Source organism: Petromyzon marinus, assembly GCF_048934315.1.
Source record: "Petromyzon marinus isolate PM22_M1 ecotype Great Lakes invasive population chromosome 73 unlocalized genomic scaffold, UKy_Petmar_22M1.pri1.0 chr73_unloc.4, whole genome shotgun sequence".
In the NCBI taxonomy this organism is placed as follows: Eukaryota; Metazoa; Chordata; class Hyperoartia; order Petromyzontiformes; family Petromyzontidae; genus Petromyzon; species Petromyzon marinus.
Genome location: NW_027422610.1, coordinates 1 through 52500, shown reverse-complemented (window position 1 = coordinate 52500; position 52500 = coordinate 1). Strand labels below are relative to the sequence as shown.

Genomic DNA, 52500 nt, shown 5'->3' with positions numbered 1-52500 from the left:
TTATGCCCCCACCGAAGATGAACATCCGTGGAGGGATGCAGGCAAAGCCGATGAGTCAGATGCCTTCTATGACCTCCTGTCACAGGTGCTGGCTAAAGTGGCCCCTCGGGATAGAGTCATCTTGTTGTTGGGTGACTTCAATGCCCGAGTTGGTCATGATACTGGCACCTGGTCTGGAGTGATTGGAGGGCATGGGCCAGATCAGCTCAATAACAACGGTAGGAGGCTGCTAGATTTTTGTGCAGCCCATGGGCTTGTAATTACCAACACGCTGTTCCGGCATCGGCGCATCCACACAACATCATGGATGCATGCCGGGTCCAAGCAAGAACATCTGCTGGACTACATAGTGACGGACCAGCGGATGCGGGCCCATGTCCTTGACACCAGGACCTACCGTGGAGCTGATCTGCCCTCTGACCATCGACTAGTCATCTGTAAGATGCGCCTGCCATTCTTCCACTCCGGTGGTGGGTGTACACCCAGGACCCCATTCCAACCTAAAGTGGCCTGGTCTCAGTTATCTGATGAAAGTTGCAAGCGAGAATTTCATCATCGCTTGCGGCTGGGGTTGGCATTGTCCCCCACTCCTCCTGATGTCGAGGGTAAATGGGCGAGGTTTAGTGAGTGAATGAGTGAGTAGGTGAGTGTGTGAGTAGGTGAGTGTGGGAGTAGGTGAGTGAGTGAGTAGGTGAGTGTGTGAGTGAGTAGGTGAGTGAGTGGGTGAGTAGGTGAGTGAGTAGGTGATTAGGTGAGTGAGTGAGTAGGTGAGTGAGTGAGTAGGTGAGTGAGTGAGTAGGTGAGTGAGTGAGTGAGTAGGTGTGTGAGTAGGTGAGTGAGTGAGTGGGTGAGTAGGTGAGTGAGTAGGTGAGGTGAGTGGGTGAGTGAGTAGGTGAGTGAGTGAGTTGGTGAGTGAGTGAGTTGGTGAGTGAGTGAGTTGGTGAGTGAGTGAGTAGGTGAGTGTGTGAGTAGGTGGATGAGTGGGTGCGTAGGTGAGTGAGTGAGTAGGTGAGTGAGTGAGTAGGTGAGTGAGTGAGTAGGTGAGTCGGTGTGTGAGTGGGTGAGTGAGTGAGTGAGTAGGTGAGTGAGTGGGTGAGTGAGTGATTGAGCAGGTGAGTGAGTGAGTAGGTGAGGTGAGTGAGTGAGTAGGTGAGTGAATGGGTGAGTAGGTGAGGTGAGTGGGTGGGTGAGTGGGTGAGTGAGTAGGTGAGTGAGTGAGTGAGTTGGTGAGTGAGTGAGTAGGTGAGTGTGTGAGTGAGTAGGTGTGTGAGTAGGTGGATGAGTGGGTGCGTAGGTGAGTGAGTGAGTAGGTGAGTGAGTGGGTGAGTGGGTGAGTGAGTGAGTAGGTGAGTGAGTGAGTAGGTGAGTTAGTAGGTGAGTGAGTAGGTGTGTGTGAGTGGGTGAGTAGGTGAGTGAGTGAGTGGGTGGGTGAGTGAGTAGGTGAGTGAGTGATTGAGCAGGTGAGTGAGTGAGTAGGTGAGTGAGTGAGTAGGTGAGTGAGTAGGTGAGTGAGTAGGTGAGTGAGTAGGTGAGTGAGTGAGTAGGTGAGTGAGTGAGTGGGTGAGTGAGTGAGTGGGTGAGTGAGTGAGTAGGTGAGTTAGTAGGTGAGTGAGTGAGTAGGTGTGTGTGAGTGGGTGAGTAGGTGAGTGAGTGAGTGGGTGGGTGAGTGAGTAGGTGAGTGAGTGATTGAGCAGGTGAGTGAGTGAGTAGGTGAGTGAGTGAGTGAGTAGGTGAGTGAGTAGGTGAGTGAGTGAGTAGGTGAGTGAGTGAGTAGGTGAGTGAGTGAGTAGGTGAGTGAGTGAGTAGGTGAGTGAGTGAGTAGGTGAGTGAGTGAGTAGGTGAGTGAGAAGGCTACCGGCATTGTGGCTACACACACAGAGGAGGTGGGTGGTCAGCAGCATCACGCACGGCCGCCTTTGTCTCTCTCCCAGTGATGGCGACGTTCACTACAAACCACGGATATACCAGGTACTCATTTCAGGCTGAGTCGACCTTAACGGGAAGACCGGAGCCGGTGGTTCAGGTAATCGCTCTGACGTGGTGATGGTCTCCGCTCACCACTACGACACTCACCCCCTCACTCACACTCACTCACCTACTCACCCACTCACTCACACTCACTCACTCACCTACTCACTCACCCACTCACTCACCTACTCACTCACACACACTCACCCACTCACACACTCACCTACACACTCACCCACTCACCCACTCACTCACCCACTCACCTACTCACTCACCTACTCACTCACCTACTTACTCAGTCACTCACCTACTCACTCACTCACCTACTCACTCAACTACTCACCCACTCACCCACCCACTCACTCAATCACTAACTCACCTACTCACTCACCTACTCACTCACACTCACTCACTCACCTACTCACTCACCTACTCACCTACTCACTCACTCACCTATTCACACACTCACCCACTCACTCACCTCCTCACTCACTCACTCACCCACCCACTCACTAACTCACCTACTCACTCACTCACCTACACACTCACCTACTCACTCACTCACCTACTCACTCACTCACCTACTCACTCACTTACTCACTCACCTACTCACACACTCACCCACCCACTCACCCACTCACTCACTCACTGACCCACTCACTCACCCACTCACCCACTCACTCACCCACCCACTCACTCACTCACCCACTCACTCACTCACCCACTCACCCACTCGCTCACACACTCACCCACTCACTCACACTCACTCACTCACCCACTCACTCACTCACCCACTCACCCACTCACTCACCCACTCAATCACCCACTCACTCACCTACTCACTCGCCAACTCACTCACTCACTCACCTACTCACTCACCTACTCACTCACCAACTCACTCACCAACTCACTCATCTACTCACTCACCCACCCACCCACTCACTCACCCACTCACTCACCTACTCACTCACCTACTCACTCACTCACCCACTCACCCACCCACTCACCCACTCACTCACTCACAGGATCTTGGGTGAGTGCAGTAGAACATGATACACGTTACTAAACGCGTGTTAAACATAATAATTATTATTATAGCAGTCAGGATTGTTTTGCTGAATAATCTCTACGTGAAATCGCTGTTCACGTAAGGTATCCTAAGAATTCACCTCGGTTTTTAAAAAAATAACAACTTCAAACTCCTCTGTGCAATACCCTAATGAATGCGTACAGCATATGGTTGTTGTTTTTGGCTCAATTCTCACCGTTCTTTAAGACTCCTGGGCTAGGCTAAGGCCATCTGCGACTCACCATGTGCCCGATTTTACGAATGGCTGGGTCGTTGTAGAATTAATTTAATTTTTGCTTTCACCAATTCTCTAGATTTGTCAGCTCCTTCGGTAAATGTCACACACTAGCGGCCCCTTCGTCAGGTGAAAGGGGGGGCCCGGCCCGGCCCGCCCCCCACAAAAAACGCCCATGGCAATGTTTGGATTGAAAGCAATTCGAGAGCAGGTCGCCACCATCTGAGCTGTGTGGGAGGAAACCCTTTGACTGGGCTCTATTGAACGGACGTCCACCGTGGTGGACAATCCACGCAGCTTGAACTTCCGATGTTGAGATCTTTTCCACCACCACCACCACCCTCCACCTCATCCTCCACCTCCACCACCTCCACCACCTCCTCCACCATCGGATGATTCGGACGTGAGCACCGGGGAAAATGCGTTTTAACGGATGGCGTTCCATTTGTTTTGAGTTCGTAACAAAAGGCAAATTGCTCACGAGACAATAAAGAATGTAAGCCCACACACCCACACACCCACACACCCACACACACACCCACCCACACACCCACACACACACACCCACACACACACCCACCCACACACACACCCACCCACACACACACCAACACACCCACACACACACACACCCACACACCCACCCACACACCCACACACACACCCACCCACACACCCACACACACCCACCCACACACACACCCACACACACACCCACACACCCACACACACACCCACCCACACACCCACACACACCCACCCACACACACACCCACACACACACCCACACACCCACCCACACACCCACACACACACACACCCACACACCCACCCACACACACACACACACACCCACACACACACCCACACACCCACCCACCCACCAACACCCACACACCCACCAACACCCACACACCCACCCACACACCCACACACCCACCCACACACCCACCCACCAAAGCTGCCCTCGCTTTAACTTTGTTGGCGTTCTGACGCTCTATCAGAGTGCAGGGTAATGTGTGGAGGGAAATTGTCAAGTGGACACGTGGTCATTATGAATAGTTGGCCGTAGGCTCCTGAATAGGTAATTGAGTGAACACGTTTATATTATTTGTAACAATGACTGCAGGCTACTGAATAGATAATTGAGTGAACACGTTTATATTATTTGTAACAGTGACTGTAGGCTAATGAATAGATAATTGAGTGAACACGTTTATATTATTTGTAACAGTGTGAATGTAGGCTAATGAATATATGATTGAGTGAACACGTTTATATTATTTGTAACTGGGTGACGGAGCTTACTGATAAGATAATTGAGTGTACACGTTTATATTATTTGTAACAGTGTGACTGAGCCTACTGAATAGGTAATTGAGTGAACACGTTTATATTATTTGGAACAGTGTGACTGACACTACTGAATAGATAATTGAGTGTACACGTTTATATTATTTGGAACAGTGTGACTGTAAGCTACTGAATAGATAATTGAGTGAACACGTTTATATTATTTGTAACAATGACTGTAGGCTACTGAATAGATAATTGAGTGAACACGTTTATATTATTTGGAACAGTGTGAATGTAGGCTACTGAATAGATAATTGAGTGAACACGTTTCTATTATTTGTAACAGTGTGACTGTAGAGCTACTGAATAGGTAATTGAGTGAACACGTTTATATTATTTGGAACAGGGTGACTGAGGCTACTGAATAGATAATTGAGTGTACGCGTTTATATTATTTGGAACAGGGTGAATGTAGGATACTGAATATATAATAAAGTGAACGCGTTTATATTATTTGTAACAGGGTGAATGTAGGCTACTGAATAGGTAATTGAGTGAACACGTTTATATTATTTGTAACAGTGTGACTGTAGGCTAGTGAATAGATAATTGAGTGAACACGTTTATATTATTTGTAACAGGGTGACTGAGCCTAATGAATAGGTAATTGAGTGAACACGTTTATATTATTTGTAACAGTGTGACTATAGACTAATGAATAGGTAATTGAGTGAACACGTTTATATTATTTGTAACAGTATGACTGTAGGCTACTGAATAGATAATTGAGTGAACACGTTTATATTATTTGTAACAGTATGACTGTAGGCTACTGAATAGATAATTGAGTGAACACGTTTATATTATTTGTAACAGTATAACTGTAGGCTACTGAATAGATAATTGAGTGAACACGTTTATATTATTTGGAACAGGTTGACTGAGCCTAATGAATAGATAATTGAGTGAACACGTTTATATTATTTGTAACAGGATGACTGAAGGCTACTGAATAGATGATTGAGTGAACACGTTTATATTATTTGGAACAGGGTGACTATAGACTAATGAATAGATAATTGAGTGAACACGTTTATATTATTTGTAACAGGGTGACTGTAGGCTAATGAATAGATAATTGAGTGAACATGTTTATATTATTTGGAACAGGGTGACTGCAGGCTACTGAATAGATAATTGAGTGAACACGTTTATATTATTTGGAACTGGGTGACTGTAGGCTAATGAATAGATAATTGAGTGAACACGTTTATATTATTGGAACAGGATGACTGTAGGGCTACTGAATAGGTAATTGAGTGAACACGTTTATATTATTTGTAACAATGACTGTAGGCTAATGAATAGGTAATTAAGTGAACACGTTTATATTATTTGGAACTGTGAGACTGCAGGCTACTGAATAGATAATTGAGTGAACGCGTTTATATTATTTGGAACAGGGTGACTGAGCCTAATGAATAGATAATTGAGTGAACACGTTTATATTATTTGTAACAGAGTGACTGTAAGCTACTGAATAGATAATTGAGTGAACACGTTTATATTATTTGGAACAGGGTGACTATAGGCTACTGAATATATAATTGAGTGAACACGTTTATATTATTTGTAACAGGGTGACTGTAGGCTAGTGAATAGATAATTGAGTGTACACGTTTATATTATTTGGAACAGTGTGACTGAGGCTACTGAATAGATAATTGAGTGAACACGTTCATATTATTTGTAACAGGGTGACTGTAGGCTACTGAATAGATAATTGAGTGAACACGTTTATATTATTTGGAACGGGGAGACTGTAGGCTACTGAATAGATAATTGAGTGAACACGTTTATATTATTTGTAACAGTGTGACTGTAGGCTACTAAATAGGTAATTGAGTGAACACGCTTATATTATTTGGAACAGGGTGACTCTAGGCTACTGAATAGATGATTGAGTGAACACGTTTATATTATTTGGAACAGTGTGAATGTAGGCTACTGAATAGATAATTGAGTGAACACGTTTATATTATTTGTAACAGTGTGACTGGAAGCTACTGAATAGATAATTGAGTGAACACGTTTATATTATTTGGAACAGTGTGACTGACACTACTGAATAGATAATTGAGTGAACACGTTTATATTATTTGTAACAGGGTGAATGTAGGCTACTGAATAGATAATTGAGTGAACACGTTTATATTATTTGTAACAGTGTGACTGTAACCTACTGAATAGATAATTGAGTGAAGACGTTTATATTATTTGGAACAGTGTGACTGCAGGCTACTGAATAGATAATTGAGTGAACACGTTTATATTATTTGTAACAGTGTGACTGTAGGCTAATAAATAGATAATTGAGTGAACACGTTTATATTATTTGTAACAGGGTCACTGCAGGCTACTGAATAGGTAATTGAGTGAACACGTTTATATTATTTGTAACAGTGTGACTGTAGACTACTGAATAGATAATTGAGTGAACACGTTTATATTATTTGGAACTGTGAGACTGTAGGCTACTGAATAGATAATTGAGTGAACACATTTAGATTATTTGGAACAGGGTGAGTGTAGACTAATGAATAGATAATTGAGTGAACACGTTTATATTATTTGTAACAGTGTGACTGAGCCTAATGAATAGATAATTGAGTGAACACGTTTATATTATTTGTTAACAGGGTGACTGTAGGCTAATGAATAGGTAATTGAGTGAACACGTTTATATTATTTGTAACAGGGTGAATGTAGGCTACTGAATAGATAATTTAGTGAACACGTTTATATTATTTGTAACAGTGTGACTGTAAGCTACTGAATAGATAATTGAGTGAACACGTTTATATTATTTGGAACAGGATGACTGTAGGGCTACTGAATAGATAATTGAGTGAACACGTTTATATTATTTGTAACAGTGTGACTGAGCCTAACAAATAGATAATTGAGTGAACACGTTTATATTATTTGTTACAGTGTGACTGTAGGCTACTGAATAGATGATTGAGTGAACGCGTTTATATTATTTGGAACTGGGTGAATGTAGGCTAGTGAATAGATAATTGAGTGAACACGTTTATATTATTTGGAACGGGGAGACTGTAGGCTACTGAATAGATAATTGAGTGAACACGTTTATATTATTTGGAACAGTGTGACTGTAGGGCTAGTGAATAGATGATTGAGTGAACACGTTTATATTATTTCTAACAGTGTGACTGTAGGGCTAGTGAATAGATAATTGAGTGTACACGTTTATATTATTTGTAACAGTGTGACTGCAGGCTACTGAATAGATAATTGAGTGAACACGTTTATATTATTTGTAACAGGGTGACTGTAGGCTACTGAATAGATAATTGAGTGAACACGTTTATATTATTTGTAACAGGGTGACTGTAGGCTACTGAATAGATAATTGAGTGAACACGTTTATATTATTTGGAACAGGGAGACTGAAGGCTACTGAATAGATGATTGAGTGAACACGTTTATATTATTTGTAACAGTGTGACTGAGCCTAATGAATATGTAATTGAGTGAACACGTTTATATTATTTGTAACAATGACTGTAGGCTAATGAATAGTAGGCTAATAGTAGGCTAATGAATTTGTAACAGTGTGACTGTAGGCTACTGAATAGATAATTGAGTGAACACGTTTATATTATTTGGAACAGGGTGACTATAGACTAATGAATAGATAATTGAGTGAACACGTTTATATTATTTGTAACAATGACTGTAGTCTAATGAATAGTAGGCTAATAGTAGGCTAATAGTAGGCTAATGAATTTGTAACAGTGTGACTGTAGGCTACTGAATAGATAATTGAGTGAACACGTTTACATTATTTGGAACAGGGTGACTGAGCCTAATGAATAGATAATTGAGTGAACACGTTTATATTATTTGTAACAGAGTGACTGTAAGCTACTGAATAGATAATTGAGTGAACACGTTTATATTATTTGGAACAGGGTGACTATAGGCTACTGAATATATAATTGAGTGAACACGTTTATATTATTTGTAACAGGGTGACTGTAGGCTAGTGAATAGATAATTGAGTGTACACGTTTATATTATTTGGAACAGTGTGACTGAGGCTACTGAATAGATAATTGAGTGAACACGTTCATATTATTTGTAACAGGGTGACTGTAGGCTACTGAATAGATAATTGAGTGAACACGTTTATATTATTTGGAACGGGGAGACTGTAGGCTACTGAATAGATAATTGAGTGAACACGTTTATATTATTTGTAACAGTGTGACTGTAGGCTACTAAATAGGTAATTGAGTGAACACGCTTATATTATTTGGAACAGGGTGACTCTAGGCTACTGAATAGATGATTGAGTGAACACGTTTATATTATTTGGAACAGTGTGAATGTAGGCTACTGAATAGATAATTGAGTGAACACGTTTATATTATTTGTAACAGTGTGACTGGAAGCTACTGAATAGATAATTGAGTGAACACGTTTATATTATTTGGAACAGTGTGACTGACACTACTGAATAGATAATTGAGTGAACACGTTTATATTATTTGTAACAGGGTGAATGTAGGCTACTGAATAGATAATTGAGTGAACACGTTTATATTATTTGTAACAGTGTGACTGTAACCTACTGAATAGATAATTGAGTGAAGACGTTTATATTATTTGGAACAGTGTGACTGCAGGCTACTGAATAGATAATTGAGTGAACACGTTTATATTATTTGTAACAGTGTGACTGTAGGCTAATAAATAGATAATTGAGTGAACACGTTTATATTATTTGTAACAGGGTCACTGCAGGCTACTGAATAGGTAATTGAGTGAACACGTTTATATTATTTGTAACAGTGTGACTGTAGACTACTGAATAGATAATTGAGTGAACACGTTTATATTATTTGGAACTGTGAGACTGTAGGCTACTGAATAGATAATTGAGTGAACACATTTAGATTATTTGGAACAGGGTGAGTGTAGACTAATGAATAGATAATTGAGTGAACACGTTTATATTATTTGTAACAGTGTGACTGAGCCTAATGAATAGATAATTGAGTGAACACGTTTATATTATTTGTTAACAGGGTGACTGTAGGCTAATGAATAGGTAATTGAGTGAACACGTTTATATTATTTGTAACAGGGTGAATGTAGGCTACTGAATAGATAATTTAGTGAACACGTTTATATTATTTGTAACAGTGTGACTGTAAGCTACTGAATAGATAATTGAGTGAACACGTTTATATTATTTGGAACAGGATGACTGTAGGGCTACTGAATAGATAATTGAGTGAACACGTTTATATTATTTGTAACAGTGTGACTGAGCCTAACAAATAGATAATTGAGTGAACACGTTTATATTATTTGTTACAGTGTGACTGTAGGCTACTGAATAGATGATTGAGTGAACGCGTTTATATTATTTGGAACTGGGTGAATGTAGGCTAGTGAATAGATAATTGAGTGAACACGTTTATATTATTTGGAACGGGGAGACTGTAGGCTACTGAATAGATAATTGAGTGAACACGTTTATATTATTTGGAACAGTGTGACTGTAGGGCTAGTGAATAGATGATTGAGTGAACACGTTTATATTATTTCTAACATTGTGACTGTAGGGCTAGTGAATAGATAATTGAGTGTACACGTTTATATTATTTGTAACAGTGTGACTGCAGGCTACTGAATAGATAATTGAGTGAACACGTTTATATTATTTGTAACAGGGTGACTGTAGGCTACTGAATAGATAATTGAGTGAACACGTTTATATTATTTGTAACAGGGTGACTGTAGGCTACTGAATAGATAATTGAGTGAACACGTTTATATTATTTGGAACAGGGAGACTGAAGGCTACTGAATAGATGATTGAGTGAACACGTTTATATTATTTGTAACAGTGTGACTGAGCCTAATGAATATGTAATTGAGTGAACACGTTTATATTATTTGTAACAATGACTGTAGGCTAATGAATAGTAGGCTAATAGTAGGCTAATGAATTTGTAACAGTGTGACTGTAGGCTACTGAATAGATAATTGAGTGAACACGTTTATATTATTTGGAACAGGGTGACTATAGACTAATGAATAGATAATTGAGTGAACACGTTTATATTATTTGTAACAATGACTGTAGTCTAATGAATAGTAGGCTAATAGTAGGCTAATAGTAGGCTAATGAATTTGTAACAGTGTGACTGTAGGCTACTGAATAGATAATTGAGTGAACACGTTTACATTATTTGGGACAGTGTGACTGTAGGGCTACTGAATAGATAATTGACGTCACCTCACTCGTGCCACGTGACGTCACCTCACTCGGGCCACGTGACGTTACCTCACCGCGTGCCACGTGACATCACCTCACTCGGGCCACGTGACGTCACCTCACTCGTGCCACGCGACGTCACGTGACGGTGACGTCACGCCACGTGACCGACGGATTCGCCCTCGGCGCACTGCGCTTTTGGATTCCCGTTTCGCGGTCCCCACCCACGAGGCCCTCGGCTACCACGATTGGCGCCTCGGAACGCCGGGGCGGACCTGCAGGCCCGCGGAGCTATTTCTGTAGCAGTCACAAGCGAATCACTCAGCCATTTCAATGCTAAATTCTATGCTAATTCCATTGTCAAGGGGTGCCTCTGCGGATGTGTATGCCTTAACTTAGCTATTTCAATGCTAAATTCTATGCTAATTCCTTTTAACAATGGGTGCCTCTGTGAATGTGTATACTTTAACTTAGCTATTTCAATGCTAAATTCTATGCTAATTCCATTGTCAAGGGGTGCCTCTGCGGATGTGTATGCCTTAACTTAGCTATTTCAATGCTAAATTCTATGCTAATTCCTTTTAACAATGGGTGCCTCTGTGAATGTGTATACTTTAACTTAGCTATTTCAATGCTAAATTCTATGCTAATTCCATTGTCAAGGGGTGCCTCTGCGGATGTGTATGCCTTAACTTAGCTATTTCAATGCTAAATTCTATGCTAATTCCATTGTCAAGGGGTGCCTCTGCGGATGTGTATGCCTTAACTTAGCTATTTCAATGCCAAATTCTATGCTAATTCCTTTGTCAAGGGGTGCCTCTGCGGATGTGTATGCCTTAACTTAGCTATTTCAATGCTAAATTCTATGCTAATTCCATTGTCAAGGGGTGCCTCTGCGGATGTGTATGCCTTAACTTAGCTATTTCAATGCTAAATTCTATGCTAATTCCTTTTAACAATGGGTGCCTCTGTGAATGTGTATACTTTAACTTAGCTATTTCAATGCTAAATTCTATGCTAATTCCATTGTCAAGGGGTGCCTCTGCGGATGTGTATGCCTTAACTTAGCTATTTCAATGCTAAATTCTATGCTAATTCCTTTTAACAATGGGTGCCTCTGTGAATGTGTATACTTTAACTTAGCTATTTCAATGCTAAATTCTATGCTAATTCCTTTTAACAATGGGTGCCTCTGTGAATGTGTATACTTTAACTTAGCTATTTCAATGCTAAATTCTATGCTAATTCCATTGTCAAGGGGTGCCTCTGCGGATGTGTATGCCTTAACTTAGCTATTTCAATGCTAAATTCTATGCTAATTCCTTTTAACAATGGGTGCCTCTGTGAATGTGTATACTTTAACTTAGCTATTTCAATGCTAAATTCTATGCTAATTCCATTGTCAAGGGGTGCCTCTGCGGATGTGTATGCCTTAACTTAGCTATTTCAATGCTAAATTCTATGCTAATTCCTTTTAACAATGGGTGCCTCTGTGAATGTGTATACTTTAACTTAGCTATTTCAATGCTAAATTCTATGCTAATTCCATTGTCAAGGGGTGCCTCTGCGGATGTGTATGCCTTAACTTAGCTATTTCAATGCTAAATTCTATGCTAATTCCTTTGTCAAGGGGTGCCTCTGCGGATGTGTATGCCTTAACTTAGCTATTTCAATGCTAAATTCTATGCTAATTCCATTGTCAAGGGGTGCCTCTGCGGATGTGTATGCCTTAACTTAGCTATTTCAATGCTAAATTCTATGCTAATTCCTTTTAACAATGGGTGCCTCTGCGGATGTGTATGCTTTAACTTTTAACATAGCTATTTCTGTGACCAGTCACAAGCTAATCATTCAGCCATTTCAATGCTAAATTCTATGCTAATTCCTTTGTCAAGGCGCTTTGTTTCCTCTCACACAGCTTAAAGGCCGTGATCTGAACGTGGCTCTCTCACTCCAGCGCTGTCCTACCAGACAGTCTCGCCCCCTTCACCTGATGAAGGCCGCTTGTGTTGTGGCTGAAACGTCCGTGAGAATATTATTGTCGTGTTATTTTATTTTATCAATTTATTATTTTATTATCATTCTACGTGACTTTACCGAAAGAACCAAAGAAGATATAGTAATAGGTTTTAACCCTTTTAAACCGGCACACAAAAACTGACACCTTTATTCAAGGCATCATTATGAGATCTCCTTTGCCAGTAACAAGATTTAGTAATAGGTTTTTACCCTTTTAAACTGGCACACAAAAACTGACACCTTTATTCAAGGCATCATTATGAGATCTCCTTTGCCAGTAACACGATATATAGTAATAGGTTTTTACCCTTTTAAACTGGCACACAAAAACTGACGCCTTTATTCAAGGAATCATTATGAGACCTTCTTTGCCAGTAACAAGATATAGTAATAGGTTTTAACCCTTTTAAATTGGCACACAAAAACTGACGCCTTTATTTAAGGCGTCGTGTTTGCAATAACCACAACACAAGCAGTCAAAATGCAAACAAAAGAGACAACTCTGATAATGATATTGGCACTGTCCTTGAATTTGATTGGTCCACACCAGAGACGGCTTTTCTTAGAGCCTAGTCTCCACTGGTGTTGGACCAGAAGACGCCAAAAGGCGTACAACTCAAAAACAGCGCACCATCAGAGTATTGAGGGCTCGGGGTGAGCATTTACATTATGAGACCTCCTTTGCCAGTAACAAGATATCGTAATAGGTTTTACCATTTTGACTGGCACAAAAACTGACACCTTTATTCAAGGCATCATGTTTGCAATAACCACAACACAATAAAAGCCGTCTCGGGTGTGGACCAATCAAATTCAAGGACGGTGCCAATATTATTATCAGAGTTGTCACTTTTGTTTGCATTTTGACTGCTTGTGTTGCGGTTATTGCAAACACGATGCCTTGAATAAAGGTGTCAGTTTTTGTGTGCCAGTTTAAAAGGGTAAAACCTATTACTATATCTTGTTACTGGCAAAGGAGATCTCATAATGATGCCTTGAATAAAGGTGTCAGTTTTTGTGTGCCAGTTTAAAAGGGTAAAACCTATTACTATATCTTGTTACTGGCAAAGGAGGTCTCATAATGATGCCTTGAATAAAGGTGTCAGTATTTGTGTGCCAGTTTAAAAGGGTAAAAACCTATTACGATATCTTATTACTGGCAAAGGAGATCTCATAATGATGCCTTGAATAAAGGTGTCAGTTTTTGTGTGCCGGTTTAAAAGGGTTAAAACCTATTACTAAATCTTGTTACTGGCAAAGGAGGTCTCATAATGATGCCTTGAATAAAGGTGTCAGTTTTTGTGTGCCGGTTTAAAAGGGTAAAAACTATTACTATATCAAGGCTTCATGTTTGCAATAACCACAACACAAGCAGTCAAAATGCAAACAAAAGAGACAACTCTGATAATAATATTGGCACCGTCCTTGAATTTGATTGGTCCACACCCGAGACGGCTTTTCTTAGAGCCCTTTAGTCTCCACTGGTGTTGGACCAGAAGACGCCAAAAGGCGTACAACTCAAAAACAGCGCACCATCAGAATATTGAAGGCTCGGGGTGAGCATTTACATTATGAGACCTCCTTTGCCAGTAACAAGATATAGGAATAAGTTTTTACCCTTTTAAACTGGCACACAAAAACTGACACCTTTATTCAAGGCATCATTATGAGACCTCCTTTGCCAGTAACAACATATAGGAAATAGGTTGTATTGTTTTATATATATTTTATTGTTTTATTGTTTCCCTTCTAACGTGGTGGTGACTTTACCGGAAAGAACCAAGAACGTGAATCACTGCAGTCACGAAAGCTTCAGATCAAAATTTATTAACGTGATGAACAAATCTCAGCTGACGTTTCTTAACATTTCTCAACGCGACAAGTCTCACCGCGATAAGCCTCATCGTGTTAAGAAACGTCAGCTGGAAGATGTATTTGCGTGCCGGGTGAGGTCATCAAAAGAGCCACATCTAGCTCGCGAGCCGTCTGTTGCGTGCCTGGGCGGAGGAGAGGCTGCCACTTCCATGTCGGGAGCTGGACCGGTACCGCCTGGATCTCTGCGGCATTCGGGAGGTCCGGTAGACCAGTCACGGTGTGTGTGTGTGTTCAGAGGAGAGGCTGCCACTTCCCCGTCGGGAGCTGGACCGGTACCGCCTGGATCTCTGCGGCATTCAGGAGGTCCGGTGGACCGGTCAGTGTGTGTGTGTGTTCAGAGGAGAGGCTGCCACTCCTCTGTCGGGAGCTGGACCGGTACCGCCTGGATCTCTGCGGCATTCAGGAGGTCCGGTGGACCGGTCACGGTGTGTGTGTGTGTGTGTTCAGAGGAGAGGCTGCCACTTCCCTGTCGGGAGCTGGACCGGTACCGCCTGGATCTCTGCGGCATTCAGGAGGTCCGGTAGACCGGTCACGGTGTGTGTGTGTGTGTGTTCAGAGGAGAGGCTGCCACTTCCCCGTCGGGAGCTGGACCGGTACCGCATGGATCTCTGTGGCATTCAGGAGGTCCGGTGGACCAGTCACGGTGTGTGTGTGTGTTCAGAGGAGAGGCTGCCACTCCCCTGTCGGGAGCTGGACCGGTACCGCCTGGATCTCTGCGGCATTCAGGAGGTCCGGTGGACTGGTCACGGTGTGTGTGTGTGTGTGTTCAGAGGAGAGGCTGCCACTTCCCTGTCGTGAGCCGGACCGGTACCGCCTGGATCTCTGCGGCATTCAGGAGGTCCGGTGGACCGGTCACGGTGTATGTGTGTGTGTGTTCAGAGGAGAGGCTGCCACTCCTCTGTCGGGAGCTGGACCGGTACCGCCTGGATCTCTGCGGCATTCAGGAGGTCCGGTGGACCGGCTCTGGCTCCTGCCACCATGAGGGGTGGACAGTCCTCTACTCGGGGCAGCAGACTGCCAAACAACAGGGTGTGGCTCTTCTTCTGAACTTGAGAATGAAGGGGGCGTGGGAGCGTGGCGGTGAGGTGTGGGAAGCTGTAAGCCCCAGGCTACTTTGGGCTCGCCTTCCCATCAATCGGAGGCGAGGGGTGGTGGTCGTGGTTACTTATGCCCCCACCGAAGACGAACATCCGTGGAGGGATGCAGGCAAGGCCGATGAGTCGGATGCCTTCTGTGACCTCCTGTCACAGGTGCTGGCTAAAGTGGCCCCTCGGGATAGAGTCATCTTGTTGTTGGGTGACTTCAATGCCCGAGTTGGTCATGCGATGTGTGGTGTATAAGGTACTGTATATTCTACAGTGTAGTGTATAGTGTGGTGTACAATGCAGTGTGTGTGTGTTGAGATTCTTTCGTACGGAGCCAACGGTGCTAAACGGAGGTGCTGTGTAAGGACAGCAAACTAAACACAACAACAACAATGCAGTTCTAAAGACGAGTTCTCAATGTTATATAGCGGTGGAGTGTCGTGTAGTGTGTAGTATAGTGTAGTATAGTGTAGTGTATAGTCTAGTGTATAGTGTAGTGTATGGTGTAGTATAGTGTAGTGTATAGTGTAGTATAGTGTATAGTGTATAGTAGTGTAGTGTATAGTAGTGTAGTGTATAGTAGTGTAGTGTGTAGTGTATAGTGTAGTGTATAGTATAGTGTAGTGTATAGTAGTGTAGTGTATAGTAGTGTAGTGTATAGTAGTGTAGTATAGTAGTGTAGTGTATAGTGTAGTGTAGTGTATAGTGTAGTGTATAGTGTAGTGTATAGTGTAGTGTATAGTAGTGTAGTGTATAGTGTAGTGTATAGTAGTGTAGTGTATAGTGTAGTTTATAGTAGTGTAGTGTATAGTAGTGTAGTGTATAGTAGTGTAGTGTATAGTGTATTGTATAGTGTATAGTGTAGTGTATAGTGGTGTAGTGTATAGTAGTGTAGTGTATAGTAGTGTAGTGTATAGTAGTGTAGTGTATAGTAGTGTAGTGTATAGTAGTGTAGTGTATAGTAGTGTAGTGTATAGTGTAGTGTAGTGTATAGTAGTGTATAGTGTAGTGTATAGTAGTGTATAGTGTAGTGTATAGTGTAGTGTATAGTGTAGTGTATAGTGTAGTGTATAGTGTAGTGTATAGTGCAGTGTATAGTGTAGTGTATAGTGTAGTGTATAGTGTAGTGTAGTACACAGTGCGTTTTGTGGTGCTGCTAGCCACACACACAGACACACTCACACACACACAGACACACACACTCACACACAGACACACACACTCACACACACTCACACACACTCACACACAGACACACACAGACACACACACTCACACACACACTCACACACACACCACACACACACTCACACACACTCACATACATACTCACACACACAGACACACACTGACACACACACACATACTCACACACACACAGACACAACAACAACCGCCATTCGCCACTAAGTGGCGGTGACGTCACCACAACGCTTGTACCAGGCTATGTGCACCGTGAGGCCACGTGGAGTGTCGAACGCCCGCTGGCAGGAGGTCACGGGGCAGACCCAGGTGCCATGGGTCGACTGACTGAGATGACTGGCTGATGCACGACCTGTGCCCCCTATTGTGCCAACCTGCTGTGCTTTAGCCACCCGGCGCTCCGCTCGTTGTTGTGAGCGTCGCTCCTCCGCCCTCCGTTGTTGTTGGAGGGCGACTACCTCCAACTGCCCAGTAGCATCCTTCACGAGCCTCCTCCACAGAGGCCGATCTTGACACCGCTGGTACCGGTCATCGGCAAGTCCTCTCAGCTCCACGTCCTCCTGTACCACATCACTCCATCTCTTCTCTAGCCCGTGCCACGCCCGCATAGCCCCCTCGATCCGGCCGAACAAAAGCTGTTTCGGCATGCGGTGGCTGGGCATGCGGGCTACATGACCCAGCCATCGCAGCCTTGCCCGCCGGAGGAGCTCACCGATGGGACCTTGCCCAGATCTTTCAAGGATTTGTGAGCTCCTCACACAATCCAGTCTGGTTAAACCCAGGATGGATCGTAGGCAGGCCAGCCTAAATGTTTCTAACCAGCAAAGATGTTCTATTAGGGGGGTCCACGTTTCGCAAGCGTAGAGAGGGAATGACCGTGGCCGAGAAGACCTAAAGCTTAATGCGGAGCGACAGACCAGGTAGCTTCCACACAGCGTTACGCAACCGATGAAAAGATATTGCCGCTCAACTGATTCAGAGTGAGACCTCTGCTGTTAAACTGGAGCCGGTCATAAGCACACTGCCCAGGTATGCGAAACTCTCCACTCTCTCCACAACTGCCCCATCACTGATTGGGAGTTGTGGGGGTGGAGTGTCCGATGGTACAAAATACCCAGGCAGGTGCTTAGTTTTGGTGGGGCTGATGGTAAGGCCCCACCTCTTAGTGGCACGCTCCAGTCTCAGCAGCAGCGTCTCCAACTCCTCCTCTGAATGAGCAGCTATTACCAAATCATCAGCATACATAACGTGGTTGAGCAATAGGGAGCCATCCCTTGACCGCACCCGGGCATCGATTAGCCTCCCATTATATCTGTACCATATGGAGATTCCCCCGGTACAGCTATTGAAGGCTTCACGAACTACGTGGTCAAAATAGATGTTAAATAATGTGGGAGCCAGAGGACATCCCTGTCGCACCCCAAGGTGTACAGGGAATGGCTCTGACTCCCGGCCACATAGTTTTACCCGGGCCTGCTCACCATCATGAAGGTCCTTAATGATCGTGAGCAGAGGGTCAGGTACTCCAAAAGCACGAAGAACAACCCAGAGCCCAGGCCTACTGATGGTATCATAGGCCTTGACCAGGTCAATAAAGCAGAGATGTAGGTCTTGTTGGAATTCCCTACACCTCTGCTGAAGCAGACGGACAGAAAATATGGCATCTGTGCAGGACCGCCCTTTCCTGAAACCGCATTGGGGCTCCGCAAGCCTCTCCTCAGCGTACCTGGCAAGGCGATGCTGAATAATCCTTGCTAGGACCTTTCCCGGCACACTGAGGAGATGCTCCTGTAGTTGTTACAGTCTGTGCGGTCCCCCTTCTTAAAGAGGTCCCCCTTCTTAAAGAGGGGGACCACCAGGGCATCCTTCCAATCCTGCGGAACCCGTCCAGTGGTCCAGACCGTTGTTATGATGTCATATAGGGCAGTCTGTGCACAAACGCCACCCTCCCTCAGCATTTCGCTTGGGAGATCATCTCTGCCCGCTGCCTTTCCTGGTCTCAGACTCCGGATTGCCTTCAGTACTTCCTCAACAGATGGCACCTCAGCCAGCCACTCACAGGGGGTGACTTTTTCCAATATTTGAGGCACCGCAGCCTCAGCAGGGTCATCCTCACTTTGTGCCACGATGTTTTCCTGGCTGAGGGATTTTCCCTCCCCCAGGACCTCACAGAAATGCTCAGCAAATCTGCAAACCAGTTGCTGGGGGTCAGAGATTGGATCACCGTTTTTTCCCCTAATGATGGTAATAGGTGTGGCGCTGCAGGTTACTTTTTTGATGGAGTTAAATAGAGATTTGTGATCACGGGCCACTGAGGCAGACTCCATCTCCTCAGCAACCCGCGACCACCACCCATTCTTGCAGCGCCTCACGGCTCTCCGAACCTCCGAGCGAAGGCTGCGGTAAGCCTCCTCATTCTCTGACGTGGGATTCTGTAGCCGATGACAGTGGGCCTGTCGCTTTTTCTCAACCATCCTGAACACCTCCTCTGTCAGCCAGGGTCTCTGGGGAGGTCTGGACCACGTACCCAAAGCGGCGATTGCAGCTGCATGAGTCACAGTGCCAAACCTCGCCCATTTACCCTCGACATCAGGAGGAGTCGGGGACGATGCCAATCCCAGCTGCAAGCGATGATGAAATTCTCGTTTGCAACTTTCATCAGATAACTGAGACCAGGCCACTTTAGGTTGGAATGGGGTCCTGGGTGTACACCCACCACCGGAGTGGAAGAATGGCAGGCGCATCTTACAGATGACTAGTCGATGGTCAGAGGGCAGATCAGCTCCACGGTAGGTCCTGGTGTCAAGGACATGGGCTCACATCCGCTGGTCCGTCACTATGTAGTCCAGCACATGTTCTTGCTTGGATCCGGCATGCATCCATGATGTTGTGTGGATGCGCCGATGCCGGAACAGCGTGTTGGTAATTACAAGCCCATGGGCTGCACAAAAATCTAGCAGCCTCCTACCGTTGTTATTGAGCTGATCCGGCCCATGCCCTCCAATCACTCCAGGCCAGGTGCCAGCATCATGACCAACTCGGGCATTGAAGTCACCCAACATGATGACTCTATCCCGAGGGGCCACTTTAGCCAGCACCCGTGACAGGAGGTCATAGAAGGCATCTGACTCATCGGCTTTGCCTGCATCCCTCCACGGATGTTCATCTTCGGTGGGGGCATAAGTAACCACGACCACCATTCCTCGCCTCCGGTTGATGGGAAGGCGAGCCCAAAGTAGCCTGGGGCTTAAAGCTTCCCACACCTCACCGCCACGCTCCCACGCCCCTTTCATTCTTTTGTTCAAAAGAAGAGCCACTCCCTGTTGTTTGGCAGTCTCCTGCCCCGAGTAGAGGACTGTCCACCCCTCATGGTGGCAGGAGCCAGAGCCGGTCCACCGGACCTCCTGAATGCCACAGAGATCCAGGCGGTACCGGTCCAGCTCCCGACAGAGGAGTGGCAGTCTCTCCTCCGAAGTGAGTGTTCGAACATTCCACGTGGCCATCCGTAATGGCTTTTCGTTGTTTCTGGAGGAGCCCCGAGGTTTGAGATTCAATGTCCCGGCTCCGCCAATTGGGGTTTGGCCAGGAAATGTCATAGACGCCTGTCCCCCCGGGGCCTCCGGCACAAGCTTATTAGTTACATATTTCAGTTTAACTCGTGGTTTCGTGGTAATTTATTGAAGGTGGAGGGGTCACCAGCCCCTCGCACCCATCCAGAGCCCCCCGTTTAGCCTCTGTGCTGGTCACAGACGCCATGAGGGGAGGAGCCAATCGGAATTGGCTCCTCCCCCCACAGCATTGTCCACGACAGCGTTGCCCGTCCGGCACCTCACACACTCACTCACACACAGACACTCGCTAGGCACGGTCAGGGTTACTGTGGTGGTGGTGGCGATGGTGGCGGTGGTGGTGGTGGTGAGGCTGCGTGGACCGCGGTGCAGGTAGCGCGGTGCTGTTGCCGCGTGCCTCCGTGCGGAGCGGCCTGCCCGTCACGGTGACCCGCCGCCTTCACGTCGTTCCGGGTCACGGTCCGACTCCAGTCTGTGACGCGCACAGCGACGGCAGCAACGACGGCCTCGTGCCAGGCCAGGTGCACCCCGCCGGCAGGGGGTCAAACGCTCAGCACCGCCCTAAATCCGCCCAAGTTCCGGAAGCTTCTAGGCCAGGCGTGGGCAGAGTGCGGCCCCATTGGACATTCTTAATCAGGCCCACCGAACTTGTCCAAACATTAAATTTTGATTTAAAGCTTTCGTGACTGCAGTAATTCATATTCTTAGTTTTTTTTCCGGTAAAGTCACCACGTTGAAGGGAAACAACAAAATAATAAAAAATATATAAACCAATAAAAAAATTCTCACGACGTTTCGACCATAACTCAAAAAAATTCTCACGACGTTTCGACCATAACTCAAATCGTTTGAGTTATGGTCGAAACGTCGTGATAATTTTTTTTATTGTTTTATATATATTTTATTATTTTGTTGTTTCCCTTCAACGTGACTTTACCGAAAAAACTAAGAATTTGTCCAAACATTATTATTATCGTTGTTGTTCTTGGTTCTTTCGGTAAAGTCACCACCACGTTAGGAGGGGAAACAATAAAATAATAAAAATATAAAACAATAAAATTATTATTCTTGGTTCTTTCGGTTAAAGTCACCACCACGTTAGGAGGGGAAACAATAAAAGAATAAAAATATAAAACAATAAAATTATTATTCTTGGTTCTTCCGGTAAAGTCACCACCACGTTAGGAGGGGAAACAATAAAATAATACAAATATAAAACAATAAAATTATTATTCTTGGTTCTTTCGGTTAAAGTCACCACCACGTTAGAAGGGGAAACAATAAAATAATACAAATATAAAACAATAAAATTATTGTAAAACAATCAAATTAATATTCTTGGTTCTTCGGGTAAAGACTTTACCGAAAGAACCAAGAATATGAACATAGATGGACTCGTCCATCTAAACAAACTGTCAAATCACTCTCTCCGTGGTGCTAACGTTTAAAAATAAATAAACACCAACCGCCACGTCTTTCAAATGTTTCTTGCCGTTGGTTGTCACACCTGATGATGGCTGTTTGTGTCACGGTCGAAACGTCGTGAGAATTTTATTGTTTTGTATTTTTTTATTATTTTATTGTTTCCCTTCTACGTGGTGGTTTTCACACCTGATGATGGCTGTTTGTGTCACGGTCGAAACGTCGTGATTTATTTTATTGTTTTATATTTTTATTATTTTATTGTTTCCCTTCTACCGTGGTGGTTTTCACCACCTGATGATGGCTGCTTGTGTTACGGTCGAAACGCCGTGAGAATTTTATTGTTTTGTATTTTTTTTATTATTTTATTGTTTCCCTATCTAACGCGGTGGTGACTTTACCGAAAGAACCAGGAACAATAATTTTAACGTTTTTACAATAATTGTACTGTTTTATATTTTTACCATTGTATCGCTTCCCTACCCAACACAGTGGCGACTTTACCCAAACGCCCGAGAATATGAATCCCTGCAAGTCTCGAAAGCTTTCAATCTAAATCATCATTTTTCGATTTCCTTCGTCAAGGCTCTTTGTTCCTCTCACACAGCTTAAAAGCCGTGATCTGAACGTGGCTCTCTCACTCCAGTGCTGTCCTACCAGACAGTCTCGCTCCCTTCACCTGATGAAGGCCGCTTGTGTTGTGGCCGAAACGTCCGTGAGAATATTATTGTTGTGTTATTTTATTTCATCAATTTATTATTTTATTCTCATTCTACGTGGTGGTGACTTTACCGAAAGAACCAAAGAAGACTAAATCATCATCATCATCATCATCAAATTAAATTTTACCTTTCAACTTCAATGCCCCACCGCTCCCCGCTCCCCTCTACCGTTTCCCCGATAGTCGGCGCGCATTTTGACCCGGTGGTGTGTGTGGTGTGGTGTGTGTGGTGTGTGTGGTGTGTGTGGTGTGTGGTGTGTGTGTGGTGTGTGTGGGGTGTGGTTAACGGCGTGCTTTTGTGCCGCTCCGTGCAATCAGAAACGGGGTTTTTTTTGTTTTTGGCGTGCCCAAAAATCCTTCCGCGTCATTCCAGCCAATCAACCCCTGCCGCAAAGGCTACGCCCCGCCAGTAATCTTCAGAACCCACGTCGGCACGCGGGGTCAACAGAACGATTCTGCCCACGTCCGCTGCGGTTCTAGGGGTTCTCTCTCTCGCTCTCGCTCTCGCTCAGTTCCACACCCCCCCCTCCCCGGCCGTCTTTGTATCCCCACGGCTCTCACCTGCCGCGTGGTCCGCTCCGCCGTAGCTGCGGCAGCAGAGCGAGCGGCGCCACTGGCGGCGGACGGCGTCCTTCAGCGCGGCGTGGAACACGAAGATGAAGACGCCTGGCGTGTGGGGACAACAACAACAACAACAACATTATAAACATTATAAACAACATCAACATCATCAACAACAACAACAACAAAAACATCAACATCATCAACAACAACATCATCATCAACAACAACAACAACATTATAAACAACATCAACAACAACTTCAACATCAACAACAACAACATTAACATCATCAACAACATCAACATCAACAACAACATTATAAACAACATCAACATCATCAACAACAACATTATAAACAACATCATCAACAACATCATCAACAACAACAACAACAACAAGAACATCAACAACATCAACAACAACAACACCATCAACAACAACAACAACAACAAAAACATCAACATCATCAACAACAACATCATCATCAACAACAACAACAACAACATTATAAACAACATCAACATCATCAACATTATAATCAACAACAACTTCAACATCAACAACAACATCAACAACAATAACATTATAAACAACATCAACATCATCAACAATAACATTATAAACAACATCATCAACAACAACAACACCATCAAAAACATCAACAACAACATCAACAATAACATCAACAATAACATCAACAACAACAACATCAACAACATCAACAACAACAACAACATTATAAACAACAACAACATTATAAACAACAACAACATTATAAACAACATCAACAACATCAACATCATCATCAACAACAACATCAACAACATCAACATTATAAACAACATCAACATCATCAACAACAACATTATAAACAACATCAACATCATCAACAACATTATAAACAACATCAACATCATCAACAACAACATTATAAACAACATCAACATCATCAACAATAACATTATAAACAACATCAACATCATCAACAATAACATTATAAACAACATCAACAACAACAACACCATCAACAACATCAACAACAACATCAACAATAACATCAACAATAACATCAACAACAACAACATCAACAACATCAACAACATCAACAACAACAACATCAACAACAACATTATAAACAACAACAACATCAACATTATAAACACCATCAACAACATCATCAACATCAACAACAACAACAACATCAACAACAACAGCAACAACAACAACATCATCAACAGCAACAACATCAACAACAACAGCAACAACAACAACATCATCAACAGCAACAACATCACCAACAACACCATCAACATCATCAACAACAACAACAACAACAACAACATCATCATCAACAACAACATTATAAACAACATCAACAACATCATCATCAACAACAACATCATCATCATCAACAACAACAACAACAACAACAACATTATAATCAACATCAACAACATCATCATCAACAACAACAACAACATTATAAACAACATCAACAACAACATCAACATCATCAACAACAACATCAACATCATCAACAACAACAACATCATCAACATCATCAACAACAACACCATCAACATCATCAACAACAACAACATCAACAACAACATCAACAACACCACCAATAACCTCAACAACAACATCAACAATAACATCAACAACAACAACATTATAAATACCATCAACAACATCAACAGCATCAACACCATCAACATCATCAACAACATCAACAACAACAACATCAACAATAACATCAACAACATCAACATCAACAACATTATAAATACCATCAACACCATCAACATCATCAACAACACCATCAACATCATCAACAACAAGAACATCAACAACATCAACAACAACATCAACAACATTAACAACATCAACAATAACATCAACAACAACAACATCAACAATAACATCAACAACATCAACATCAACAACATTATAAATACCATCAACAACATCAAAATCATCAACAACACCATCAACATCATCAACAAGAAGAACATCAACAACATCAACAACAACAACATCAACAACAACAGCAACAACATCAACAACAACACCATCAACATCATCAACAACAACAACATCATCAACATCATCATCAACAACAACATTATAAACAACACCACCAATAACCTCATCAACAACAACAACATCAACAACAACATCAACAACACCACCAATAACCTCAACAACAACAACATCATCAACAACAACAACATCAACAACAACATCAACAATAACATCAACAACAACAACATTATAGATACCATCAACAACATCAACAGCATCAACACCATCAACATCATCAACAACATCAACAACAACAACATCAACAATAACATCAACAACATCAACATCAACAACATTATAAATACCATCAACACCATTAACACCATCAGCATCATCAACATCATCAACAACAAGAAAATCAACAACAACAACATCAACAACATTAACAACAACAACAACATCAACAATAACATCAACAACAACAACATCAACAATAACATCAACAACATCAACATCAACAACATTATAAATACCATCAACAACATCAAAATCATCAACAACACCATCAACATCATCAACAAGAAGAACATCAACAACATCAACAACAACATCAACAACAACATCAACAACATTATAAATACCATCAACAACATCAAAACCATCAACAACATCAACATCATCAACAACACCATCAACATCATCAACAACAAGAACATCAACAACATCAACAACAACATCAACAACATTAACAACAACATCATCAACAACAACAACATTATAAACACCATCAACAACAACTTCAACAACAACAATAACCTCAACAACAACAAGATAAACAACATCAATACCATTATAAACACCATCAACAACATCAACAACATTATAAACACCATCAACAACATCAACAATAACAACAGCAGCAGCAGCAACATCAACAACATCAATAACAACATTATAAACACCAACAAAAACATCAACAACAACATTATAAACACCATCAACAACATGAACAACAACAACACCATCAACATCATCAACATCACCATCAACAACACCACCAATAACCTCAACAACAACAACATCATCATCAATAACAACATAATAAACACCATCAACATCAACAACATCAATAACCTCAACAACAACATTATAAACACCATCAACAACTTCAACATCAATAACCTCAACAACATTATAAACACCATCAACAACATCAACTCATCAGCAACACCATCAACATCATCAACATCATCAACAACATCATCGACAACATCAACAACACCATCAACATCATCAACAACATCATCGACAACATCAACAACACCATCAACATCATCAACACCATCAACAGCATCAACAACACCATTAACACCATCAACAACATCAACATCATCAACATCAGCAACAACAGCATCGACAACATAATCATCAACATCATCAACATCATCAACATCAACAACAGCACCATCAACACCATCAACTCCATCAGCACCATCAACAACACCATCGACACCATCAACAACATAATCATCAACATCAGCAATAACAACAATAACATCAACAACATAATCATCAACATCTACACCATCATCACCATCAACATCATCAACAACAGCATCCACAACATCATGGACAACATCAACATCATCAACATCAACACCATCAACAACATAATCATCAACATCAACACCATCAACACCATCCACAGCACCATCAACATCATCAACAACAGCATCCACAACATCATGGACAACATCAACATCATCAACACCATCAACACCATCAAAACCATCAACAACATCAACAACATCAAGAACATAATCATCAACATCAACACCATCAACATCATCAACAACAACATCAACACCATCAACATGAACAACACCATCAACATCATCAACAACACCATCAACACCATCAATATGAACAACACCATCAACATCATCAACACCATCAACATCATCAACAGCATCAACAACACCATCAACATTATCAACAACATCATCAACACCATCAACAGCATCAACAACACCATCAACACCATCAACATCAACAACATAATCATCATCAACACCATCAACATCATCAACAGCAACATGAACAACATAGTCATCACCATCAACACCATCAACAGCATCAACACCATGAACAGCATCAACACCATCAACAGCATCAACACCATCAACAACATCAACAACACCAACATCAACACCATCAACATCATCAACAACACCATCCACAGCACCATCAACATCATCAACAACACCATCAACATCATCATGGACAACATCAACAACATCATCATCAACATCAGCAACATCAACAACATAAACATCAATAACGACATCAACACCACCATCAACACCATCAACAACACCATCACCATCAACACCATCAACACCATCAACAGCATCAACAACATCAACAACACCATCATCACCATCAACATCATCAACAACAGCATCCACAACATCATGGACAACATCAACATCATCAACATCAACACCATCAACAACATAATCATCAACATCAACACCATCAACACCATCCACAGCACCATCAACATCATCAACAACAGCATCCACAACATCATGGACAACATCAACATCATCAACACCATCAACACCATCAAAACCATCAACAACATCAACAACATCAAGAACATAATCATCAACATCAACACCATCAACATCATCAACAACAACATCAACATCATCAACATGAACAACACCATCAACATCATCAACAACACCATCAACACCATCAATATGAACAACACCATCAACAACATCATCAACAGCATCCACAACACCACCATCAACACCATCAACACCATCAACAGCATCAACAACACCATCAACAGCATCAACAACACCATTAACATTATCAACAACATCATCAACACCATCAACAGCATCAACAACACCATCAACACCATCAACATCAACAACATAATCATCATCAACACCATCAACATCATCAACAGCAACATGAACAACATAGTCATCACCATCAACACCATCAACAGCATCAACACCATGAACAGCATCAACACCATCAACAACATCAACAACACCAACATCAACACCATCAACATCAACACCATCAACACCATCAACATCATCAACAACACCATCCACAGCACCATCAACATCATCAACAACACCATCAACATCATCATGGACAACATCAACAACATCATCAACATCAGCAACATCAACAACATAAACATCAATAACGACATCAACACCACCATCAACACCATCAACAACACCATCACCATCAACACCATCAACACCATCAACAGCATCAACAACATCAACAACACCAACATCAACACCATCATCAACAACACCATCAACATCATCATGGACAACATCAACATCATCAACATCAACACCATCAACAACATAATCATCAACATCAACACCATCAACACCATCCACAGCACCATCAACATCATCAACAACAGCATCCACAACATCATGGACAACATCAACATCATCAACACCATCAACACCATCAAAACCATCAACAACATCAACAACATCAAGAACATAATCATCAACATCAACACCATCAACATCATCAACAACAACATCAACACCATCAACATGAACAACACCATCAACATCATCAACAACACCATCAACACCATCAATATGAACAACACCATCAACAACATCATCAACAGCATCCACAACACCACCATCAACACCATCAACACCATCAACAGCATCAACAACACCATCAACATTATCAACAACATCATCAACACCATCAACAGCATCAACAACACCATCAACACCATCAACATCAACAACATAATCATCATCAACACCATCAACATCATCAACAGCAACATGAACAACATAGTCATCACCATCAACACCATCAACACCATCAACAGCATCAACACCATGAACAGCATCAACACCATCAACAGCATCAACACCATCAACAACATCAACAACACCAACATCAACACCATCAACATCATCAACAACACCATCCACAGCACCATCAACATCATCAACAACACCATCAACATCATCATGGACAACATCAACAACATCATCATCATCAACATCAGCAACATCAACAACATAAACATCAATAACGACATCAACACCACCATCAACACCATCAACAACACCATCACCATCAACACCATCAACACCATCAACAGCATCAACAACATCAACAACACCAACATCAACACCATCAACATCATCAACAACACCATCAACATCATCATGGACAACATCAACAAAATCAACAACATAATCATCAACATCAGCAACATCAACAACATAAACATCAATAACGACATCAACACCACCATCAACACCATCAACAACACCATCAACACCATCAACAACACCATCGACAGCATCAACATCACCACTAACATGATCACCATCGCTAAGATCACTCACATCACCGCCATGATCACCACCACCACCCTCACCACTACCACCACCACCATCACCCCCACCATCATCACCACCACCACCCCCACCAACACCTCCCCCACCACCACCACCACCACCCCCACCACCACCGCCACCACCACCACCACCACCTTACCCTGTAGGCTGTTGGACACCACGAAGAGATAGGTGAATGGCAGGTAGAGGGGTCCCCAGGCAAAAAAGGCGAATCCCCAGGTGACGCCCAGCAGGCAGGTGAGAGACACAGCACCCCTCACCCTCCTCACCAACTCCCTCACCAATCTCCACAGCTCGCCACCACCACCAACACCACCAACACCACCGCCTTTACCACATCCTCTACCAACACCACCACCACCACCAACACCACCGCCACCACCACCACCACTACCACCACCACCTCTACCACCAACACCACTACCAGGACCACCACCACTACCACCACCACTACCACCACTACCACCACCAACACCGCCACCACCACCACCACCAACACCGCCACCACCACCACCACCTCTACCACCAACACCACTACCAGGACCACCACCACTACCACCAGGACCACCACTACCACCACCGCCACCCCTACCACCTCCTCTACCAACACCACTACCACCTCTACCACCACCAGGACCACCACCGCTACCACCACCACCACCACCATCACCACCTCCTCTACCAACACCACCACTACCACCACCACCACCACTACCACCACCACCACTACCACCTCTACCACTACCACCTCTACCACCACCACTACCACCACTACTACCACCGCCACCACCACCACTACCACCACCTCCTCTACCAACACCACTACCACCACCACCACTACCACCACCACCACTACCACTACCACCACCACCACTACCACCACCACTACTACCACCACCACTACCACCACCACCACTTTCCCCATAGCCTCCACCATCTCCTCCATCCTCGTAGACACCTCCAGCCCCATCTGTATATCCATAGACACCACCACCACCATCACCACCACGACCACCACCACCACCACCACAACAACCACAACAACCACCACCACGACCACCACCACCACCACCACGACCACCACCACCACCACCGCCACTCCGAGACCGGAGGCGAGCGATTTGCATGAGCACCACGATGAACATGGAACAGTTGAAGAAGAAAGTGAGGCCAAAGTAGAGGATCACGGAGACGTAGAACGTGGCACCAGCCTCCATCCAGCAACTGGGGAGAGACACGGGGAGAGACGGGGTGAGACAGGGAGACACGGAGAGACACGGGGTGAGACAGGGAGACACGGGGAGACACAGGGAGACACGGAGAGACACGGGGTGAGACAGGGAGACACGGGGAGAGACAGGGAGACACGGAGAGACACGGGGTGAGACAGGGAGACACGGGGAGACACAGGGAGACGTAGAACGTGGCACCAGCCTCCATCCAGCAACTGGGGAGAGACACGGGGGGGAGACACGGGGAGACACGGTGAGGTTAGGTGATGGGAGACACGGGGAGACACGGGGAGGTTAGGTGATGGGAGACACGGGGAGACACGGGGAGGTTAGGTGATGGGAGACACAGGGAGACACGGGGAGGTTAGGTGATGGGAGACACGGGGAGACACGGTGAGGTTAGGTGATGGGAGACACGGGGAGACACGGGGAGGTTAGGTGATGGGAGACACAGGGAGACACGGGGAGGTTAGGTGATGGGAGACACGGGGAGACACGGGGAGGTTAGGTGATGGGAGACACGGGGAGACACGGGGAGGTTAGGTGATGGGAGACACGGGGAGACACGGGGAGGTTAGGTGATGGGAGACACGGGGAGACACGGGGAGGTTAGGTGATGGGAGACACGGGGAGACACGGGGAGGTTAGGTGATGGGAGACACGGGGTGAGACACGGGGAGGTTAGGTGATGGGAGACACGGGGAGACACGGGGAGGTTAGGTGATGGGAGACACGGGGAGACACGGGGAGGTTAGGTGATGGGAGACACGGGGAGACACGGGGAGGTTAGGTGATGGGAGACACAGGGAGACACGGGGAGGTTAGGTGATGGGAGACACGGGGAGACACGGGGAGGTTAGGTGATGGGAGACACGGGGAGACACGGGGAGGTTAGGTGATGGGAGACACGGGGAGACACGGGGAGGTTAGGTGATGGGAGACACGGGGAGACACGGGGAGGTTAGGTGATGGGAGACACGGGGAGACACGGGGAGGTTAGGTGATGGGAGACACGGGGAGACACGGGGAGGTTAGGTGATGGGAGACACGGGGAGACACGGGGAGGTTAGGTGATGGGAGACACGGGGAGACACGGGGAGGTTAGGTGATGGGAGACACGGGGAGACACGGGGAGGTTAGGTGATGGGAGACACGGGGAGACACGGGGAGGTTAGGTGATGGGAGACACGGGGAGACACGGGGAGGTTAGGTGATGGGAGACACGGGGAGACACGGGGAGGTTAGGTGATGGGACAGGGAGACACGGGGAGACACGGGGAGACGTAGAACGTGGCACCAGCCTCCATCCAGCAACTGGGGAGACACGGGGGGGAGACACGGGGTGAGACACGGGGTGAGACACGGGGTGAGACACGGGGAGACACGGGGTGAGACACGGGGTGACACGGGGTGAGACAGGGAGACGTAGAACGTGGCACCAGCCTCCATCCAGCAACTGGGGAGACACGGGGGGGAGACACGGGGTGAGACACGGGGAGACACGGGGAGACACGGGGTGAGACACGGGGTGAGACAGGGAGACACGGGGAGACACGGGGTGAGACACGGGGTGAGACAGGGAGACACGGGGAGACACGGGGAGAGACAGGGAGACACGGGGAGACACGGGGAGACACGGGGTGAGACACGGGGGGGAGACACGGGGTGAGACAGGGAGACACGGGGTGAGACACGGGGTGAGACACGGCGGGGAGACACGGGGAGACACGGGGTGAGACACGGGGTGAGACAGGGAGACACGGGGAGACACGGGGAGACACGGGGTGAGACACGGGGTGAGACAGGGAGACACGGGGAGACACGGGGTGAGACACGGGGTGAGACAGGGAGACACGGGGAGACACACGGAGACGTAGAACGTGGCACCAGCCTCCATCCAGCAACTGGGGAGACACGGGGGGGGAGACACGGGGAGACACGGGGTGAGACAGGGAGACACGGGGTGAGACAGGGAGACACGGGGAGACAAGGGGAGAGACAGGGAGACACGGGGAGACAAGGGGAGAGACAGGGAGACACGGGGAGGTTAGGTGATGGGAGACACGGCGGGGAGACACACGGAGACACAGGGAGACACGGGGAGACACGGGGTGAGACACGGGGTGAGACAGGGAGACACGGGGAGAGACAGGGAGACACGGGGTGAGACACGGCAGGGAGACACACGGAGACGTAGAACGTGGCACCAGCCTCCATCCAGCAACTGGGGAAAGACACGGGGGGGAGACACGGGGAGACACAGGGAGACACGGGGAGACACGGGGGGAAAGACACGGGGGGGAGACACGGGGAGACACAGGGAGACACGGGGAGACACGGGGTGAGACACGGTGGGGAGACACGGGGAGACACGGGGAGAGACAGGGAGACACGGAGGGGACACACGGGGAGAGACACGTGGAGACACGTGGAGACACGGGGAGACGCGGGGAGACGCGGGGAGACGCGGGGAGACACGGGGAGACATGGGGGGGGAGACACGGAGGGTGGGAGGGGAGGTAGGCTAGGTGATGGAAGACACGGCGGGGAGACACGGGGAGACACGGGGAGACACGGGGAGACACGGGGAGACGCGGCGGGGAGACACGGGGAGACGCGGCGGGGAGACACGGGGAGAGACAAGGAGGGTGGGAGGGGAGGTTAGGTGATGGGAGACACGGCGGGGAGACACAGGGAGACACAGAGAGACACGGCGGGGAGACACGGGGAGACACGGGGTGAGACAGGGAGACACTGGGTGAGACAGGGAGACACTGGGAGAGACACTGGGGTGAGACAGGGAGACACACACAGGGAGAGACACACAGTGAGAGACACAGGGACACACAGGGAGACACACAGGGAGAGACACACACAGGGAGAGACACACAGGGAGAGACACAGGGAGACAGACAGGGAGACACAGGGAGACACAGGGAGACACACAGGGAGAGACACACAGGGAGAGACACACACAGGGAGAGACACAGAGGGAGAGACACACACAGGGAGAGACACACAGGGAGAGACACACAGGGAGAGACACATGGAGACACACAGGGAGACACATGGAGACACACAGGGAGAGACACACAGGGAGAGACACACAGGGAGAGACACACAGGGAGAGACACACAGGGAGAGACACACAGGGAGAGACACAGGGAGACACACAGGGAGACACAGGGAGACACACAGGGAGAGACACACAGGGAGAGACACACAGAGAGACACACAAGGAGAGAGACAGGGAGAGACAAACACAGGGAGAGACACAGAGGGAGACACACACAGTGAGACACACAGGGAGACACACACAGTGAGACACACACAGTGAGACACACAGTGAGACACACACAGTGAGACACACACAGGGAGAGACACAGTGAGAGACACAGTGAGACACACACAGGGAGACACACACAGGGAGACACACACAGGGAGACACACAGGGAGAGACACACACATGGAGACACACAGGGAGACACACAGGGAGACACACACAGGGAGACACACACAGGGAGACACACACAGGGAGACACACACAGGGAGACACACAGGGAGACACACAGGGAGAGACACACAGGGAGACACACACAGAGACACACAGGGAGAGACACACAGGGAGACACACAGGGAGAGACACACAGGGAGACACACACAGAGACACACAGGGAGAGACACACAGGGAGACACACAGTGAGACACACAGGGAGACACTGGGAGACACAGGGAGAGACACAGGGAGACACACAGTGAGAGACACACACAGTGAGACACACAGGGAGACACACACAGTGAGACACACAGTGAGACACACACAGTGAGACACACACAGGGAGACACAGGGAGAGACACACAGGGAGAGACACACAGGGAGAGACACAGGGAGACACACAGTGAGAGACACACAGAGACACACACAGAGAGACACACAGCGAGACACACACAGTGAGACACACACAGTGAGACACACAGCGAGACACACACAGCGAGACACACACAGCGAGACACACACAGTGAGACACACACAGCAAGACACACACAGTGATACACAGGGAGACACACACAGAGACACACACAGTGAGACACACACAGAGACACACACACAGAGACACAGTGAGACACACACAGTGAGACACACAGTGAGACACACAGGGAGACACACAGGGAGACACACAGGGAGAGACACACAGGGAGACACACAGGGAGAGACACACAGGGAGACACACACAGAGACACACAGGGAGACACACACAGGGAGACACACACAGGGAGACACACAGTGAGACACACAGGGAGACACACACAGAGACACACACAGTGAGACACACAGTGAGACACACACACAGGGAGAGACACTGGGAGACACAGGGAGACACTGGGAGACAGACAGGGACACACACACAGGGAGAGACACACAGGGAGGGACACAGGGAGAGACACAGTGAGACACACAGGGAGACACAGGGAGAGACACACACAGTGAGACACACAGTGAGACATACACAGGGAGACACACAGGGAGACACACAGGGAGACACACAGAGACACACACAGAGACACACACAGTGAGACACACACAGAGACACACACACAGAGAGACACACACAGTGAGACACACACAGTGAGAGACACAGGGAGAGACACTGCGGTGAGACGGGGAGACACACACAGAGACACACACAGGGAGAGACACACAGGGAGACACACAGGGAGACACAGGGAGACACACAGTGAGACACACACAGGGAGACACACACAGTGAGACACACAGTGAGACACACACAGTGAGACACACACAGTGAGACACACAGGGAGAGACACACACAGGGAGAGACACAGTGAGAGACACACAGTGAGAGACACAGGGAGACACACAGGGAGACACACACAGGGAGACACACAGAGACACACACAGAGAGACACACAGCGAGACACACACAGTGATACACAGGGAGACACACACAGTGAGACACACACACAGAGACACAGTGAGACACACACAGGGAGACACACAGGGAGAGACACAGGGAGACACACAGGGAGAGACACTGCGGTGAGACAGGGAGACACACACGGGGAGAGACACAGGGAGACACACAGAGACACACACAGGGAGACACACAGGGAGACACACACAGGGAGACACACAGGGAGACACACAGTGAGAGACACAGGGAGACACACACAGTGAGAGACACAGGGAGACACAGGGAGACACACACAGGGAGACACACAGAGAGTCACACACAGGGAGACACACAGGGAGACACACAGAGACACACACAGGGAGAGACACAGGGAGACACACACAGGGAGACACACAGGAAGACACACAGTGAGAGACACAGGGAGACACACACAGTGAGAGACACAGGGAGACACAGGGAGAGGCACACAGAGACACACAGTGAGAGACACGGGGAGACACAGGGAGAGACACAGGGAGAGACACAGTGAGAGACACACAGGGAGAGACACACACAGGGAGACACACAGCGAGACACACACAGTGAGACACAGGGAGACACACACACAGTGACACACACAGTGAGACACACACAGAGACACACACAGTGAGACACAGTGAGACACACACAGGGAGACACACACACACAGAGACACACACAGAGACACACACAGGGAGACACACAGTGAGAGACACAGGGAGACACACACAGGGAGACACACAGTGAGAGACACAGGGAGACACACACAGGGAGACACACAGTGAGACACAGGGAGACACACAGGGAGAGACACTGCGGTGAGACAGGGAGACACACACGGGGAGAGACACACAGTGAGACACATACAGACACACACACACACAGAGACACACACAGTGAGACACACACAGAGACACAGGGAGACACACACAGGGAGACACAGGGAGAGACACATGGAGACACACAGGGAGACACACAGGGAGACACACACAGGGAGACACACAGAGACACACACAGGGAGACACACACAGGGAGACACACACAGGGAGACACACACGGGGAGAGACACACACACGGAGACACACAGTGAGACACACAGGGAGAGACACACACAGAGACACAGTGAGACACACACAGTGAGACACACACAGAGACACACACAGGGAGAGACACACACAGGGAGAGACACACACGGAGACACACACAGTGAGACACACACAGTGACACACACAGTGAGACACACACAGTGAGACACACACACAGTGAGACACACACAGAGACACACACAGGGACACACACACAGGGAGACACACACACAGAGACACACACAGCGAGACACACACACAGAGACACACACACAGAGACACACACACACAGAGACACACACAGCGAGGAGACGCGAGAGGACAGGGGACGCTGGGACAGCCGCCGTGTCCGTGTCTCACAAGCTGTCCGAGCTGCCGTTGCCGCGGTGTCCGTGCGCGAGGTTGCGGTAGACATCCCTGTCAATCGCCACCACCAAAGCCACCACCAAGGCAGGGACACCTGGTGCAAGACAGAGAGCCACGGAGGGGACTGAGTGTGGCCTGGCAGCCTGTCACCTACACGCACTAACACATTCACTCAGACGGGGCACCCACACACTCACACACACACTAACACACACACTAACACACTAACACACACACTCTAACACACACACACTAACACACTAACACACTCACACAGTAACACACACACTAACACATTCACTCAGACGGTGCACCCACACACTAACACACACACACACACAGACACACTAACACACTCACCCACACACTAACACACACACACATTAACACACTCACACTAACACACACACACACACACTAACACACACACACTAACACACTCACACACTAACACACTCACACACTCACCCACACACTAACACGCTAACACATTCACTCAGACGGGGCACACACACACACTCACTCACACACACACACAGACACACTAACACACTCACACAGTAACACGCTAACACACACACACTAACACACTAACACATTCACTCAGACGGGGCACCCACACACTAACACACACACACATTAACACACTCACACACACTAACACACACACACTAACACACCCACACACTAACACACACATACATTAACACACTCACACACTAACACACACACTCACACACACTAACACATTCACTCAGACGGGGCACCCACACACTCACTCACACACATTAACACACTAACACACACACACACTAACACACTAACACACACACTAACACATTCACTCAGACGGTGCACCCACACACTAACACACACACACTCACACACTAACACACTAACACACTCACACACACACTAACACACTTACACACTAACACACACACACACCCATACACTAACACACTAACACACTCACCCATACACTAATACACTCACCCACACACTAACACACACACACACTAACACACTTACTCACCCATACACTAACACATTCACTCAGACGGTGCACCCATACACTAATACAAACACACATTAACACACTCACACACTAACACACACACACACACTAACACACTAACACATTCACTCAGACGGGGCACCCACACACTCACTCACACACTAACACACAGACACTAACACACTCACACACTAACACACACTAACACACACACACACTCACCCATACACTAACACACACACTAACACATTCACTCAGACGGTGCACCCACACACTAACACACACACTCACACTAACACACTAACACTAACACACACTAACACACACACACTAACACACTAACACATTCACTCAGACTGTGCACCCACACACTCACACACACACACATTAACACACTCACACTAACACACACACTCTAACACACTAACACACACACTAACACATTCACTCAGACGGTGCACACACACACTAACACACACACATTAACACACTAACACACACTAACGCACACACACACTCACACACTAACACACTCACACACTAACACACTAACACACCCACTCACACACTAACACACCCACAAACCCATACACTAACACACCCACACACTAACACACTCACCCACACACTAACACACCCACACACTAAAACACATACTAACTCACCCACCCACACACTAACACACACTCACTCACACACCCACACACTAACACACACACACTAACACACAGACACACACTCACTCACCCATACACTAACACACCCACACACTCACCCATACACTAACACACTCACCCATACACTAACACACCCACACACTCACTCACACACACACTAACACACAGACGCACACTAACACACACACACACACTCACACTAACACACACACACTAACACACTCACACACTCACACACACACTAACACATTCACTCAGACGGTGCACCCACACACACTCACTCTCACCCATACACTAACACACTCACACACTAACACACTCACACACTCACCCACACACTAACACACCCACCCACTCACCCATACACTAACACACCCACACACTCACCCACACACTAACACACTCACACACACACCCACACACTAACACACCCACACACTCACCCATACACTAACACACCCACACACTCACTCACACACTAACACACTCACCCACACACTAACACACACTCACCCATACACTGACACACACACACCCACACTCTAACACACTCACCCATACACTAACACACCCACACACTCACCCATACACTAACACACCCACCCATACACTAACACACTCACACACTCACCCATACACTAACACACCCACACACTCACTCACACACTAACACACTCACACACACACCCATACACTAACACACTCACCCATACACTAACACACTCACACACTCACCCACACGCTAACACACACACACACCCATACACTAACACACCCACACACTCACCCACACACTAACACACCCACCCACTAACCCACACACTCACCCACACACTAACACACCCACTCACTCACTCACCCATCCACTCACCCATGCACTAACCTAGCCACCCATACACTAACCTACTCACCCACTCACCCACACCCTAACACACCCACACACACACCCACACACTAACACACCCACCCACTCACCCACACACTAACACACCCACACACTCACCCATACACTAACCTACTCACCCACACACTAACACACCCACCCACTCACCCACACACTAACACACCCACACACTCACCCATACACTAACACACCCACACACTCACCCATACACTAAGCTACTCACCCACACACTAACACACCCACCCACTCACCCACACACTAACACACCCACCCACTCACCCATACACTAACACACCCACACACTCACCCATACACTAACCTAGCCACACACTAACTCATACACTAACACACTCACCCACACACTAACACACCCACCCACTCACCCACACACTAACACACCCACCCACTCACCCACACACTAACACACCCACCCACTCACCCATACACTAACACACCCACACACTCACCCATACACTAACACACCCACACACTCACCCATACACTAACCTAGCCACACACTAACTCATACACTAACCTAGCCAACCATACACTAACCTACTCACCCACTCACCCACACACTAACACACCCACTCACCCACTAACCCACCCACCCACTAACCCACCCACCAACCAACCCACCCACTAACCCACCCACCCACTAACCCACCCACCAACCCACCCACCCACTAACCCACCCACCCACCAACCCACCCACCCACCAACCCACCCACCCACCAACCCACCCACCAACCCACCCACCAACCCACCCAACCCACCGTACCCCATCCAGCGAGGCACATCTTCATCATATAGCGGCTGACGTAGGTGTTGAACACCCGCACGAGCGACACCCACTAACCCACCCACCCACTAACCCACCCACCCACTAACCCACCCACCCACTAACCCACCCACCCACTAACCCACCCACCCACTAACCCACCCACTAACCCACCCACCAACCCACCCCAACCCACCGTACCCCATCCAGCGAGGCACATCTTCATCATATAGCGGCTGACGTAGGTGTTGAACACCCGCACGAGGGACACCCACTAACCCACCCACCCACCCACCAACTAACCCACCCACCCACCAACCCACCCACCAACCCACCCACCAACCCACCCACCGTACCCCATCCAGCGAGGCACATCTTCATCATATAGCGGCTGACGTAGGTGTTGAACACCCGCACGAGCGACACCCACTAACCCACCCACCCACTAACCCACCCACCCACTAACCCACCCACCCACTAACCCACCCACCCACCAACCCACCCACCAACCCACCCACCAACCCACCCACCCACCAACCCACCCACCAACACCAACCCACCGTACCCCATCCAGCGAGGCACATCTTCATCATATAGCGGCTGACGTAGGCGTTGAACACCCGCACGAGGGACACCCACTAACCCACCCACCCACTAACCAACCCACCAACCCACCCACCAACCCACCCACCAACCCACCCACCCACCAACCCACCCTCCAACACCAACCCACCGTACCCCATCCAGCGAGGCACATCTTCATCATATAGCGGCTGACGTAGGTGTTGAACACCCGCACGAGGGACACCCACTAACCCACCCACCCACCAACCCACCCACCCACTAACCCACCCACCAACTAACCCACCCACCCACTAACCAACCCACCCACCAACCCACCCACCAACCCACCCCAACCCACCGTACCCCATCCAGCGAGGCACATCTTCATCATATAGCGGCTGACGTAGGTGTTGAACACCCGCACGAGGGACACCCACTAACCCACCCACCCACTAACCCACCCACCCACTAACCCACCCACCCACTAACCCACCCACCAACCCACCCACCAACCCACCCACCAACCCACCCACCAACCCACCCCAACCCACCGTACCCCATCCAGCGAGGCACATCTTCATCATATAGCGGCTGACGTAGGTGTTGAACACCCGCACGAGGGACACCCACTAACCCACCCACCCACTAACCCACCCACCCACTAACCCACCCACCCACTAACCCACCCACCCACCAACCCACCAACCAACCCACCCACCAACCCACCCACCCACCCACCAACCCACCCCAACCCACCGTACCCCATCCAGCGAGGCACATCTTCATCATATAGCGGCTGACGTAGGTGTTGAACACCCGCACGAGGGACACCCACTAACCCACCCACCCACTAACCCACCCACCCACTAACCCACCCACCCACTAACCCACCCACCCACTAACCCACCAACCCACCCACCAACCCACCCACCAACCCACCCACCCACCCACCCACCCACCAACCCACCCACCGTACCCCATCCAGCGAGGCACATCTTCATCATATAGCGGCTGACGTAGGTGTTGAACACCCGCACGAGGGACACCCACTAACCCACCCACCCACTAACCCACCCACCCACTAACCCACCCACCCACCAACCCACCAACCAACCCACCCACCAACCCACCCACCCACCCACCAACCCACCCCAACCCACCGTACCCCATCCAGCGAGGCACATCTTCATCATATAGCGGCTGACGTAGGTGTTGAACACCCGCACGAGGGACACCCACTAACCCACCCACCCACTAACCCACCCACCCACCAACCCACCCACTAACCCACCCACCCACCCACCCACCAACCCACCAACCCACCCACCAACCCACCCACCAACCCACCCCAACCCACCGTACCCCATACAGCGAGGCACATCTTCATCATATAGCGGCTGACGTAGGTGTTGAACACCCGCACGAGGGACACCCACTAACCCACCCACCCACTAACCCACCCACCCACCAACCCACCCACTAACCCACCCACCCACCCACCAACCCACCAACCCACCCACCAACCCACCCACCAACCCACCCCAACCCACCGTACCCCATCCAGCGAGGCACATCTTCATCATATAGCGGCTGACGTAGGTGTTGAACACCCGCACGAGGGACACCCACTAACCCACCCACCCACCAACCCACCCACCAACCCACCAACCCACCCACCCACCCACCAACCCACCCACCAACCCACCCACCAAACCCAACCCACCGTACCCCATCCAGCGAGGCACATCTTCATCACATAGCGGCTGACGTAGGTGTTGAACACCCGCACGAGGGACACCCACTAACCCACCCACTCACCCACCAACTCACCCACCCACCAACCCACCCACCCACCAACCCACCAACCCACCCACCTACCCACCCATCAACCCACCCAACCCACCGTACCCCATCCAGCGAGGCACATCTTCATCATATAGCGGCTGACGTAGGTGTTGAACACCCGCACGAGCGACACCCACTAACCCACCCACCCACTAACCCACCCACTAACCCACCCACCCACCAACCCACCCACCCACCCACTAACCCACCCACCAACCCACCCCAACCCACCGTACCCCATCCAGCGAGGCACATCTTCATCATATAGCGGCTGACGTAGGTGTTGAACACCCGCACGAGGGACACCCACTAACCCACCCACCCACCAACCCACCCACCCACTAACCCACCCACCCACCAACCCACCCACCCACCAACCCACCCACCAACCCACCCCAACCCACCGTACCCCATCCAGCGAGGCACATCTTCATCATATAGCGGCTGACGTAGGTGTTAACACCCGCACGAGGGACACCCACTAACCCACCCACCCACTAACCCACCCACCAACCCACCCACCAACCCACCCACCAACCCACCCAACCCACCGTACCCCATCCAGCGAGGCACATCTTCATCATATAGCGGCTGACGTAGGTGTTGAACACCCGCACGAGGGACACCCACTAACCCACCCACCCACTAATCCACCAACCCACCCACCCACCCACTAACCAACCCACCAACCCACCCACCCACCAACCCACCCACCCACCCACCAAACCTAACCCACCGTACCCCATCCAGCGAGGCACATCTTCATCATATAGCGGCTGACGTAGGTGTTGAACACCCGCACGAGGGACACCCACTAACCCACCCACCCACTAACCCACCCACCCACTAACCCACCCACCCACTAACCCACCAACCAACCCACCCACCAACCCACCCACTAACCCACCCACCCACCAAACCCAACCCACCGTACCCCATCCAGCGAGGCACATCTTCATCATATAGCGGCTGACGTAGGTGTTGAACACCCGCACGAGCGACACCCACTAACCCACCCACCCACCAACCCACTAACCCACCCACCAACCAACCCACCCACCAACCCACCCACCAACCCACCCACCCACCCACCAACCCACCCACCAACCCACCCACCAAACCCAACCCACCGTACCCCATCCAGCGAGGCACATCTTCATCACATAGCGGCTGACGTAGGTGTTGAACACCCGCACGAGGGACACCCACTAACCCACCCACTCACCCACCAACTCACCCACCCACCAACCCACCCACCCACCAACCCACCAACCCACCCACCTACCCACCCATCAACCCACCCAACCCACCGTACCCCATCCAGCGAGGCACATCTTCATCATATAGCGGCTGACGTAGGTGTTGAACACCCGCACGAGCGACACCCACTAACCCACCCACCCACTAACCCACCCACTAACCCACCCACCCACCAACCCACCCACCCACCCACTAACCCACCCACCAACCCACCCCAACCCACCGTACCCCATCCAGCGAGGCACATCTTCATCATATAGCGGCTGACGTAGGTGTTGAACACCCGCACGAGGGACACCCACTAACCCACCCACCCACCAACCCACCCACCCACTAACCCACCCACCCACCAACCCACCCACCCACCACCCACCCACCACCCACCCCAACCCACCGTACCCCATCCAGCGAGGCACATCTTCATCATATAGCGGCTGACGTAGGTGTTAACACCCGCACGAGGGACACCCACTAACCCACCCACCCACTAACCCACCCACCAACCCACCCACCAACCCACCCACCAACCCACCCAACCCACCGTACCCCATCCAGCGAGGCACATCTTCATCATATAGCGGCTGACGTAGGTGTTGAACACCCGCACGAGGGACACCCACTAACCCACCCACCCACTAATCCACCAACCCACCCACCCACCCACTAACCAACCCACCAACCCACCCACCCACCAACCCACCCACCCACCCACCAAACCTAACCCACCGTACCCCATCCAGCGAGGCACATCTTCATCATATAGCGGCTGACGTAGGTGTTGAACACCCGCACGAGGGACACCCACTAACCCACCCACCCACAAACCCACCCACCCACTAACCCACCCACCCACTAACCCACCAACCAACCCACCCACCAACCCACCCACTAACCCACCCACCCACCAAACCCAACCCACCGTACCCCATCCAGCGAGGCACATCTTCATCATATAGCGGCTGACGTAGGTGTTGAACACCCGCACGAGCGACACCCACTAACCCACCCACCCACCAACCCACTAACCCACCCACCAACCAACCCACCCACCAACCCACCCACCAACCCACCAACCCACCAACCCACCCACCAACCCACCCAACCCACCGTACCCCATCCAGCGAGGCACATCTTCATCATATAGCGGCTGACGTAGGTGTTGAACACCCGCACGAGCGACACCCACTAACCCACCCACCCACTAACCCACCCACCCACTAACCCACCCACCCACCAACCCACCCACTACACCCACCCACCACCCACCCACCCACCCACCAACCCACCCACCACCCAACCCACCACCGTACCCCATCCAGCGAGGCACATCTTCATCATATAGCGGCTGACGTAGGTGTTGAACACCCGCACGAGGGACACCCACTAACCCACCCACCCACCAACCCACCCACTAACCCACCCACCCACTAACCCACCCACCCACCAACCCACCCACCCACCAACCCACCCACCAACCCACCCACCAACCCACCCAACCCACCGCACCCCATCCAGCGAGGCACATCTTCATCATATAGCGGCTGACGTAGGTGTTGAACACCCGCACGAGCGACACCCACTAACCCACCCACCCACTAACCAACCCACCCACCAACCCACCCACCAACCCACCCACCCATCCACTAACCCACCCACCCACTAACCCACCCACTAACCCACCCACCCACCAACCAACCCACCAACCCACCCAACCCACCGTACCCCATCCAGCGAGGCACATCTTCATCATATAGCGGCTGACGTAGGTGTTGAACACCCGCACGAGCGACACCCACTAACCCACCCACCCACTAACCAACCCACCCACCAACCCACCCACCAACCCACCCACCCATCCACTAACCCACCCACCCACTAACCCACCCACTAACCCACCCACCCACCAACCAACCCACCAACCCACCCAACCCACCGTACCCCATCCAGCGAGGCACATCTTCATCATATAGCGGCTGACGTAGGTGTTGAACACCCGCACGAGGGACACCCACTAACCCACCCACCCACTAACCCACCCACCCACTAACCCACCCACCCACTAACCCACCCACCAACCCACCCACCCACCAACCCACCCACTAACCCACCCACCCACCAAACCCAACCCACCGTACCCCATCCAGCGAGGCACATCTTCATCATATAGCGGCTGACGTAGGTGTTGAACACCCGCACGAGGGACACCCACTAACCCACCCACCCACTAACCCACCCACCCACTAACCCACCCACCCACTAACCCACCCACCAACCCACCCACCAACCCACCCACTAACCCACCCACCCACCAAACCCAACCCACCGTACCCCATCCAGCGAGGCACATCTTCATCATATAGCGGCTGACGTAGGTGTTGAACACCCGCACGAGCGACAGCCACTAACCCACCCACCCACTAACCCACCCACCCACTAACCCACCCACCCACCAACCCACCCACCAACTCACCCACCAACCCACCCACCAACCCACCCAACCCACCGTACCCCATCCAGCGAGGCACATCTTCATCATATAGCGGCTGACGTAGGTGTTGAACACCCGCACGAGCGACACCCACTAACCCACCCACCCACCAACCCACTAACCCACCCACCCACCAACCAACCCACCCACCAACCCACCCACCAACCCACCAACCCACCAACCCACCCACCAACCCACCCAACCCACCGTACCCCATCCAGCGAGGCACATCTTCATCATATAGCGGCTGACGTAGGTGTTGAACACCCGCACGAGCGACACCCACTAACCCACCCACCCACTAACCCACCCACCCACTAACCCACCCACCCACCAACCCACCCACTAACCCACCCACCCACCAACCCACCCACCAACCCACCCAACCCACCGTACCCCATCCAGCGAGGCACATCTTCATCATATAGCGGCTGACGTAGGTGTTGAACACCCGCACGAGGGACACCCACTAACCCACCCACCCACTAACCCACCCACCCACTAACCCACCCACCAACCCACCCACCCACCAACCCACCCACCAACCCACCCCAACCCACCGTACCCCATCCAGCGAGGCACATCTTCATCATATAGCGGCTGACGTAGGTGTTGAACACCCGCACGAGGGACACCCACTAACCCACCCACCCACCCACCAACCCACCCACCAACCCACCCACTAACCCACCCACCCACCAAACCCAACCCACCGTACCCCATCCAGCGAGGCACATCTTCATCATATAGCGGCTGACGTAGGTGTTGAACACCCGCACGAGCGACACCCACTAACCCACCCACCCACTAACCCACCCACCCACTAACCCACCCACCCACCAACCCACCCACCAACTCACCCACCAACCCACCCACCAACCCACCCAACCCACCGTACCCCATCCAGCGAGGCACATCTTCATCATATAGCGGCTGACGTAGGTGTTGAACACCCGCACGAGCGACACCCACTAACCCACCCACCCACCAACCCACTAACCCACCCACCCACCAACCAACCCACCCACCAACCCACCCACCAACCCACCAACCCACCAACCCACCCACCAACCCACCCAACCCACCGTACCCCATCCAGCGAGGCACATCTTCATCATATAGCGGCTGACGTAGGTGTTGAACACCCGCACGAGCGACACCCACTAACCCACCCACCCACTAACCCACCCACCCACTAACCCACCCACCAACCCACCCACTAACCCACCCACCCACCAACCCACCCACCAACCCACCCAACCCACCGTACCCCATCCAGCGAGGCACATCTTCATCATATAGCGGCTGACGTAGGTGTTGAACACCCGCACGAGGGACACCCACTAACCCACCCACCCACTAACCCACCCACCCACTAACCCACCCACCAACCCACCCACCCACCAACCCACCCACCAACCCACCCCAACCCACCGTACCCCATCCAGCGAGGCACATCTTCATCATATAGCGGCTGACGTAGGTGTTGAACACCCGCACGAGGGACACCCACTAACCCACCCACCCACTAACCCACCCACCCACCCACCCACTAACCCACCCACCCACCAACCCACCCACCAACCCACCCACCCACCAACCAACCCACCCACCAACCAACCCACCCACCCACCAACCCACCCACCAAACCCCACCCACCGTACCCCATCCAGCGAGGCACATCTTCATCATATAGCGGCTGACGTAGGTGTTGAACACCCGCACGAGGGACACCCACTAACCCACCCACCCACCCACCCACCAACCCACCCACTAACCCACCCACCCACCAACCCACCCACCCACCAACCCACCCACCAACCCACCCCAACCCACCGTACCCCATCCAGCGAGGCACATCTTCATCATATAGCGGCTGACGTAGGTGTTGAACACCCGCACGAGGGACACCCACTAACCCACCCACCCACCAACCCACCCACCAACCCACCCACCAACCCACCCCACCCACCGTACCCCATCCAGCGAGGCACATCTTCATCATATAGCGGCTGACGTAGGTGTTGAACACCCGCACGAGGGACACCCACTAACCCACCCACCAACCCACCCACTAACCCACCCCCCACTAACCCACCCACCCACCAACCCACCCACCCACCAACCCACCCACCAACCCACCCACCAACCCACCCAACCCACCGCACCCCATCCAGCGAGGCACATCTTCATCATATAGCGGCTGACGTAGGTGTTGAACACCCGCACGAGGGACACCCACTAACCCACCCACCCACTAACCCACCCACCAACCCACCCACCCACCAACCCACCCACCAACCCACCCACCCACCCACCAACCCACCCACCAACCCACCCAACCCACCGTACCCCATCCAGCGAGGCACATCTTCATCATATAGCGGCTGACGTAGGTGTTGAACACCCGCACGAGGGACACCCACTAACCCACCCACCCACTAACCCACCCACCCACCCACCAACCCACCCACCCACCAACCCACCCACCCACCCACCAACCCACCCCAACCCACCGTACCCCATCCAGCGAGGCACATCTTCATCATATAGCGGCTGACGTAGGTGTTGAACACCCGCACGAGGGACACCCACTAACCCACCCACCCACTAACCCACCCACCCACTAACCCACCCACTAACCCACCCACCAACCCACCCACCCACCAACCCACCCACCCACCCACCAACCCACCCACCAACCCACCCACCAACCCACCGTACCCCATCCAGCGAGGCACATCTTCATCATATAGCGGCTGACGTAGGTGTTGAACACCCGCACGAGGGACACCCACTAACCCACCCACCCACTAACCCACCCACCCACTAACCCACCCACTAACCCACCCACCAACCCACCAACCCACCAACCCACCCACCAACCCACCCACCAACCCACCCCAACCCACCGTACCCCATCCAGCGAGGCACATCTTCATCATATAGCGGCTGACGTAGGTGTTGAACACCCGCACGAGGGACACCCACTAACCCACCCACCCACCAACCCACCCACCCACTAACCCACCCACCCACCAACCCACCCACCCACCAACCCACCCACCCACCAACCCACCCCAACCCACCGTACCCCATCCAGCGAGGCACATCTTCATCATATAGCGGCTGACGTAGGTGTTGAACACCCGCACGAGGGACACCCACTAACCCACCCACCCACTAACCCACCCACCCACTAACCCACCCACCAACCAACCCACCCACCAACCCACCCACCAACCCACCCACCAACCCACCCCAACCAACCGTACCCCATCCAGCGAGGCACATCTTCATCATATAGCGGCTGACGTAGGTGTTGAACACCCGCACGAGGGACACCCACTAACCCACCCACCCACCCACCAACCAACCAACCCACCCACCCACCAACCCACCCACCAACCCACCCACCAACCCACCCCAACCCACCGTACCCCATCCAGCGAGGCACATCTTCATCATATAGCGGCTGACGTAGGTGTTGAACACCCGCACGAGGGACACCCACTAACCCACCCACCCACTAACCCACCCACCCACTAACCCACCCACCCACTAACCCACCCACCCACTAACCCACCCACTAACCCACCCACCAACCCACCCACCCACCAACCCACCAACCCACCCACCAACCCACCCACCAACCCACCCAACCCACCGTACCCCATCCAGCGAGGCACATCTTCATCATATAGCGGCTGACGTAGGTGTTGAACACCCGCACGAGGGACACCCACTAACCCACCCACCCACTAACCCACCCACCCACTAACCCACCCACTAACCCACCCACCAACCCACCCACCACCACCAACCCACCCACCAACCCACCCAACCCACCGTACCCCATCCAGCGAGGCACATCTTCATCATATAGCGGCTGACGTAGGTGTTGAACACCCGCACGAGGGACACCCACTAACCCACCCACCCACCCACCCACTAACCCACCCACTAACCCACCCACCAACCCACCAACCCACCAACCCACCCACCAACCCACCCCAACCCACCGTACCCCATCCAGCGAGGCACATCTTCATCATATAGCGGCTGACGTAGGTGTTGAACACCCGCACGAGGGACACCCACTAACCCACCCACCCACTAACCCACCCACCCACTAACCCACCCACTAACCCACCCACCAACCCACCCACCCACCAACCCACCCACCAACCCACCCACCCACCAACCCACCCCAACCCACCGTACCCCATCCAGCGAGGCACATCTTCATCATATAGCGGCTGACGTAGGTGTTGAACACCCGCACGAGGGACACCCACTAACCCACCCACCCACTAACCCACCCACCCACTAACCCACCCACCCACCAACCCACCCACCCACCAACCCACCCACCCACCCACCCACCAACCCACCCACCAACCCACCCCACCCACCGTACCCCATCCAGCGAGGCACATCTTCATCATATAGCGGCTGACGTAGGTGTTGAACACCCGCACGAGGGACACCCACTAACCCACCCACCCACTAACCCACCCACCCACTAACCCACCCACCAACCAACCCACCCACCCACCAACCAACCCACCCACCAACCCACCCACCAACCCACCCCAACCCACCGTACCCCATCCAGCGAGGCACATCTTCATCATATAGCGGCTGACGTAGGTGTTGAACACCCGCACGAGGGACACCCACTAACCCACCCACCCACTAACCCACCCACCCACTAACCCACCCACCCACCAACCCACCCACCCACCCACCAACCCACCCACCAACCCACCCCAACCCACCGTACCCCATCCAGCGAGGCACATCTTCATCATATAGCGGCTGACGTAGGTGTTGAACACCCGCACGAGCGACACCCACTAACCCACCCACCCACCAACCCACCCACCCACTAACCAACCCACCCACCAACCCACCCACCCACCAACCCACCCACCAACCCACCCAACCCACCCACCGTACCCCATCCAGCGAGGCACATCTTCATCATATAGCGGCTGACGTAGGTGTTGAACACCCGCACGAGGGACACCCACATGTGCAGCGCTTCGAGGGCCATCCACGTGAAGGAGGCGAGCAGGGCGTAGTGGAGCGCCGCGGCCATGGCCGCGCACGGCCAGGGGCCCAGCGAGGAGGCCGCGGCCGCGTCCGCAAGGTACGCCACGTTCAGCAGCAGCAGCGCCAAGCACAGGTTCACGAGGATGTGGGAGGGGTGGTCCCTGCGTAGGTTGCTGGGGTGTGGGTAGGGTGGGGGGGTGGGTGGGTGGGGAGAGTGGGGGGAAGGTGGGGGGGGTAGAGTGGGGGGGGTGGGGGGAGGGTGGGGGAGTGGGGGGAGGGTGGGGGGGGAGAAAGGGGGCAGCAGGAAGTGACGTCAGAGCACAGGTTCACGAGGATGTGGGAGGGGTGGTCTCTGCGTAGGTTGCTGTGGTGGGTGGGGGTAGGTGGGGGGAGGGTGGGGGGAGGGTGGGGGGGTATGTGGGGGGGAGGGTGGGGGAGTGGGGGGAGGGTGG

The 52500-nt window shown here is 49.8% G+C and overlaps 1 protein-coding gene and 1 long non-coding RNA gene across 2 annotated transcripts; both read right to left on the bottom strand.

The window, feature by feature from the left end:
• Positions 1–18628: 18628 nt before the first annotated feature.
• On the bottom strand, positions 18629–30163 carry LOC142908139 (uncharacterized). Its single transcript, XR_012931615.1, has 3 exons — positions 29958–30163; positions 23340–23444; positions 18629–21107 (listed from the first exon to the last, which is right to left on the bottom strand). It is a non-coding gene; the product is annotated as an uncharacterized LOC142908139 (long non-coding RNA).
• Positions 30164–30580: 417 nt separating this feature from the next.
• On the bottom strand, positions 30581–52094 carry LOC142908144 (adhesion G-protein coupled receptor G5-like). Its single transcript, XM_076058420.1, has 5 exons — positions 51948–52094; positions 46009–46081; positions 37448–37547; positions 30637–31042; positions 30581–30589 (listed from the first exon to the last, which is right to left on the bottom strand). Exons 1-5 carry the CDS (start codon positions 52092–52094, stop codon positions 30581–30583), a joined length of 735 nt encoding a protein of 244 aa, XP_075914535.1.
• Positions 52095–52500: the final 406 nt, after the last annotated feature.

What these genes read in the sequence shown, in the direction of transcription:
- LOC142908144 (XM_076058420.1), bottom strand. Translation starts at nt 52,094, where the DNA reads ATGGCCGCGGCGCTCCACTACGCCCTGCTCGCCTCCTTCACGTGGATG. An exon ending in GCCTCGCTGGATGGGGTACG is followed by an intron (nt 46,082 to 51,947) that starts GTGGGTGGGTTG and finishes TGGGTGGGTTAG; the next exon opens with TGGGTGTCGCTCGTGCGGGT. An exon ending in AACGGCAGCTCGGACAGCTT is followed by an intron (nt 31,043 to 37,447) that starts GTGAGACACGGA and finishes GTCTCTCCCCAG; the next exon opens with TTGCTGGATGGAGGCTGGTG.